Source organism: Tamandua tetradactyla, chromosome 15, assembly GCF_023851605.1.
Source record: "Tamandua tetradactyla isolate mTamTet1 chromosome 15, mTamTet1.pri, whole genome shotgun sequence".
Lineage (NCBI taxonomy): Eukaryota > Metazoa > Chordata > Mammalia > Pilosa > Myrmecophagidae > Tamandua > Tamandua tetradactyla.
This window is the reverse complement of record NC_135341.1, coordinates 55,489,564-55,554,659: the sequence shown is the minus strand read 5'-3', so window position 1 is coordinate 55,554,659 and position 65,096 is coordinate 55,489,564. Positions and strand designations below refer to the sequence as shown.

Genomic DNA, 65,096 nt, shown 5'->3' with positions numbered 1-65,096 from the left:
ATGCCATTCTGTATAGGAGTACAGGTAAAATAAAGCAAGAAAATATTAGAAAGGAAGAAACAAAACTCATTATTTGCAGATGATGTACTTGTATATAGAAATATACGAAATAAACTATAGATGAAGTATTTAATCAATGAGTCAAGGTTGCTAGATGAGATCAACATGAAGAAAATGTATTTAAATATACTAGCAACAAATAAAGTGAAATATTTAAAAAGATGCCATTTAAATAGCATTAAAAGCAAATACTTTGCAAAATCTACCAAAAGGAAGTGCAAGATGATATGCTGAAAACTACAAACATTGCTGAGACCTAACTAAATAGGATATTCTCGGGCAGTTTGGAAGATGTAAAGATGACAATGTTGTAAAATGCCAGTAACCCCAAAATAATCTATAGAGTCAATGCAACCCCCCCAAAAAATGCCAGGTTTTTTTGGTGGCAATTGACCAACTGATTCTAAAGTTTATATGGAAATGAACAGGGTAAAGAATAGCGAAAATGATAAGGAAAAACAATACTAGAGAATTTAGGCTACCAGACATATATTTTTTAACTACAGATATTGAGACTGTAGTATTAGCACCAGATTAGACAAACCAAGAGAATAGAAAGCTCAGAAACAGACTCACGCATAAATGGACAAATTATGCAGTATAGTGAAAGGATGATCTTTTTTTTCAATAAGAGGAACTGAATCAATTGAATATATACACTTGAAAAGGTGTATATTGTTCCCTATTTCACACCACAGATATCAAATCCAGGATTGTAGAAAAATAAAATAATAAGGCTTCTAGAGAAGAAAATCATAGAGTAACTTCAGGATTTTGGGACAGGCAAAGACCCTAAAAACAGGTCATAAAAGCGCTAACCATAAAGAAAAGTTTATAAACTGGACTACATTAAAATCAGCAATTTCCATCATCAAAAGATATCACTGAGAGTGAAAATGCAAACCATAGAACGGGAGAAGATATTTCCAACACATATCCAACAAAGACTAATATCCAGAATATGTAAAGAATGAGTCAACACAAATAGAGTCAGAGGCTACTTTGGAGGCTATTAATGCAAGCTTCAGCTGGAGATTGCTATTTATCATGGTTTGCCAAAGCCCAACCAAAACCATTCCTGCCACCCCTAAGAACACTGAGGACTCTATCTGAGATTCTAGAGGTTCCATACACTATGATTACTTTCCAGAAACCTATAATCTCCAGATGGGTTCCTAGGCAAGATAAGTCCTGAAACCCAGAGAGGCTAGCCTCTACAAAACATCTGCTACTTCCATTTCCCTATCCCATATTACTGTAGCGTTATAACAGAGAAGATAGGATTTAACAAATGAGTATGATTGCTCAATCATTATATTGATATTTTAGTCTCCAGTGTTTTGGAGCACTAGCAGGAAAAACCTAAAATTGTGGAGCTGTAACTCATACCAAACTCTGAAATCTGTCCCATAACTAATTGTTGTGGTGTGCTTTGAAATTTATTGCTTTTTTGCATATATATTATTTTACATAACAACAAAAGAATGAGTTAACAACAAAGTCAGGCATCCCAATAGGAAAAAAACAGCACTCAAAACAGGTAGTTTACAAAAGAGGATATCCAAATGGTCAATAAACATGAAAATACAGTAAACTTCATTAGACATTAAGAAAATACAATTAAAACCACAATGAGATCCTACTATATATCTGCCAGAACATCTAAAATTAAAAAGACAGACAAGGGCAAGTGTAGTCAAGGATACAGAGCTACTGGAACTCTCATATATAGTTGGTGGGAATATGAATTTTTCTTTTGACATATCCCCTCTCATCCTTTCCAATTTACTCTTTTAAAATGTACAACTCAGTGTTTTTATACACTCATGAGGTTGTATAACTGTCACTTTACAATTTCAGAACATTTTCAACACTCCAAAAGAAGCTGCATAGCCATTAGCAGTCACCCCCCATCTCCCCACAGGCAATCACTAATCTACTTTCTATCTCTATGGCTGTGCCAATAAGGACATTTCATATAAATGGAATCAAACAGATTGCCTTTTGTGACTGGCTTCTTTCACTTAGTAAAATGCTTTTCAAGGTTTATCTACATTGGGCTGAATAAAGGCCCCCCAAAGACAGCTACATCCTAATCTCCAGAACATTATGAATGTTACCTTACTTAGCAAAGGGAATTTGCACATGTGATTAAGTTAGGATTTTGAGGAATGAAAAAAAAAAAGTTAGGATCTTGAGTTGGGGAGATTATCCTAGATTATCTGGGTAGACCCAATGTAACCACATGGGTCCGTGAAAGAGGAAGGCAGGAATGTCAAAATGAGGTGATGTGATGGAAGCAGATGAAGTTAAAGGTGCCATGCTGCTAGCTTTGAAGATGGAGGAAGGGGCCACAGATCAAGGATTCCAGGTGACCACTAGAAGCTGGAAAAGGAAGGAAATAGATTCTCCCCTGGAATGTCCAGAAGAAACCAGTCCTGCTGATACCCTGACTTTAGCCCAGTTAAAATGATTTAAAGCATCTGACCTCCAGAATGGTAAGATGATAAATTTGTTTTGTTTTAAACCATAAATTTGTGGTAATTTGTTATAGCAGCAATAAACTAATAAATCATACACATCCATATATAACATAATGGATAAATTATGGTAGATTTGTACAATGGAATATTATGTTGCAATGAGGATGAGTAACGATCACTAGATGCAACAAAATGCATGAAAAAGAGATCTACTATGGAAAGAAGCCTGGCACAAAAAGAATATAAACTCTAAGATTCCATTTATATAAAGCTAAAAAATGGGCAAAACTTTGCAAATACAGATATGGAATTAAAAGTTAGGACAGTAGCTATTTGGTGGGGTGATAATATTAATAGATGGGGACACAGAAAGCTTCTGGAGTGCTCATATTGTTTTCTTTCTTGATCTGGTGCTGATTACTTACAGCTACTTTGTGACATTTCAACCCAAACACTTAACTGCACACTTTTCTGTACTTTATAGTTCAATAAAAAGTTTACTTATAAGCAAAATAAAAAAGTTTAAAAGCAAACTTCCTTCCTTGCAAAAACTGATACAAAAATCAGTTTCAAGTTTAAACATGGCAAATGCAGGGGTTTAGATTAGTTAAAACTGAATCCTATACAAAGTGAACAATCAGCACAATTTAGGTAGCAATATATTCCTAAGATTTTCCAGTACATCTCCAATGTTACACACAAAAATAATGAATTGATCTATGCATGCAAACAGTAGCATATATTTCAAAGTATACCAGGAAGCACAGCTTGCAATTTTATTTGTTGCATTAGTTCCACTTCTACATCAAGTACTACTTTAGAAAAACTGGCCTCTACAACACCATAATTGCAGAACCCTTTCTAGACTCAAGATCTTATCAATGACCCTTCTCATCGCAAATATTTTATCAAATAAAATGTTTTTACAAATTAATGTTTCCATGTCTGGGAACACCCGAAGTTTCTCCTACATGGAAACAAATTATTACCCACTTACATATTTTTTGCATTTATATCCAACTATAGGGAACCAAATATTGTTTTAAAGTTCCAATGAATCAATTGTGTTACAGTAGTACTGTCCTATCATTTTGTTGAAACAATCTTTGAAATATATAGTATATTTTTAAGTTAAACACCAAGGACCAATTTAAAGGTTAGCAACAATTTTTTTTTAATGACCCAATGGGTCAAATGTAGATGTGTTCTTTAGTCGAACTTCAATAAAAAAGATCAAATTTTTCTTAAAAAGCTTCTAAAACGTGCATTAAACAAGGTTCTAAACCCAAGTATTGAAAAGGTGGAACTGGTAACGTGTTCTCATCTGTAAGAGAGTAGCTATGTGTTGGTGTAATCATTAAGCTTTTAAAACAGTTTCTTCCCATTACATCATGATAAAAGGCTATATTTTTATTTACTAGGAATGCTGACATAAAACTCAACAGTTAGAGACATGTCTGTGGGGTTGACGTGTTGATAAAGAGAACTTCTAACTTAAGGAAACTTACAGGATCGTGAATCTCATGTACCCACTTGTCTGTTAAAGGAGAAAGATCAGAATGCTTAATAATCCTATTAAATCGAGCACTTCAAAACACTAACAAATTTTATCATTCATTAGCTAATAAATATAAATTTAAATATATGATAATGCAACAAATTATTTGAACCTCAATGCAGAGAATAAATACTTTATTAACTGATTACAGTTGAAAGTCACAAACAAAAAGTGGTATATTAAGGCAGAGCCATATATATATATATATATATATATATATAGACAAATCCGAAGACTGTTATTCTTTACATTTTAATAACCTCTGCATTTTTCTTTTACACATTTAGGCAATGTGCTTTCTTTTCTTCTCAGTTAAACAAACAAATCTTGGCCAATATTTCTAAGTCATATTTGATGATAAAAACTTACAGGATCATGGATTGAGACAATGACTAGTGTATCAAATGCTATCTGATAGTTTCTCTCAGCATATTCCATTTGTGGTGACATATACTATTCGCATTCATTTATGTTGGTGGGCACAATCTGACAGGTGATCATTTTCTCTTTTCTAGCAACACACAAACTTTTAAAATGATTTTAATAATCTTAATTAAAATAAGCTTGGATTTCCAAGTCAGTCAAATGTCCAAATTGCATATTATTTCCTGCCCTTCCCTAAAGCCTTATATATTTTAAACAGGCTTTAGAATATGATTGATTGCATGGCTGTATTTCAGTTCTATAAATTTTGAGTTTAAAATTCCAAAATTATTTCCTTATGCAAAGTGGCAATGCAGACAGCAATCCTACAGAGTGTAGAATCATTTTTCTTCTGTATAGCTCCTTTTTATAGAAATGGGCAACCACGCACACACACACACAAAACAAAACATGAATTTAGTCCATCTGAAAAAGCACTCCAGCTCCCTAATTCCACTTTTGAAGGAAAAGGCAGAGGCAAGTTTACATTATCCCAGAAAACTGAATGGATGGCTTTATTTGGTATCTTCAAGAAGCTTCTCCTTCCGTAGGGGATGTAGGTGTTGTTGGAGAAACTGTAACTGGTTTTCGTGTAATTCTGTCTAGTTCTGCATGAACATCTGATAGGACAGGCTTCTGGCCTACATTGAAGGAAAAGGAAAACAACAAGATTTAGATATAAGTCAAATTATCTTTTTCACCAATATATCTTCATTTATAAATTGTAAGCAGTTTCTTTAGCTTTATCTAGCACACTAAGTTATATCAACATCCTTAATTTAAAAATAAAATATTGGGGTCTGTTACTAAATGACGATAACACTGACACCTATCACTTAATCTAATATGAAGTCTAATCACAGCAATTTTCAACTTGAGCAGGCAAGAACCAGCTAAGAATTCTTCCCAGAGGTAAAGATTGTTTCTGATGAATGTGCTGTTAAGATTGCAGAGTCTAAATCTCAGCGTTTCTAATTTAATAGGTTTGGGGTGGAGCCCAATATCTGCATCTCTAACAAGTTCCTGAAAACTAACGGTCTCTGTTAGTCATACAGAAGTAGAAAAAATTAACATGAACCACCACGTGAAATGATAACAGAGCAAATCACTGACATGTCCATATGATTTATTAGTGGATTAGTGTCAGGGTAAACTGGGAACCTTCTCTGATTATCTAAGTAAGGTTCTGGTCACTTAGAGAGAGTGCTGTTAATGAAAAGTGACACATGGCCACAAAAGAACAAATATTATATAATCTTGCTGATATGAAGTAATCAGAATAAGCAAATTCACCGAGTCAGAATATAGAATATAAGTTACAAAGGGCCTGGGTGGGAATAGGGAATGGAGAGTTAATGCTTAAATAACTCAAATAGATTTTCTATTTGGGTTGATGAAAAGTTTTAGTAGTAGATGGTGGTGATGGCAGCATAACATTGTGAATGTAATTAACAGCAATGAATTAAGTACTTGAAAGTGGTTAAAAGGGAAAATTTGGGGTTGATTGTATGTTATTAGAATAAAAATACCCAAGAGAAATGAAAACCTATGTTTATACACAACTTGCACAGAAATGTCCAAAGCAGTATTATTCACAACAGGCAAAATGTAAAATCAACATAAATGCCTATCAACTGCTGGACAATAAAATGTATACATATAAATAAGTAAAATGCAAGTAAATTGTAGCATATTCATACAACGTAATATCATTCAGCAATAAAAACGAAGTACTGGGCGGGCCACGGTGGCTCAGCAGGTAAAGAGTGCTTGCCTGCCATGCCCGGTGCCTGCCCATGTAAAAAAAAAAAAAAAAAAAATGAAGTACTAATACATGATATAAAACTGATAAACTTCAAAAACATTATGTGAAAAAGCCATACACTGAATGATTCCATTTGTATGAAGTGTGTCCAGAACAGACAAATCCATAAAGACAGAAAATAGATTAGTGGTTGCCCTAGGAAAGGAGGAGGATGGCAGAGGAGTAATTGCTACTGGGCTCAAGGTTTCCTTCTGGGGAGATGAAAATATTCTAAAATTAGATAATGGTAATGGTTGCACAACTCTGTAAATACACTCAAAACCACTGAATTGTACATTTTAAATGAATGAACTTTATGAAATATAAATTATATTTTAATAAAGCTGTAAGAAAAAAAGCGACTTGCTCCAGGCAACTATACCTGACTTTTTGGCAGATGGTGGCAAACCACTGCTTCCACTTCCAGCCCCACCTCCAGGGCTACCACCTCCAACACCAGGGCCTCCCGGGGAGCCAGTCTTTTTACTCAGCAAACTATTGAAGAAATTTGCTAGGACACCTTCACTTGTAGCTCCAGCTATAAAAATAAGCACTTTTACTCAAAACATTAACTATTTCCACAAATTACTACAGTAATTGCACTATTAAACAAAATTGCACTATTTTAATAAACAAAATTTAATAGCTGTATATTCCAAACTCAATTTTAATTTGCTCTTTTGCGGCTGAGTAACTTCTAAGCAAATCATAAATAAAACAAAATATGAGTAACCTTTAAGGGTATAAGATCATTACTTTTTAAAGTCAGAATTTTAGTTTTAAGAGACCAAAGGCATTGCAAAGTAATAAATGTTAGATGCTAGCATATCCCCCTTTTGTAAGAGAGTTTTTGAAAATAGTACTTTTGAAAAACACTCTGCATTAAATATTACAAAAAGTTACTGGATCCTATATGAAACCAGTAGAAGTTCCAAGAGATAAATAGCAAAGGATAGCAATAAACAATTCATACTAAGGGAAAAGCTCATATTAGTTACCAATTAAAGAATGTTAATTAGGTTGCATTCTTTTTTTGCAACATTCAACATTAATGACATGCAAAGTTGAATAATTCATGTGAAAAACATTAACAAAAGGATTAAAAATGTACAACTTCTTTGACCTAATAATATCACTTATACTAACTATTCCTCCCACTGAAATAGCTATCATACAAATAGGTTTTACTTTATTAATATCAGATCACTTATAATAGTGTAAATATGAATTTTTGATTAAACAGAAAACCTTTCATAAAGCTTATATCATAGAAATGACATGTTAAGAATATATTGTAAAATGGTCACAGTCTGATTAATTACGAGATCATATCTACAGAGATACAGACTAGAAGGTATTGTGCAGAAATGAAAGTAACTATGGTAAAAGGTAGGATTCTAGGTAAATTTCCTTCCACTGCAAAATATATTGTGTTGCTTTCTCCAAAAAGAGAGAAAGATACCTTTCATGTTTGGATCAATTTTTTTTGACCCAGCAGGGATGGGTGACACACTGGCAACATTGGATGACACAGATCTGTTTGGTGTTCGAGGGGAGCCTCCTGGGACTCTTGGTGAGGCATCCTACATAAAAATAGAAAATACACAATTACAAAGTTCTGAAATTTTCAATTTCACAACAGTTGTTATAAATAGAAAATGCTTTACAACTGTCCCACATCTGTTCTACTAGTACTTCTATACTGCAAGTCATTAACAAAAACGTTAACAATTGTTTTAATTATTAGAGGATACCAGTAAGTTTTAAAATACTAAATTTTCCTTCACTGGAAAGAGAAGAATCTACTGATTAATGAGATGTGGGTAAGAGTATAAACCTGGGAGTCAGATGGGGGTTCCAATCCAGATTTGCATCCTACGGCTAACTAATCTTTGGCAAGTTACAATCTCCCCCAAAGCCTCCATATCCCCATCTGCCTCATGAGACAGTTTTGAAGATCTGTGAAATAACACATAAATGGCTCAGCATAGTAACTGACACATGACAAATGCTTGCAAAATAGAACTTTACATGATTTAAATATTCTAAAAGGGAGTGAAGCTTATCTTTTAAAACCTCACAAAACAAATCTAGAAGAATTCTGAATTCAAATTTATATCAAAGCACACTAATATGAGATACATGTATAGGATTAAGAAAAAATAACTGCAATAAAATGTTTTGCATTTTATTAACTTTGTCAAAATCTGTAGTACTCACCACAGGCCTTCCAGCTGCAGTTGGTGGTTGTTTTGCTAAAAGGGACTGAAAAAAAAACAAAAGATTTTAGTTTAGACATTCATAGCAAGTATTGGGTTTTTTTTTTTTTGAGCATCAATCTGTTTTTATTATATTGTACTTGATGAAAACGTTAGTAATATCAATGGTAGAAAAGGGGAGAAACAAGGGTGAAAGGACAAATTCTATATAGGGATGCTCATGGGAGACAGATGAAATCTTTAGAAATTGGTTACCAGTAGACAGAGCTACAAGAGGGCAGATAACACCTATGATGAAAAGAAAAAATGTCTTATTTCCTAGATTCTTTTGTGGCCAAGCTATCAGCTTCTTTATTGCCTTTGATGCCTTGATGACCACTGAAGTATTTGTTCTTTGGGAAGGTTGATCAATCATCTCAAAATCTTTTCTGTTGACAAAACCTTTTTCAGAGGTCATTTTCCATCTATTTTCTTTCCAGTTACCAATCTATTCTGTTATTCCTATGGTGACAAACTTACTATTTGTTTCAATGATAAGTTTATCTATGTTTTGACTCTTTGCTTGTCAACTGCTGTGTGGGCTGCCTACAGTTCTGCTCTTTGGTTTAACTGCCATCCAGTAATCATCTTGATTATAATTAGAAGATTGCCAGGTCCCCAATAAACTAAAAATCCTATTTGTATGTCATCTGTCTCATTATATTTGCAGCTGCAATCTATATCAACAGTTATAGTCTATTCTCAGCATCTGCCAGAACCCTGTTCTCGTCGGTCCCAGGAATTCACATCAGCCTTTTCCAATAGGTCATTCCCAGCGTCCAGACTGGGGAAAGGGGGTATCTATGGTCTCCATATTAACATACGTTCAAATAAAATAAATGCAAGAACTGCCCATTAACCACATTAGTCTGCATCTGTTACAATTTCATACCTGTAGCTTCATAAGAAAAACTTGGTCATCTTCTGCCACAATTTCTTTCTCATGCACAAACTGAAAGAGCAATGCACAAATAAGTATGTTTATATTTAATGCTAAAGCCATTAGTAACTTATTCCCTAGATTATATTAATTCAAAAACAGTTCAAGAATATGAATACTACCTATACTTTATACACATGGGTAAGTTGCCCAATCCAATGCCCTAATGGTAGACAGAGCTGTAAAATAACATTCTATGATTGTATAAATGTTCTACAACTGTACTATTCAATATAGTAGCCACGAGCCACAAGTGGCAACTGAGCATTTGAAATGTGGCTAGTATGATTAAGGAACTGAATTGTTCATTTAATGTGATTTTTACTTAATTTACATTTAAAAGCCATTTTTGGCTAAGGACTATTTTATTGGGCAGCATAATCCTATAGCCATAGGTACATTAATCATGCTTATAAAACATGGCAAACAATAGTCCAATGTTTTCAAAGGGCCAGTAATATTCTAGTGAGTGAAATTCAGCTTACCTATGGTTACCCTAAAATAAAAATACAATGGCTCTTTTCTCTGCTAATTACAAAAAAGGAATTGTAAAAGCTTCTTGCTTCTATTCTTGCTGTGTAATGCACTCCCAAATCTATTTTCCATAAAGTAACCAGAGAGATACTTTAAATGGCTGTCAAATCACATCACTTGTTTGCTCAAATCCTCTAATAAACTTTCATATCGAAATAAAATCCAAAGTCCTCATTAAAATCTAATGTTCCATAAGATTTTAATTTTGCCTCTCATCTCTACCACCTTGGCCCTCATAACAACTCTCTCCATTCTCTTTGGCCTCCTCACACACTCATGCCTCAGAGCATATATATTTTCTGTTTCCTCTCCCTTCAATAATCTCCCCTCTTATCAGACATGTTTCCTAACCACCCCATCCTTCCTTGTCCAGTTCCAGTCCATCCATTCACTATCTCCTCCTGTTTTATTTTCATAGCACTTATCAAGACTTGACAGATGATAGAGGTAATGGTTTATTCCTTGCATCATACTCTCACCCAGCACTTAAAACAGTGCCTATTTGAGTTGGTGCTAAAAAAATATTCATGGAATCAATAAAAGAAAAAAGAAAACTTAAGGTACAACTGAGTTGGGGGGGGGACATCAGGGAAGATGACCGACTAGAGCAACTTGAGATTAGCCTGGCTCCATGGAAAAGGTAGAGAAGGGACAGAGGGGCAACTGAGGTGGCAATTCAGGAGTGCAGTTGAGCTGGGAGGGCCTTCTGCACCACATGCGGCAGCCCCGGTTGCACAGGCCGAGGAACTGAGATGAAGACAGCTGGAGCCTGGCGTGGAGGTGTGGAGTGCTGGAGCGTGCAGGAGTGTACGAGTGGGTACCTGGGACTAGGAAGTAAGCCAGGCCATGTTCCTTGGGTGCGCTACCCTCACCAGCGCAGCCCCGTGACTGGTGACTCACCCCACACCCCACGCACCTGAACCCCCCTCACCCGCTCCCATTCCCCATGCTCCAGGCATCCCCACCTCACCAGCCCACAGTGCATGTAACCTGCCCCACACACCCATGCCAAGTACAGCCCAACCCACCTCTCTTCACCCATCCTAAGCACTACCTATCCCTCCCTGTTCCCTGCAGGCTGTTACCAGCGCATAAAGGTTGCAGGCAGTAACCTCCATACCTAGGCCACCCCTGCCCCTCACCCATAGTGTCAAACAGCCTCACCCCGCCCTCTCTTGAGCTCAGTGCATTCATTTAAGGCACTCCCAGGACCACGCATGTGCACGGGCCCTGAATCACATCATTCAGCTCTGGAAACTGCACATTATAGCAGTCCCAGAACCGCACATGTGCACAACCCTCAGCCTCACTTTCCAGCTCTGAGAAAGCGCTGACCTGTGCAGTTGGGTCACATCTGCCCCCAATCCATGAAGGCATAAGGCTGACCTGCTGCCATAGCTCTACACATGCACACAAAAAGCCCCGTGCCTTTGACCAGTGCACACCAGGGTTACATCCCCCAGACCAGTGCCCACGCACAGCTACATCCTCCCTGGCCACTGGGCACCCACATTCACAAGAACCAGGTTAACACCCGCAACCTGCACCCATACCTGCCCTGAAACAAATCACTGTACTCAGTGCTCCACCCCATGCCCTGTTTCCTGCTGTACAACCATCCCTCAAACACAAGGCCTTAGACTACTGAAAGAAATCAACTCTCAAAGTAAATCAATCAAGATATCTACATGTGACGAAGGCAGCAGAAGATCACTAAGCACATCACAATGCAGACAGATATAACCCTGCCTAATGACCAAATTAAAACACCTGAGGAGACACAGGCATTGAAACAACTAATCAAAGAGGTTCATACAACTCTACTTAATAAAATAAGTGGGACAGCAGATGACATAAAGGAGATCAAGAAGACAGTAGAAGAGCACAAAGAGGAATTTGAAAGAATAAACAGAAAAATAATGGAAATCACAGAGCTTAAAGACTCTGGTGACCAAATAAAAAACATACCAGAGGCACACAACACCAGATCTGAAGAGACAGAAGAAAGAGTAAGTGACACAGAGGATAAGATAATTGACTTCAAAGACTCAAAACAGCAAAAGGCAAAAAAGATGGAAAAAACTGAATGGGAACTCAGGGAAATGATAGACAAAACAAAGTACACATACATAAGAATCATTGGTGTCCCAGAAGGAGAAGACAGGAGTAAAGGGCTACAAAGAGTAGCTGAGGATAAATGGAGGGAAACTTTCCAACCCTCATAAAGGACATAAATATACAAGTCAAAGAAACCCAAAGAACTCCAAACAGAATAAATCCAAACAGGCCTTTCCCAAGGCACATACTAATCAGTCTGTCAAATGTTGAAGAGAAGCAGAAAATCCTGAAAGTAGCAAGAGAAAAACAATCTATTACATATAACGGAAATCAAATAAGACTGAGTTCAGACTACTCAACTAGCATCCTGGAGGTGAGAAGGCAGTGGTATGATATATTCAAGATCCTGAAAGAGAAAGACTTCCAGCCAAGAATTCTGTACCTAGCCAAAATGTCCTTTAAAACTGAGGGAGAGATTAAAGCTTTCACAGACAAAGTAGTCCTGAAAGAATTTGTCAACAAGAGACTGGCCCTATAAGAAATACTAAAAGGAGTTCTGCCAGCTGAAAAAAAAGATAGGAGAGGGAGGTCTGGAGGATGGCACAGAACTGAAGGTACCACTAAGGGTAATTCAAAGAATACAAAGAGAAAGAGTGAAAAGAATATATAGATCTGACAAATAAAATATAAAAGCTAAGATGGTAGAATCAAGAAACATCTTTTCAGTAATAACTTTGAAAGTTAACGGACTAAACTTACCAATTAAAAGATACAGATTGGCAGAATGGATTAAGAAAGACAATCCAGCTATATGCGGCTTACAAGAGACTCATCTTAGACACAAGGATAAAAATAGATTGAAAGTGAAAGGATGGAAAAAGATCTTCCAAGCAAATTGTAACGAAAAAAAAAAGCAGGAGTAGCTACACTAATATCGGACAAAATAGACTTTAAATGTAAAGACATCGTAAGAGACAAAGAAGGACAGTATATACTAATTAAAAGCTTAATTCACCAAGAAGATATAACAATCATAAATACCTATGCTCCCAATAAAGGCGCTCCAATGTACATGAGACAGACACTGGCAAAACTGAAGGAAGCAATAGATGTTTCAACATTAATAGTAGGAGACTTCAATACACTCCTCTCCTCTATAGATAGAACGAGACAGTAGATCAACAAGGAAAGAGAGAAGTTAAATAACTTGATAAATGAATTAGACCTAATAGACATATACAGGTCATTGCTCCCCAAAGCACAAGTTTATACACTCTTCTCTAGGGCTCATGGAACATTCTCCAGGATAGATCACATGCTGGGGCACAAAACAGGTCTTTATAAATTTAAAAATATTGAAATTATTCAAAGCACTTTCTCTGATCACAATGGGATGAAGCTGGATCTCAATAACCACCAAAGAATGAGAACATTCACAAATATATGGAGATTAAATAACACACTCTTTAACAACCAGCTGGTCAAGGAAGAAATTGCTAGAGAAATCAGCAGCTATTTGGAGATGAATGAAAATGAGAATGCAACTCATCAGAACTTATGGGATGTGGCAAAGGCTGTGCTGAGAGGGAAATTTATTGCCTTAAATGCCTAAGCAAAAATCGAGGACTTAAAAGCAAACTTGGAGGAACTTAAGAAAGAACAGCAAACTAATCCCAAAGCAAACAGAAGAGAAATAACACAGATTAAAGCAGAGATAAATGAATGGAAGAACAAAGAATAATAGAATCAATAAAACCAAAAGTTGGTTCTTTGAGAAATTCAATAAAATTGATGGGCCACTAGCAAGACTGACAAAGAAAAAAGGAGAGAGGATGCAAATAAAATCAGGTACAAGAGAAGGATGCCCACTGTCACCACTATTATTCAACATTGTGCTAGAAGTTCTAGCTATAGCAATCAGGCAGGACAAAGAAATAAAAGGCATCCAAACTGGAAAGGAAGAAGTAAAACTCTCATTATTTGCAGATGATATGATACTATACTTGGAAGATCCTGAGAAATCTACAGGAAAGTTACTTGAGCTAATAAATTCAGCAAAGTGGGGATATAAAATTAATGCGCAAAAATCAGTAACATTTCTATACACAAGCAATGAGCTAGTTGAGTCATTTAAGGAAAAAATTCCATTCAAAATAGCAACTAAAAGAATCAAATACTTAGGAATGAACTTAACAAGGGACGTAAAGGACTTATACACAGAAAACTACACAACATTGGTAAAAGAAATCGAAGGAGATCCAAATAGGTGGAAATACATTCTGTGCTCATGGATAGGTAGGCTGAATATTTAAGATGTCAATTTCCCCAAAGTGATCTAAAGATTCAACAGAGTACCAATAAAAATTCCAACAACCTACTCTGACGATTTGGAAAAGCTAACTACCAAATTCAACTGGAAGGGAAAGAGACCCCAAATACCTAAAAGCATCCTAAAAAAAGAAGAATGGAGTAGGAGGATTAACACTCTCTGACTTTAAAATCTATTTCAAAGCCACAGTGGTCAAAACAGCATGGTACTGGTATAAAGACAGATGCACTGACCAATGAAATCGAATCAAGAGTACAGAAATAAACCACCAAATCTATGGTCAACTGATTTTTGACATGGCCCCCAAATCCTGTGAACTGGGACAAAATAGTCTTATCAAAAACTGGGCATGGAAGAACTGGATATCAATAGCCAAGAGAATGAAAGAGGAACCCGATGTTTCACCTTATACAAAAATTAACTCAAAAGTGGATCAAACACATAAATATAAAAACTAGCACCATAAAGGTTCTAGAAGAAAACGTAGGGAAACATCTTCAAGACCTGGTAATAGGAAGTAGCTTCCTAAACTTTACAGCCAAAGCACAAGCAACAAAAGAAAAAACAGATAAATGGGAACTCCTCAAAATCAAATACTTCTGCAACTCAAAAGACTGTCAAGAGGCAGACAACTCGACGGGTGAAAATATTTGGAAATCACATATCAGACAAAGGTTTGATTTCCTGTATATACAAAGAAATCATTCAACTCAATAACGAAAGAACATACAATCCAATTACAAAATGGGCTAAAGATATGAATAGGCATTTTTCTGACGAGCAAATACAGATGGCTCAAAAGGACATGATGAGATGCTCATTTTCACTGGCTACACGGGAAATGCAGATCAAAACTACAATGAGATACCACTTCACATCTATAAAACTGGCTGCTATTAAACAAAAAGGAAACTATAAATATTGGAGAAGATGTGGAGAAACTGGGACACTTATACACTGCTGGTGGGAAGGGACAATGGTGCAGCCATTATGGAACACTCTGGCGGTTCCTTAGGAAACTAAATATCAAGCTGTCCTATACTATATACTAGCTGGTATATACCCAGAAGAGCTGAAAGCAATGACACAAACAGACATTTGCACACCGATGTTCATAGCAGCATTATTCACAATCGCCAAAAGATGGAAACAAACCAAATGCCCATCAACAGATGTGTGGATCAACAAAATGTGGTATATACATACAATGGAATATTATGCAGCACTATGACAAAATGATGTCCTGAAGCATATGACAAGATGGATGAGCCTTGAGGACATAATGCTGAGCTAATTAAATTAGCCAGATACAAAGGACAGATACTGTACGATCCCACTTATATGACCAGCAAAAAGGTATAATCAGAGACTTATAATACAGAATAAGGGGACTTAGAGATACACAGAAGCTACAGATGGGTGAACTGTTAGTTAATGACGCTGAACTCCAACGTAAGGGGATAGGAGCGAAGGTGATTCTCTAATGGGTCTAGAAGTAATATTACCATGTTGAAGATGAACAAAATTGAAAGGGGTTATACAGACCTATGGATCCCACTAACACACTAGGAATATGAATGAGTTCTTTTAAGAATTACTTCAAAGATATGATTCTTGTATAAGGGTAAACTGCTTTTGCATGCTATGAGCTATGTTCAAAAGGAAACCATCAGCACTACCAAAGCAACAGTAGAGGTAAATAATGGGGTGAGGGACAAGAGTTAAGAGGAGGTTTAGATTTCCTATTTGGTGAGGGTGTGTTTATTGGTTTTCTGTCTTTCGGTAACAATGAAATTATCTAAAATAAAGAATGTTGATGGACTGTGGACTTTGGGCCCTATACATAATGCCCAATGTATGCAGGTGGCTGAAGGATGCACTGACGGAGAAGTAGAATGGCGACGATGGTGTATACTTATGAATGAAGACTGTGCTGCTACAAAAAGGAACAATGTCGTGAGGCATGCAACAATGTGAATGAATGTATGGGACATTTGGTGAGACAAAATAAGCCAGAGACAAAAAAATAACAATGGTATGGTCACCTTTAGAAAATGCTTATAAGAAAACAGGGGACTAGATTACAAGCTTTTAGAGCAAACAAATTAAATTTGGAGTGGTGATTATTATTTCAGGATTTTGAGAGGCTGTTTTACATATATAACCTGATATTTAGAGATAAGAATGAAGTTGAACAGGTTGGGATTAAAGTAATTCAGAACACAGGGGTAAGGAAGACAGTATCTATATTTTAGAACCACACATACTCTTTGAGACCAATGGAAGAAAGGTTTATTTGATCTGGAACTGAAATTTTCTGTAGTGCATAATCTAATTCAACCTATCTGTTGAATAGCTCATTTGAACAACTGAAACACAGGGAGCACAGAATGATAAAGAGGTCCTTTAATCCTGTACAGATTATTGTAATGCCTGGAAACATCCTAGAATATATTAAGCAGATAATCAAATAGTATTGGCAAAGTCCCCTGAGGGAGGAGAGAAAGACTACGGAACTATTAAACCTTACTATAAGGGAATCCCCTGATACTGTGTCAAACTTTGGGGACAACCAAGTCAATAAGTCTCGATTATGAGGCTTACTCTTGTGAAGCTTATGTAGGTAGCACAGAAGCTTAAGACTACCTACAGGCATGCCTAAGAGTTACTTCTGGAGGACCTCTGTTGTTGCTCAGATGTGGCCTCAGTCTCTCTAAGCCCAACTCTACAAGTGAAATCATTGCTCTCCCCACTATGTGGGACAGGACATCCAGGGGTGAAAGTCTCCCTGGCGATGTGGGAGAGGACTCCCAGGGATGAATCCACACCTGGTACTGTGATCAACAATTACATCCTGACCAAAAGGAGGAAAAGAACTGTAATTAATAAAGTATCAGTGGCAGAGAGAGTTCAAACAGAGTTGAGAGGCTACTCTGGAGGGTGCTCTTACACAAGCTTCAGGTAGAACCTGCTACCTATCATAACCTGCCAACCTCCAACCAGAACCATTCCAGCCAATCCTAAAGAACACCTGGGGCAATTTATAAGATTCCACAAGGGTTCCAGGCACTGGAGTAACTTCCCAGAAACCTACAACCTCCAGATGGGTCCCTGCTGCAGTTAAGTTCTGAAACCTAGCCCAGCCTCTCCAGAACATCAGATAGTTTCATCTCCCTACCCCATATTAGTGACATTCTCTTTCAATATAAAAAATTTAGGATTGCCATAGCCCAAACAGTCCTAATGAGAGGTATGGAAAGATCAAAGGACATAGTGGAATTAGACATAGAAGATAGGACTTAACAAAATATGAATGCTGAATCATCAAATTGATATCTATTTTAGCCTTCAGTATTTTAGAGGAGTTAGAAGTAAAAACCTAAAATTGTGAAACTGTAATCCATGTCAAAGTCTGAAATATGCTCTACAACTAACTGTGGTGCTCACCTTGGAAATTTATAGCTTTTCTGATTATATGTTATTGTTCACAAAAAAAGAAGGGAAAAAAAAGTCAATTGTGATGATAAAAAAAGTATGTAAGCCCTCTAGCCTCCTATATTCTGGAGCAGCTAGAAGGAAAAATATGAGAGGATCGTATGGTAGCCCATGACAAACTCTGGAATCTATCCTGTAACCACTTTTTGAAGAGTGCTTTGAAAACTATTGCTTTTTTATTTCTTTGCTTTGTATATATGTTATACTATACAATAAAAAAAGTTTTTTAAAAAAGCACAACTGAATTGGTAAAAAAGACAACGTGAAAAAAATTTTTTGATATGCTCTTTTAATAGACATCCAAACCAAATACTATGCCAACCGATTTCATTTTTCATTTGACCTTAATTTTCCTAAAACTAATTTCACACAAACAGAAGATAGATGCTCTATGCTGTGACGTATGGATTTTTAAGAAAGAATCTTCTATACTAAATCAAAATTATTTCTCTCTGAAACATACAACCAAATTAAAAGTGAGTCAATGGTAAGTATTAATATGAAAACACTCATTGTATATGTCTTTCCAGAAGTATCTGTAATTTATCTAATTATAGAAGATCATACACCGTTTAACATGAAAAAATCAAGATAGATTAAAGAGTATCTTCCTGAATGTGGTGATGATACAACTGAAATCGTTTAGTCTGAGGAACAGAAAGAAGTAAACAGAATCTCAGCAGCCTGTAGGACACCATCAAGTGTAACAACCTATGTATTGTGGGAGTCCCAAAAGGAAAAGAGGGCAGAAAGAATATTCAAAGAAATAATGGCTGAAAACATCCCAAACTTAACAACAGACATGCTCTACAAACTCCAAATAGAATAAACCCAGATAGACACACAACACAACTTATTATAATCAAGCTCTTAAAGGCCAAAGATTAAGACAAAATACCGAAAGCCACAAGAGAGAAGCAACATCACATATAAGGGAGCCTCAATAGGATTGTCAATTTCTCAATGGAAATATGAAGACAAGGAGGCAGTAGGATGACATACTTAAAATGCTCAAGGCAAACAATTGCTAACTACGAATTCTATGTCTTCCAAAACTGATGAAAAGATGAAAACATTCCCAGATAAACAAAAAGCTGAGGGAATCTGTCACCACTAGATAAGCCTATAAGAGATGCTAAAGAGTTCTAAAGAGTTCTGAAGGTTGAAAGGTGTCCAATAGACAATAGATCAATAGATCAACATCGCATGAAGTAATAAGGATCCCCAGTAAGGGTAACTACATAGTTAAATATAAATTCCAATATTATTGTATTTTTAGTTTATAACTCTACTTTTTACTTCCTACAGAATCTAAAAGGTAAATGTATAAAACGAAAGGTGAAATCAGTGGTTTTGGACTTATGTATAATGTAATTTGTGGAAAGAGCTACATAAAGGTGGGGAGACAGAGGGGTACAGGATCACAGTTTTGTATATTACTATCAAAGCACACAAGATTGTTATATTTTTAGGATGCTAAATTTAAGCTAGATTTAAGCCCCTGGTAACTTCAAAGAAAAATATCAGAGAATATGCAAGCTCATAGAGATAGAAAATCGAGTACAGGTAGCCAGAGGCAGGGGTCAGGGGAAATGGGGAGTTAATGCATAAAGGGCGTAGGGCTTCAATTTGGGGAGATGGAAAAGTTTTAGTAATGGAAAGTGGTGAGGGTACTACAATATTGTGAATGTGATTAATCCCATTCAATGGCTTGTTTGCCTGGGAGTAGCTGAGATGTGAAAGTTCTATATATTTCACAATTAAAAAAAAAAAAAGAGTAACTAAAGAGACAATAAAGAGACAATGACAATTAAATGCAATACAAGATTTTGGATGGATCTAGCAAGGAAGAGAAAAGGTTCAAAAAGGAACATATGAAAAAAGTGGAATACAAACTATTCCACTAAGGAACACTAACCCCAACCTCTAACCCTATCTTAGGGTAGTTACATAGGCAAATGTCCTTGTTCCTAGAGGATGTATGGGGAAGTACTGAGTGTTCAAGGAGCATGATGTGTATACCCTACACTCACGTGTTTAGAAAATGGACTGATAGATAGATGGACAGATAAAGATAATTATATAGCAATTGTGGGAAAATGTTAAAATTCATGGATATAGGATCTGGGTATCTAGGGGTGGGTGGGCAGTATGTTGGGGTTCTCTGTATTATTATTATTCCTGTAATGGGGTTTGTATTATTTTTGTAACTATCCTGTTAGTTCAAAAGTATTTCAAAATGAAAAGTTAAAAAAAGTTTCAATTAAAGAAAAGTTCAATACAGGACACTGAATACTCTTTGACAGCTGAGTGACTAGCGTGGGTTACTAATAACTGTGGAGAAGATGGAAAGTCTGTCTCAATAGGTGAAATCCAAGAAATTCTTCTAGTAACATAAGTCTAGACTGGAAACTTCACAGCTTCTGGTTATTCAAACTGTTCTAGATTCACATAGTTACTCATACCAATCCATGAATTCCAAAAGACCACATTAGAAGAATATGGCACCTGTACTTACTTTGCTAATAATGACAAAGTTTAGCAAAATATAAATCAACTACTCAGTTGCTAAAACAAATCTTTATTGTGAGCCGTACATTAGGAACACTCAGATTATACTTAAAAAAAAAAGAAACCTCTTGATAAAAGAGGATCTCTTTGGCTTTCCACCTATAATCTTAAAGTTATGGGCTTCCCCTCAGTTTAAAAGCTTAATATTGAAGACTATATATTAACTATATTTGAAGACTATATACTAACACTGTTACCTTTCGGACAGGTGGTTTAGTTATGATGTCTTCGAAATTATCTTCTGCTTTTAATGTCTGAAAATTTTCATGTAATATTCCTATTTTCTTATCATTATCCCACCCTGCTGGTCTAGAAAGAAATGCATATGATAAATTCTCAAGCATTTATACAGTAATCTTTGCATTCAATCCATGATCATGTAAATGGAATGCTTTACAAAGTCAATTTGACCAGACATGGAAAACTAATCAGCTTTCTATTACAATGCCCAAGTAATGTTTTAAAATGATTATCAATATATTTTTTTTACATGGGCAGGCACCAGGAATCAAACCCGGGTCCTCTGGAATGGCAGGTGAGCATTCTTGCCAGCTGAGCCACCGTAGCCCGCCCATTATCAATATTTTTAACTAAAAAAAAAAGGCCACATACTTTTGGGGAGGAGAGCAGTTTTAATTATTACCTCTCCATTTTATTCAGCAAATTTTTAAAAAGCATATCTAGATTACACATTGGGTAATTTATGTATCATAACTATTTAAAGAATAAGTAGATACAATACACCAATATTTCGTACCCAATAGATAATTTAGCTATAATAGCAAGGCCTTTTGGAAAGGGCTTAGGAGGCCATTAAGTCTAAGGTAAACAGATCAAAGGTTATAAGCAAAACAATCTAGAAACAGATTTTCACCTATTCAACATGAAAAGGTTTACTGGTCTCACCTCAACAAAATTACCATCGAAGAGAACTAATACTTGATAAAACAATATATTTAAGAGCATACTTACATAAATACTGCATCTTTTTCCACAACAACAGCAGGAATCTTATAGGGAAATCCATACAGTTTTTGAACGATGTATTTATATACTAAATCTATATTTTTGTTTTCTTTTACTGAAGTGTAAATAAGTGCTGCACCATCTGAATAACACCATTAAAGAAAACTTGGGACAAATTCCATGAACATGTACTATAGAATTCTGTGTTCTCAGCTTAACATTTATCTACATGTATATTAGTTTCAAAGATAACTTCCCTTTTTTATATTGTAACTGAGAATTTTGAAGGTATAAAATACTTAAATATAAGTTAAAATGCAACTAAACAATCTTTACATAATCTATTTAACTTAGGAGGACAAAAGTCTCATTAAGCCAAGAGTAAAGGTAAATTTAATAAAACTGACACCATTACTAACTATACATTAAAAGCACACAAAGAGCAAGATGGTTTTTTTTAACCTTCCTAAACTTCATGAGGGAGGGGCATATTATTTGTCAATAATTGTCTTGCTTATCTTTTCAACAAAGATGGTTTGTTGAAAACTATCATCTCTTGTAGTTTTTACTAATTCCAGGAAATAGGACTTCAGGGACAAAGCTCAGGAGACCCATTGTTGAGAGAATGTGAATCAGCATGTACCATCAGAAGACTTCCAGGAATGACTCCAAGTAAAAGTAGATTTCATGACCAAAATCTGCATTAACACAATCTCACATGAAGTTATATTAATTAAATAAACATTAATCTTTTATGCAAAACATATGATGGATCAAAAGACCAAGAGGCCTGTGGACAAAGGGGCAAATCAGAGCTATATGTTTTGATACGTACCTTCTTTCTCTCAAAATACCCAGATATAAATAATTTGAGAACTAAAAGGAAAATTCAACCAGAGCAGGAGGAAAAACATTTACGGAATTTCAAAAGTCTATCAATTTAATTCTTTTACTTCAAAAATCAAATAAAAGTCAGTAAGGTACATTGCACCAATTAATGTATTGAAGGATACACTGTAAACAAAACTTCCGGATATGTGACTGAATAAAATCAAAATGTTCATCTCTGTAGTCATGTTCTTTCTCCAATACACTAATGGCATCACACTGTTCAGTTAGAATAATTAAAAAGAACAATACAATATTACTTTAAAATAATGAAAATTAAATCAAATGATTTAAATAGTTCAATTCCGAGTAGGAGAACATCACAAAACTACCACTCTGACATGGTGACTGAAGAGCAGGCTCTACCATATCAATCACCTATCTATCTAGAGACTTTTGGCTGGAATCTAAGACTAAAGAATACTTTCATTTGTTTTAAAAGCTTTCTGGGTTTTAGTGAATCTGGTAAGTATTCCAAAGAGAAAGTTTTCGTCTGTAAGGAGTAAAGGCAATCTTATACCGATAGTCACTTATTAACTCAACTACTTACATCCTAGAACAAAGTTTTCACGATTTAAAAATCTATTCCAGTTCTATAAAATTTTTTTATATTTACAGAGTGTCAGCCTCTCATATTTCCTCTTTGTTCCTCTGTTTATCCGATAATTTTTAACCATTTATTTTCTTGTGCTTTTGTTTATTCACTACAATCTCACCAACAGCAAAATAAGGGAATTATATGCTATTTTTGAAATACCACCTTTTCAATCAATGAATAAATTCTGAATTCTGCTTTCTACAAAAAAAAAATGCTAAGGACACAAAAAAAGAAGGTATGGTTCAAATATCATGAATTCAAATAATTTCACCCAAATCCTTCTGAAATGAGACCGTGTGAAATCTGAAAAGAAAAATTTAGCAATGTTCATTACATCTAATATTAGATGGGGATCAGATTCAATATGTCATTTTGGGGGTTATACATTTATACACCATAGAACAGAATCCTCTTAACCATTTTATAGAACTCTGAGAATGATTATTACATGATAACTTATGACTGTTTTGGAAAAAGATGGTAGTTTAATAGAGATCTTAATTTACATCAGAGGTTCTGGACCTAAGGTGAGAAACTTATTCTCTCTGAATCTCAATTTCCAGTCTTTTAACTGATGGAGTTAAACCACCATATCTCATCCATTGTGAAACATACATTCTCCCATCCCCCTACACATTTTTAAAGCTCTTAAAGTGCAGTACATCAGATGGTGACGTAAAATTTATGAAACACAGTAGATAATTTCTTTTGGCTTGAAAATATTAAGAATCTGTGACTCATTTGATACTGACTCAGATCCTTTAAGCGTAACATTTTTCCTTGGGAAAATAAAATTGCTTTTAAGAGGCAAGCTGTAATATAAAATAGGGGAAACAATTTTCCAAACAAAACAAAGACCAACCACATACAAAAGGATTCCAGGGTGCTTTTAAAGCAGAGTCTTACAGAAAAGGTATAAGTTACACCAGCATCTCCATTTGATACCAGAATTTCCATTTGAAAGGCAGTTAAGACTTTAACTTAATGGTGTTAAATGCTGATCCATCTCTTTGTTATTAAAATTGCTTATAGCATTTAGTAGGCGTTAAATGTTTTAGCATTATTATTCCAAAGATTAATAAAATCCATACTTTCTTTTAATTATAAGGCAAATTTTATGTTACAAAAACATTGAAACTTTTAGGTCTTTGAATGGTTTATGCTCTGTCACTGTCTTAACTATTCCATGACTTATGAATAGTAAAACGTACTACTTAGGACCAAAAGGGGAAAGAATGAACATGAACTACGAATTATTTTTGAAGGAAATTTGGTTTAATTATTAGTGTATAAGTGACAGAACTAAATTAACAGAATTTTGATAACAATGATCCTACCAGAATCTCTCAAATAAAGTGGTAAGCCCTTGAAAACTGCGTATCAACTTTATATAATAGGAGTTGCTAAGTATTTAAGCTTGTTTTAAGTACATAATTCTTATATTAAAATTTAATGTTGCAATAAAAATTTTTTAAATGAGCAATTTTTAAAAGAAAAATATAATGCTGAAAATATTTTGATATAAAAATTAAGCTATCTCTGATGCTCCTTTTATCTACCTTGTCAACAAAGGAGTAGAACATATGGAATAAAAATAAATAATAGGGGGAACAAATGTTAAAATAAATTTAGTTTGAAATGCAAGTGATCAATGAAAGCGAAGGGTAAGGGGTATGGTAAGTACAATCTTTTTTTTTTCTTTCCTGTGTTTGTTTTATTTCTTTTTCTGAATTAATGTAAATGTTATAAGAAATGATGACTATGCAACTAAGTGATGATATTGTGAATTACTGATTATATACGTTGATATTTAAAAAAAATTAAGCTATCAAAAAAAACTATCATCTAACCTGTAATTATTTCTACTAAACTGACTGTATAATGAAATTTAATTAGGAATTAGGAAAATGAAACTCAATCAGAAATAGAATATTTGAAATACCACTTTTTTTTAAAGAAACTATGATTGAGATCACAAAACTAACATGCAAATATCATTCAATATCTTGAACTATTATTTCTATTGTTTAGAAAACTGCCCAGGAAAATTAATGTATTAACTCCAAAGAAAGCATGGAAAACAAAACAGCTATTCATCCTTGGTTAGTATCAGTAGCAGAATCTCTTCTAAGTAAACTAACCTTTGTGCAAACTACTAGTACTGGAATGCCCAAGTTATGAGTAAGTGTATCCGCACCCAAAGGTAAAACCACACTGTCATCTCTGTCTTCCTGTGAGACGGTATTTCTTCTTTGTGGAGAAGCTGGGAAATCTTCTCCTGGCTCTACATATTCTTGGAAGTCTCTAATCACTGAAAATCAATCAAAGTAATTAATTTAATTCCTAGTTTAGAAATTGCTTTATTTCAGCAGGTAGCTTTTTCTGCCATAATCTAAATATAGATTTTACTGACTTTTGTACTTATTCCGGTGTAAGAAAGGAAACAGAAAGTTTTTGAGAAACCCATTTCAAAGAAAATATGCAAACACAGAACCCACACAAATCATGCAAACACAGAACCCACACGAATTATTAGAAGCCATACTGGATGGCTCCAAAGAATGGGGTTCTAAGTCTGGTTCTGTCTGAGCAAACTTTAGGCAAGACATAATATAGCTCTGTCTCTCTACCTTCTCTAATTCACGAGGGAAGCTTAAAAGATAAAAGAAAAAGTAAATGTGGGAAAATACCCCACAATTTAAAAGATAGTTCTGGATAACTTTCTAGTATTCACTTCCTTTGCCTAAATCCTTTATCCAGGTCTCCACCTCCTTTCTACTAATGCTTAATCTTGGGTCATATTCATTCCGTAACTTCTGTAAGAATCAATAAGATATTACCAATGCTAGTGATGCAAATGTTCTAAAAAATTATCATGATGAATACACAACTACATGATGATATTGTGAGCCACTGACTGTACACCATGCATGGACTGTATATGTGTGAAAGTTTGTCAACAAAAATATTTTTTTAAAAAGTTAATACCAATGTTGATTAAACTTTAGAACTCATTTCCAAGACTGTCAGAACCCTAGCTTAACAAAAAAAAAATAAATGTAAATGTAACAAAAGCCTTAACAATCAGTAATTACCCTTCTAGGAACTAATCTTAATCGTGATACATGCACACAGGGATTTTCACACAAGACTGTTCATCATGTTTAAAAGCAAAATCACAAATCTGGAAATGACTTAAATTACCCACAGTATAGGATTAAAAGTGTATATGAGCGGATATTATATAGTCATAAAAAGTTACATTTTAAAGAATATTTAATGCTGTAGGAAAATAATGTTAAGAGGAATAAAACACAAGAAAAGCAAAGTATGATTCTAGGTTAAAAACGAAAAGAAAAAAATTTTATTTCTAAAATATAAATATAAAATATATCAATTTTAAAACAAAGATGTAATTGATTATATGATTAAAATAATTTATTTATTAAAAAAGAAATAATTATAATTAAGAAGAGTCACTCATATGGAGAAAACTGTCCTAAACTTTCACAAGATCAAGGACGAGGGGAATCCTGAGCAGCTGAGCATGGCTCCTTCAGGAACACAGGGGTATACATAAACCCTTAGCTGCTCTTCTGGCCACTTTAAGATTAGAGGCTAAAACAGTGGTTCTCAAATTTTACCAGGCACCAGAATCACCCAAAGGGCTAGTTAAATGACAAATTACTGGCTCCGCCTTAAGAGTTTCTTATTCAACTGTATTGAGTGGGATGTGAGAATATGCACTTCTTACAAATTCCCAGCTGATACTATATAGATGCTACCAGTCCAGGAACCACATATTGAAAATTAATGCTCTAGTACACACTCAGATACAGGGAGAAGAAAAAGGAAAACAAAAAACAAAAAACACAGGCAATGGCCAAGAGGGTAACAGAGGCACAGATTAAAAGTATTTACACATACATTTCTTTAATGATTTGACATAAATTCTCTTAAATTTCTACTGTTTCCTAACATGTAAATCCCAGTAAGCTGTCAAATCCCCCCCAAAAGTTATTATCAACTAACAATAGGAAAGAAAAGTAACATTTCATCTCTTTATTTTCTTAAGCAAAGAAAAAATAGCAAATGAAGAACTCTTGGTAAAATTTAGAAATGTCCCTGGTTTACAACTTGGTAGAATGATTCAGATCATTTTCATAATTTCCTTGAAAATTTCCAAATCACACAGGCACATACAAAATATATTATGTACTTTGTAAATCATAAAACTAACAACATCTTTATATTTATGCTGTAAATGTCTTTTCAGACATCTTGACAAGGTTGATAAGATTGATACACTTATCAGGAAATTAAACTGATGAAAATGAGCAGGTGAGGAAAGATTCAGCCTTTGTTTACCCTGAAAAACTACTTTCAAAATGAATACAACAGCCCTGTGTCAAAGAGAGAAAGGCATCTCTACTAAGGAGATTGCCAATATGTATAGGTTTCCAATTTAAAATATATGAAAACCTAGGACATCACTCAAATTGAACTTTAAAAACAGTAGTTACATTGTTTCCTTCATTAAACATTATTCATAGTAAAAATTCCTAATGACTAGTGTAGTCACTAAGACACTTTGCATTTGAAATTTACATTAATATTTCTAGACTACTCACATTTTTGCTCCATTTCTTTCATCTCTTCAGGAGGAATTTTCAATTTGTCAACATGTTCTCTAATAACACTTGCCCATTTCTGTAAAGAATCCAAAGCAGTCCAAGGCTTTGACATATCAACAACCAGCATAGCTAGAGTGTCCTTCAGAGAAACAGCATCCAGTGAAAATTTAAGGAGACCTTTGTGATATAGGTCTCCATCTAAGATCCATATGTTACATCTTGTTTGATCTAAAAGAGACAAGAGAAAGTTACCAAACAATGGGATTGAGTTAGTTCATCATCCAACTAACAATACTTTGTACTTTAGAGCTGGTTTTGACAAGATTCAACTATTTAAGTCACATCTACCAATTTAGTAAAAGCCGAAAAAATATTCCTGAAAATTATTTAAGCGCCAACACAAAGAACAGCATTCTCTACTTCATATTTCTCAATCCGAAACCACAAACTGCGTAACATGTTTATATTCTTAGCACCAGCAGAGGCATGCATAATGAAGATACTATACTCAAAAATAAGGAAAGCGATCTAAAGGAGAAAAATGGCTAATCATGTGAGAAAAACTGGAGAGTAGATTACAATTTTATGTGAGAAAATGAAAAGGTGAAAAAGGAGGCAACAAAATGATCATAGGATCCTATTATTTCACCATCTGAGAGAGAATGAACTGAAAATTGAGATTCTTTAAGGATGGTAAGAAAGGTAAGGTCTGCACACTGCAATGTCTTAAGATGTTTGAAAGCATCACTATGATCTACAATTTCAAACCAACGCATGTATGTGTAAACATAAACATTTACTGACTGGCACGACATAGAGGACTCCTAATCAAAACAAACACACTAAGAAAAGTCAAAGACAAATGTGAGCAACAGTGCACTTCAGAAAAGTCTGTAGGAAACTTATGTTGTAGACAGATACTCACCGTCCCTGTCTTCATCATGCACATTTAAGTACAAATATTCTAATCCTCTTCCTTTCTTGTACTCCTCTATTCCCTGAATTTTTCTTATTAAGCTTGTTTTCCCAGCTCCATCTTCACCTAGATACAAAGTAAAAAAAGGGACAAATCTTTTAAAATATAATGTAGATTATTTAGAATGTTTCTGGTGCCAAATGAAAAATACAACTAAAACTGAGTTTAACCAAAAAAGGTTATTTGATGGAAGATAACTGGGTAGTTATAAAGTTAAAGATGCAGGCCCCATCAACACCAGGATCCTCTCCCCCAGTATCTCTTCTCCTCTTATTAAATCTTATTCTATTTGTACTGGTTTGAAAGGAAGCATGCCCCCTAAGAAAAGCCATGTTTTAATAAATCCTAGTTCATAAAGGTAAAATAATCTCTATTCAATACTGTATGTTTGAAACTGTAATGAGATCATCTCCCTGGTTGATGTGATTTAGTTAAGAATGGTTGTTAAACTGGATTAGGGGATGACATGTCTCTACCCATTTGAGTGGGTCTTGATTAGTTTCTGAAGTCCTATAAAAGAGGAAACATTTTGGAGAATGAGAGACTCAGAGAGAGCAGAGAATGCTGCAGCACCACGAAGCAGAGTCCATTGGAGATGAAGAAAGAAAACGTCTCCCCAGGAGCTTCATGAAACCAGAAGCCAGGAGAGTAAGCTAGCAGATGACGCCATGTGCCCTTCCAGATGAGAGAGAAACCCTGACCGTGTTCACCATGTGCCTTTCCAGATGAGAGAGAAACCCTGAACTTCATCGGCCTTCTTGAACCAAGGTATCTTTCCCTGGATGCCTTTGATTGGACATTTCTAATTGGGACATTTTCTCGGCCTTAGAACTATAAACCAGCAACTCATTAAATTCCCCTTTTTAAAAGCCATTCTGTTTCTGGTATATTGCATTCCAGCAGCTAGCAAACCAGAACACTATTTTATTACAGATGGCTTCTTCTGCGGGTATTTTCCAGGAGGTGGGGAGGCAAAGTGGGAACCACAGCTACAGGAAACTCTACCCTTATATATCATCTCCGTTTAAACGATGAGGAAAAAAACACTCTTCCTCATGGCACTGAGTATGAAAACTATCACGTAAAAACTCTTAAGTGGTCTAGTCTGGGTGATGTGCCAGCCACAGGCCATCACAGAGCATCAAACTTGACCACAGCAGGGAACTGTGACTGGAATCTCATCAAAAACTTTATGTAGCAGGGTAAAGGGGAAAAGGTAGGGGAGAGTAGTAAAATAAGGAAAAGAGTAGAAGGAATGTAGAACAAATATAAAAAATAGACTTAAAACATACAAATGGCAAAAAAAAAAAAGGTGATTTAAACTTAGCACAAGGCTAAAAAATTTATAAACAAGGCTATCTGTTCAATGTTTTGGTGAGGTCTTTTTATTTTGATATATGTCACGCTTGTAGGATAGTTACAAAAATAATATAAACTACATACCAAGAACGTGAGTATAAACATAACACCCAAATATCCAGACCTACCAATTTTAACTTTCTATTAGATTTGCCATATCATTCTTTCTGTCATCCAGCTATCTATCTATCCATTTTATGAACACTTGAGTATAGGTTATATACATCATGCCTACTGAACACTTAATACTGCCATGTATATTTCCTAAGAACAAGGATGTTCACGTAAGTAACCACCTTAAGGGCAGTTATCAAATTCAAGCAATTTAACATTGATATAAAGTTTAGTCTAGTCTTTCAGTAAGATGGTGGAGCGGGGTGGATTGAAGTCACCCCTGCTCCACAGGGCAAGATAGGGGACAGGGAAGGACTGCATTCCTGAAGGGTGAGCAATTGAAGAGGGCCTTTGGGGTGTTTTGGGGAGGAGAGATGCAAGGGGATTGGCAGTGTGTGGGGAAGTACAGATCAGAGGGAACAGATCTCCCTCTGCTCTAGGCAGATCCGCAGCAAGCAGTGTCCACGGGGATCCTGGAGGTGGGCCTGGCCATTTGCTGCTAAGACCCATGCCCCTGGGCACTGGGAGAGTTTGTCCAGCCCAGAGGCACAAATAGATGACCTATCAGGCCTGCTGCTGTGGGACAGATGCTCCCCTGGACACTGATCAGCTCCGCAGTTCCACAAGCCAGGACCAAACACTCCATAACCAAAGCAGGGAGTGACTCCCCTGCAGTGCATGCCAGCTGCTACACTCGCAGAGTGGGGACCTGAAGCGCTCCATCTGCTGGTGAGAAACAGTAAGTGCAGGCAGGCAGATTCCCTATCTCCTTAAGTTTTTTTTCTGTCTTTTTTTCCCCTTCTTTTTTTCTTTCTTAATAAGTTTTTTTCTCGATATATACTCTTTAATGGTTGTAATAAAATATTTTATTTAGATTTTATATATTTACCTTTTTATTGATTTTTTTTGCTTTTTATTTATTTACTTTTTCTTTAATTTTTATTTTCTCTCCCTCTGTGAGTACCAGTCTGAGTTCATAACCAATATATTCTGGGGTGTCTCCTTCTGACTTTGAGGCCTGCTGCTGGTGAAGTATGGTTTTTTTACCTCCATATTTTTGTATTATTTATTCATTTATTTGTTTATTTATTTATTTTTAAGGGAATGCACAAGCCAGGAATCAAACAAATCCACTGAATTGGGACAGAATATTCTTTTCAATAAATGGCATGAGAGAATTGAATATCAATAGCTAAAAGAATGAAAGAGGACCCCTACCTTACACCCTGTGTAAAATTAATTCAAAATAGATTAAAGACCTAAATATAAGAGCCAGTACCATAAAATTTCTAGAAGAGTATAGGGAATCATCTTCAAGACCTAGTAATAGGAGGTAAACTTTACATCTAAATGTAGTAAAAGCAGCAAAAAAAAAGCTTCTGTGCCTCAAAGGACTTTGTCAAAAAGATGCCTTTGTCAAAAAGGCAGCCAATTCAATGGGAGAAAACATTTGGAGACCACATATCGAACACAGCCTTGACATCCTGTGTACATAAAAAAATTATACAGTTCAACAACAAAAGAACAAACAACCCAATTATAAAATGTGCAGAGAATATGAACAGACACTTTTCTGAAGAGCAAATACAGATGGCTAAAAAGCACATGAAGAGATGTTCATTTTCATTAGCTATAAAAGAAATGCAAATCAAGACAATGAGATATCACTTCACACCTTTAAGAATGGTTGTTATTAAATATAAAACTACAAATGTTGGAGAGAATGTGGAAAAACTGGAGCACAGAGTCATTATTGGTGAGAAGGTATGATGGTGCAGCCGCTGTGGAAGACATTCTGGCGATTCCTCAGAAAACTAAATACTGAATTGCCCTATGATCCAGCAATACCAATACTCAATATATACCCAGAAGAGATGAAAGCAGTGATAGGAACAGACATTTGCACAACAATGTTCATAGAGGCAATATTAACAACTGCAAAAACAGAGAAACAATTACCCAGGCTAGCTTGATGGTGGCAGCAGTATGCAATTCCAGGAGCTGATTGTGTCACTGCCTACCAACATGCTGGGTGAGCAGCCTGGCCAACTGCACAGGACACAGAAATCCCATAGGGTGCCAAGCCAGCCTCAACCCAAAGTTTGGAGCCCCCTGGGCCATACCTGTTGCCAGGCCCAACCATCCCCATACCAGCCAAGGAGGCCACGGCCATGGCCTACATGGTAGAGTGAAGCCTGGTCAACTTCTTCACTAAAAGGGACAAGAAGAAGGAGAGAAGCAACTAGGCAGGGAGACCCCTACCAAGGCCATGACAAAGGATGAAGATGAACAGAAAGAATTTGAGCAAAAAGAAGTTGATTACAGCAGCCTCCAAGTTCAGACAATGCAAGTAAGTAACAAGGAAGATGATAACGAAAAGAGAAGATTCAGGGGATAACCGGGAAGGTAGAGGTGGTAGTGGTGGTGCTGTAGAAAAATCTCCAAGTCCCTGGAATAAAATAGCTCCAGTACAGGCATCTTCTGCTCCAGTAACTACTACAGAAACCCCAAAGCCAGTGATGACTAGCAGTGTGTACAAACCTCCTGGGCCAGGTTAATCACAAAGAAAATAGCACAAGGACCACCAAAACTATACAGTGATACACAGTTCCCAGCCCTATAGGTCACTGCCATGCATGTAGAAAGCTGGAAGGATAAAGAAATGGAGAAAAGCTTTGAAATAGTAAGAACCAAAAATAGAGGTAAGGATGGGGTTTCAAAAAACTAGGCCCTTAAACTTCAGCTAGACAACCAATACGTTGTGTTTGAAAGTCAGAAAAGCAGCTACCCACAGTACAATTAAGGAATGGTCTTTGCTAACCCTTCTAGGGTAACTAGACTACAGCTAACCACCATGAACAGCCATTCATCTGATCTCTCCTGGATCTACAGCAGCCAATGCAGATTTCGTGATATAAGTGATCAGCCCTATTCCACTATGGAGGTTGAAACTGTCACAATTGCTCTTTATGTCTAATGGAGTTAGGGGAATTTTCAATGTTATAATAAAAATGTGTGAACCAGATTCAACAGTGTCTTTCATAAGTACCATGCAAATACAAAAACAGAAACAACTGCAGCCAGTGGTCATTTCAAATTCTTTTTATATTCAGATACTGAGCCTTTGTAAGGGTTGATTACTTCAGACTCACATGTGGTCTTCACATTTTCTGGATAAGAAGGTTACAGTTATTAAGTGTCGATGCGAAACCTGACAACGGCTCAACTGAATTCCTATCAGAAATTGTGCAGAAAATCAGCCATCTGGGTTGTGATCTGATGTAAAAGATGAAGATTCAAATGACCTTAATTAACCTGTCCTCCGCTCCACCCTTAAAAAGAACACTCAGTTGTAGTCTGTGCCTATATTAGACTTCCTGAAATACACCTCTCCAAAGAACTGATATGTTCAGATAATCTCTACAGGGCTGTGATTTATGATTTAAGCCTTCGATTATATTCTGAGGTAATCACAAATTAAATTAAACCAAGCGTGGGTCCACCAAAAAGTGAGAAAAGGAGGGTAGGGAGGGTATAATCTTATTTCTTTTAGCAATTTTTTATTTGGATAGTGCTTTTTCTATGTTCCACAATAAGGTCTTTTTTGTTTTGGCTTGGAATTATTAATTCCTTGACAGAGCCTATTACTTAGTTTAGGAATCCAAAGTATGCATTAGGATTGTGAAATGTCTCATGAATTTTGTCAGCCCCTAGAGTGGAACCAAACAGCCTTCAGTATAAAGGACAGCAGCTGCCATGCGATGCTACATGTGCTGCTACAGTCTGTAATCAGGTCTAAATTATATAGTAAGTGGTAGTAGAAACAGTATATAAAAGGTTTCTATTCCAACTAAAGGATTCATTGACCTGTCATAAAATCAAAGCAGCATACACAGAACCTTGCCTAAAAACCCTTTTTAAGTTTCCTTGATCTTTGTGTGATCCTTGGATATCTGGATTCTTTGACAAGAATTCCAGATACCGTACTTGTAACCACATTTTAAATAATTACAGCTTAAACTATCCAGTAGTTTTTAGTCCTTAAAAGGGACTTGAAAAAGCTATCCAGAGTTACTGAAAAGTTTCTTTCCATCTATTGAGATATTCTGGTAATTTTCTAGTTTTGTCTCTTTGGTTCAATAGAAAAATTTCAAAGTGGTATGTGACCACTTGATGCAGAGTTTGGGTTTCTCTATAACAAATCACTTTGCCAAATGCAGGACTTTTATTGGTAAGAGTGAAGCAAATGGGTGAATAAAACAATCCCATTACTAGGTATATATTCAGAGGTACTGAAATAAGGATACAAAAGGACATTTGCACACAGATGTTTATAGCAGCATTATTTACAATTGTCAAGAGATGGAAACAGTGCAAACATCCATCAACAGATGAGTGTCTAAACAAGCCATGGTATATACATACAACAGAATACATACAGCTGTAAGACAGAAGAAAATAATGAAGCATGTAACAACTTGGGTGAACCTTGAAGACATTATGTTAAGAGAAATTAGCAGAGACAAAAGGACAAATACTGTCTGGTCTCATTAATATGAACTAACAGTAATGAGTAAACTTTTGAGAGTTGAAGTTAAGAATACTGGTTTATCAGGAGATAGAAATAACGTAGAGATTGGACATTTGGTTCTGAAGAAATATAGACTGTGCAATTGGACTGACTGTAAAAATTCAGAAATGGACAGCACAATATGACCTGATTGTAGCACAATAACATAAGTACACTGAATGAAGCTGAGTGTGAATATGATTGAAGGAGAAGGGCAGGGGACACATAAGAAACCAAAAGGAAAGATAGAGAATAAAGATTGAGATGGTATAACTTAGGAATGCTTAGAGTGGACAATGTTGGCTAGCACTTTAAAAGGACTGAAAATATTTTCAAATGTTAAGAAAATGGAATTTTATAAATTGATTTTCATTTATTGCATTTTATAAAATTAGCAATAAATATGATATTCCAGTAAAATATAAGGAATCTAGAACAAAAAATGAAATGCTTATATGACTATAAAGATTCACATTCAAGTAGTCCCATTCATACAGACTATTTTCCATCCACTATAGATCAAGACAGAGCTCTAACTGATGAGAGATTTGAATAAATGAGCAAAATACTGATTTCTTTGGTTTTCTTTAAAATATTTCAGCATTGAAAAAATTTGAAAGAAATACTACATGGATTTTCAGTAGTATTCAGTAACACACTAACTACTGCTGTCTTCATTGAGAAAGTCTTGCAATGAAAAACTAAACAGTGTGCTTACAGACACACTCCATCACAAGCTCCCCATCTCATCACAGACCAGCAACAAGTATACTATGGACTGGTATGCTGAGTAGCACAGAGCTAGATACTGCCTTAAGAGATGGTGAAAACTATTAAGTGATGGCACTTTATATCGAAAAATTAGAATATTGGACAATGCCTTTTAGATAATATCATATATGAGCCCATTACATTTCTGAACATGATATATAAAATTTTTGAATCTAAGTATTTCTGTAAGGAATAGACTAGTAGTTTCAGTTGCTATTGCCTCAAACTGAAGTCTCTTCATATGGAATTTAATGAAAGACTGTCTAGAGATAACTCAAGAAAAATGGTCAATTTGGCATTTACTTCAACAGAATACAATTTTTGTAAAAATCTTTTTGGCAATAATTTAATTAGAATCTTTCTGAAATAAAGGTAGACAAATTTTATGAAATAAATGAAAGAAAAAAGAAATCACTACTACCCAGAGCTATTTACAGATCCAATGCAATTCCAATCAAAATTTCAATAATCATCTTTGCAGAAATGAAAAAACCCATCATCAAATTTATATGGAAGGGTAAGGGGGCCCAAACAGATAAACCATATGGAAAAAGAAGCAGTTCCCAATCTTAAGGCTTATTACAAAGTCACAGTAAGCAAAATAACACAGTACTGGCACATAGGACAAGCACATAGACTAATGGAATAGAACTGAGAGCTCAGAAATGAATCCTCACATTAATGGACAACTAATTTTTGAAACAGTGTCAAAAGCCACTCAAGAGTGAAAGAATAGCCTCTTCAACAAATGGTGCTGGAAAACTGAATCTCCACTTGCAAAAAAAAAAAAAAAACCAACAACAAAAGGAGGCTCCCTACCTCACACTATATCCAAAAAAAAAAAAAAAAAATCAACATAAAATGGATCAAAGACCTTAATATAAGAGCTAGACCTGTAAAACTCCTTGAAGAAAATTTAGGGAAGCATCTTAGACTTTGGTTTCTTAGACTTCACACCCAAAGCACAAGCAACAGAAGAACAACTATATGAATGGGACCTCATCAAAATTTAAAACTTTTGTTCTTTAAAGGACTTGATCATGAAAGTAAAAGGACAACATAAATGATGGAAGAAAATATTCGGAAACCATAGATTCAATAATGAATCAATATCCAGAATATTCTTTCTATAATCTTGTATAATATAAAATTCTTATATAATCTTTCAACTAAACAACCTAATTAAAAATAGATAAAAGACCTGAACAGACATCTCTTCAAAGAAGATATACAAATGGCCGGAAAGCACATGAAAAGATGTTCAACATCATTAGTCATCAGGGAAATGCAAATCAAAACCACAACAAGGGAGATGGGGCAAGATGGCAGCATAGGGAGGTGTCGAATTTAGTCAGTCTTCTAGAGCAGCTAATAAATAGCAGGGACTGTCTGGAACAACTGTTTGGGAGACATCTGTGACTGGACACCCATTGTACACCAGTCTGAAATGGGTAGAAGGGCTGTGATCACAACACAGAACTGTAAGTAAAGCCTCCAAACTCCAGAGGCTGGCACCCTCACCCACTGGCATGGTAAGTTTGGTCAGAGACACTTCCCTGTGGGAAAAAAAGAAGCAGTCTCTGCTAGGAGCAAGGGAGGACAGCTCAGTCAAGCTCCACTGCTCTTTAATTAACAAATTTGAACTGCTGAATAAAAGCTCCAAGCATAGATAAACTGAGAGCAAGCAGGAAAGGATAGCTGAGGTCTCTCCTTGCTGAGAAGAGGAGCTAACAACAAAAACAAAAACAAAAGAACAGATTTTTGAGTCGGCCAAACTCAGAATACTGAAAAAGGGGTGTACCCTAAGAAAGGGGCACACAGGGCCAACTACCAACTCCAGCTCTTAACAGGTAAAACTTGGGAGCTGGGGACTGGCTCTGAAAAGGGATTTCTTTTTTAAAACTATTCTAAGAAGCTCATTAGAGAAAGCTTAAGGCATTTTCAAACGTCAGCATTGACCCAGGCAAGGGCAGAGTTAAAACAGGCCCGAGATAGGCCAAGCCCTTGATCTTGAGCTTGCTCATGTGATACATGTAGCAGAGAAGCTTAGCCTACCTATAGGTATGCTTAAGAGTCACCTCCAGGGGGGCCTCTTTTGTTGCTCAGATGTGGCCTTTCTCTCTCTAAGCCCAACTCTGCAAATGAAACCACTGCCCTCCCTCCTATGTGGCACATGACATCCAGGGATGAAAGTCTCCCTGGTGGTGTGGGAGATAACCCCCAGGGACGAACCTGGCCCTGGCACCAAGGGATCGACACTGCCATCCTAACCAAAAGGGGAAAAAAAGCTGTAACAAACAAGGTATCAGTGGCTGAGAGAGTTCAAATAGAGACGACAGGCTACATTGGAGATCACTCTTAAGCATACTTCAGTTAGACACTGCTGCCTATCATAACTTGCCAGCCCCCAACCAAAACCATTCCCGCCAATCCTAAAGAATACCTAGGGCTTTATATGAGATTCTACAAATGTTTCATGCACTAGGATTACTTTCCAGAAACCTACAACCTCCAGATGGGTCCCTAGACCTGATAAGTCTTCAAATGCAGAGGGGCCAGCCTTTTCAGAACATCAACTAGTTTCATCCCCCTATCCATATTATCAACAGCCCCTTCCAATATGAAAAAGTTAGAATTGACATAGCTCAAATACCCCTAAAGAATGGGAGAAAGATCAAAGGTGATAGTGGAGTTACACAGAGAAGGCTGGGTTTAACAAATGAGTATAAGTGATGAATCATTATACTGATATTTCATTTAGCCTCTAGTACCTTAAAGAAGCTGGGAAAAAAAGTAATTAATCACATGAAGGATCTCCTTCCCTAACAGGCTTATCTTTCCCAAGAAAACTGGGTGATGGGGCCCAGCTCAAATGGCAGTCTGAAATTAAAGAATTCAGAACCCAGGGGCTAAGCCCTAAGCCCACCTTCTACCCTAACCTCTGTCTAAACCATGCCCCTGACAGTTACAGGGTCTGCTTAGAATTAAAGGCACCACACCATTTTATGCTGGTGGGGAGCTGCAGGCTGACAAGCATCACCTGTTGGAAACGACAGGAAAAGCAGTCTAATTTCACAGGAATCTCTGACAAACTGCTGGGTCTTCTTCTCAGGGAAGCAATATTGATTACACCCCTCCTCCTGAAACCTGGGCCTATCTTATCTGGGAAAACCTGATTGGAGTCTATCATATCTGGGAATACTCTCCTCAAAAATATATAAAATAAAATAAAATAAAAAGGGTTCCATTCAGGCAAGGCAAGAACAAGAAAAACAAGAGCTGAAAAATTCTAATCAGTTAAATAAAAGCTACGCTAGAGGCTGAGAATAAGTTGAACTGTATGCCAAAGAACAGAGAACAAAGCCAACTGTGTTGGTTTGAAATTGCCATGTACCCCAGAAAAGCCTTGTTCTTCTAATCTTGATTCAATATTATAGGGTGGGGCCCTTTTGACTGAAGTGTTTCTGTGGAGATGTAACACACCCAACTGTGGGTGTGGCCTTTTGATTAGACAGAGATGTAAATCTGCCCATTCAAAGTGGGCCTCAATTAGTTTACTGGAGTCCTTTAAAAGCAGAAGCATTTTGGAGAAAGCACAAAGCCAACATGAGAGGCAGACACTTGGAAAACAGAAGTGACAACCAACACAAGACCCAGATGTTTGGTGATGCAGAAGCTCAGGGATTGAACTTAGGGAAGCTATTTGAAACTAGAAGCCAAAGATTCCAGCAGATGTCAGCCATGTGCTTTTCCACCTGATGGAGGTGTTCCCCTTGGCCTTTCTTGAGTCAAGGTTCTCTGGATGCCTTAGTTTGGACATTTTTATGGCCTGAGGACTATAAACTTGTAACTTGGTAAATTCCCTTTTTAAGAGATGTTCCATTTCTGGTATATTGCATTCCAGCAGATTCAGCAAACCAAAACACCAACCAACAAGAAAATCTCTTAGTTGGTTGTGAAAACAACCTCCAGAATAAACTAATCAAGAAAATCAGATGCTGACACACCAACAACAAATTACAAATCACACTAGGAAAAACAAACATATGGCCCAGTCAAAGGAACAAACTAACACTTCATTCGAAATCTAATTTGTTGGATATTAGTATAGCTACTCCTACTCTTTTCTGATTGTTATTTGCATGAAATATCTTTTCCCAACCGTTCACTTTCAACTTATATTTATCCTTGGGTCTAAGATGTGTTTCCTGTAGACAGCATATAGATGGGTCCTGTTTATTAATCCATTCTGCTAGTCTATGTCTTTTGATTGGGGAGTTTAATCCATTAACATTTAGTGTTATTACTGTATGGGTACTACTTTCTTCTACCATTTTGCTTTTTGGATTTTATATGCCATATCCAATTTTCCTTCTTTTTACCTTTACTCATAGTCTTCCTTTCTACACTCTTCTCCACACCTCTCTCTTCTGTCTTTTTGCATCTGTCTCTAGTGCTCCCTTTAGTATTTCTTGCAGAGCTGGTCTCTTGGTCACAAATTCTCTCAATGATTTTTCATCTGAGAATGTTTTAATTTCTCATTTTTGAAGGACAATTTTGCTGAATATAGAATTCTTGGTTGGCAGTTTTTCTCTTTTAGTAATTTAAATATATCATCCCACTGTCTTCTTGCCTCCATGGTTTCTGCTGAGAAATCTACACATAGTCTTATTGGGTTTCCCTTGTATGTGATGGTTTGTTTTTCTCTTGCTGCTTTGAAGATTCTCTCTTTCTCTTTGACCTCTGACATTCTAATCAGTAAGTGTCTTGGAGTACGTCTATTTGAATCTATTCTCTTTGGGGTATGCTGTATTTCTTGGATCTGTAATTTTAAGTCTTTCATAAGAGTTGGGAAATTTTCACTGATAATTTCCTCCATTCATCTCTCTCCTTCTTTTCCCTTCTCTTCTCCTTCTGGGACACCCACAACACATATATTTGTGCACTTTATATTGTCATTCAATTCCCTGAGTCCCTGCTCATATTTTTCCACGTTTTTCCCTATATTTTCTTTTGCTTGTCGGATTTCAGATGTTCCATCCTCCAGTTCACTAATCCTATCTTCTGCCTCTTGAAATCTACCACTGTATGTTTCCACTGTTTTTTTCATCTCTTCTACTGTGCCTTTCATGTCCATAAGCTCTGTGATTTGTTTTTTCAGACTTTCCACTTCTTCTTTTTGTTCACTCCTTGCCTTCTTTATATCCTCCCTCAATTCATTGATTTGGTTTTTGATGAGGTGCTCCATGTCTGTTCATATATTCTGAATTAATTTTTTCAGCTCCTGTATCTCATTTGAACTGTTCGTTTGTTCCTTTGATTAGGCCATATCTTCAAATTTCCTGGTGTGATTTGTGATTTTTTTGCTGGCGTCTAGACATTTAATTACCTTAACTAGTTTATTCTGGAGATTGCTTTCACTTCCTTTACCTAGGGTTTTCTCGCTGGATGAATTTGTTGTCTATCTGTTCTTTGACATTCAGTTCAGCTTATTCTGGATCTCTAACTCATGTTTTGGTTAACAGAGGAGAATTTTTCAGTTCTTGTTTTCTTGTTTCTTGCCCTGCCTGTATGATGCCTTTTCCCCCCCACCCTTAGGAGGGTCTACTTAGGTATTATAGACCCCAGCCAGATTTTCCCAGGCCAAACTGGCCTCCTATCAGGAGGAAAGAGTCACCTGCATCAGTTTTCCCTGAGGGTGAGACCCAGCAGTTTGAAAGACTTTCCTGTGAAGTCTCTGGACTCTGTTTTTCTTATCCTGCCCGGTATGTGATGCTTGTCTGCCTGAGGGTCCCATCAGCATAAGATGATGTGGCACCTTTAACTTTGGCAGACTCTCCCTGCTGGGAGCATGGTGGAGACAGAGGAGAGGTTGTAGACTGGTTTTAATGGCTTCAAATTACCAAGCCCTGGTGTCTGAGTTCCTTAAGGGAGGGATTCCACCTGAGTTGGGCTTCACCCCTCCCCTGGGGAAGGCACAGGTTCCAGACAAGCCCTCAAATGAGCTTCTTTATGCCTATGCCTGGGGCAGTTGCAGCCTGAGAAGTCCTGCCTCTGAATCTAAAGGCAGTCAAACCTTTGTAGAAACACAGCCACAAAAACCTGTTTCCTTTTTTTTTTTTCTTTTTCCATCAGCCCTGCCCCCTTGGCACTGGGGCAAAATGAGCGACCTCTGTTTTGACCAGGTTCACCTGAGCTGGGGGCCTATTTTTAGTAGTCAGAATTTGTTAATTGATGCCACAATTGGTGTTTGGTTGGGCTCAGCCCCTGCTGCTATTAAAGTCTCTTTCCTTTCCCTCTGGGAAGCAGCCTGTGGGGGAGGGGTGCCGGCCACCACAGCTTGGGGATCTCACGGTTCTGGGGAGGCTCGCAGCCGGTCCAACTGGTCCAGACCGGTATACGCTGTGTGTCCAGTCACTGACGTGGCCCCAGGAGCCGTTCTGTACAGTTTTTGGTTATTTAATAGTTGTTCTGGAGGATGAACTAAAACACGTGCTTTGCTAAGCTGCCATCTTGGCCTGGAACCCATGTGGATGTTTCACAAACTAATACTTCAAATGAGATACAGGAGTTTAAACAACAAATTAAAATTCAAAAAACATGTTAAAGGGCGGGCCGCGGTGGCTCAGCGGGCAAGGTGCTTGCCTGCTATGCCGGAGGACCTCGGTTCGATTCCCGGCCCCAGCCCATGTAACAAAAACGGAGAAACAAAATACAATAAAACAAGAAAATGTTTAAAAAAGGATGTTTCCCTTTCTTCCTTCCTTCCTTCCTTCTATCCTTCCTTCCTTCTCTCTGTCTTTTCTTTAAAAAAAAAAAAAAAAAAACATGTTAAATAAAAAAATAAATAAACAAAAAAGAAAAAACATGCTAAATCAATTAAAAAATCAAATCAATGAGTTAAGGAATGATATGGCAAGACAAATGAAGGATATAAAGAAGACATTGGACAACCATTAAGAAGAACTCAAAAGCTCGAAAAAAGAAATGGCAGAACTTATAGGAATGAAAGACACACTAGAAGAGGTGAAAAACACAATGGAGACTTACAAGAAAAGATACAAAGAGGCAGAAGAAAGAACCAGTGAACTAGAAGACAAGAAATATGAAATCCTACATGCAAAGAAGATAGAGAAAAGAATGGAAATATATGAGCAGGGTCTCAGGGAACTGAATGACAACATGAAGCACATAAATAAATGTGCTAAGGGTGCCGCAGGAGAAGAGAGGGGAAAAGGGGCAGAAAGAGTAACTGAGGAAATAATCACTGAAAGTTTTCCATCTCCTATGAAAGACACAAAATTATAGATCAAAGAAGCGCAGCATACCTCAAAAAAGAATAGATCTGTATAGTAAGTATCTACTCTAAGACACTTACTAATCAAATTATCAAATGTCAAAGACAGAGAGAATTATGAAAGCAGTAAGAGAAAAGTGACCCATCACATACACGGGAAGCTCAAAAGAATATGTGCACATTTCTCAGCAAAGCCATGGAGGTGAGAAGGCAGTGGTACGACATATGTAAAATATTGAAAGAGAACTGACAACCAAGAATTCTATACCTAGCAAAACTGTCCTTCAAAAATGAGGGAGAAGGAAACTCCTTCCTTTCTTACTCCTTGGCCATCTTGAAGGCAGCTCTTGGTTAGGGGCCGTCCCACCGAAGGCAGGGAGATGATGACCACAAAGAAGATTAAAAAGTTGTTGGTGTCAATCAATTCTAGACTCCAACTCATTAATGAAAAGTGGAAAGTATGTGCTGGGATACAAGAAAACTCTGAAGATGATCAGACAAGGCAAAGCAAAACTAGTCATCCTCGCCAACAACTGCCCAGTTCTGAGGGAATCCAAGATAGAGTACTATGCCGTGTTGGTGAAAACTGGTGCCCATCACTACAGTGGCAATAACACTGAATTGGGCACAACATGCGGAAAATACTACACAGTATACACACTGGCTATCATTGATCCAGGTGATTCTGATATCATTAGAAGCATGCCAGACTGGTGAAAAATCATGTAAAGTTTTTCTTTAATGAAAACCAGTCAGAACTTGTTTTAAAAGCAAAAAAAAAAAAAAAAAGAGGAAAAGTCAAAAATATTTTCAGACAGTCCCTGAGAAAGTTTGTGAATAAGAAACCTGCTCTACCAGAAATACTAAAGGAAGCATTACAGGTAGATAGGAAAAGACAGGACAGTAAGCTCTGGAGAACAGTGTAGAAATGAAGTCTATCAAGAGTAAGAAGAGAAAAGATAGGACATATAAAATCCAAAAAAACAAAATGGTAGAAGAAAGTACTGCCTTTACAGTAATAACATGAATGAAATGTTAATGGGTTAAACTTCCCAATCAAAAAACACAGACTGGCAAAGTGGATTAAAAATAGGACCTATTTTTAATAGGATCTATATGCTGTCTACAAGAGACTCACTTTAGACCCAAGGACAAAAGCAGGTTGAAAGTGACAGGTTGGAAAAATATATTTCACGCAAACAACAACCAGAAAAGAGTGGGGGAAAGCTATACTAATATCTGACAAATTAGACTTCAAATGTAGAACAATTAAAAGAGATAAAGAAGGACAGTATGTACTAATAAAAGGAAGAATTCATCAAGAAGACATAACAATCATAAATATTCATGCACAAAGCCAGAATGCCCCCAAATACATGAAACATACACTGACAACCCTGAAGGTAGAAGCAGACACCTTTACATTAATAGTTGGAGACTTCAATACATCATTCTCATCAATGGACATCTAGACAGAGGGTCAATAAGGAAATAGATTTTGAATAGTACAATAAATGAGCTAGACCTAACTGACAGATATAGAACATTATACCCCACAACAGCAGGATACACACTTTTCTCAAATACTCATGGATCATTCTCCAGGACAGACTACGTGTTGGGTCACAAAGCAAGTCTCAATAAATTTAAAAAGACTAAAACTATACAAAACTCTTTCTCGGCTCATAATGGAATGAAGTTGGAAATCAATAACACGCAGAAGGTCTGAAAATTCACAAATATATGAAGGCTAAACAACACTCTTAAACAACCAATTGGTCAAGGAAGAAATTAAAGAGAAATCAGTAAATATCTTGAGGCAAATGAAAATACAAACATCAAAATTTATGGTATGCAGCAAAGGTGGTGTTGAGAGGGAAATTTATTATTCCAAATGCCCGTATTAAAAAAATTAGAAAGAGCATAAATTGAGAATTAACTGCTCACCTGGAGGAACTAGAGAAAGAACAGCAAACTAATCCCAAAGCAATCAGAAGGAAAGAAATAAGATTAGAACAGAAATATATGAAATTGAGAACATGAAAACAATACTGAGAATCAACACACCAAGATGGTTCTTCAAGAAAATCAATAAAACCAATGGTCCCTTACCTAGGCTGAAAAAAAAAAAAGAGAGAGGACGCAAATGAATAAAATCAGAAATGTGGGGGGGGGGGGGAACATAACTACTGACCCCACAGAAATAAATGAGATAATGAGAGGATACTATGAGCAACTATACACTAATTAACCAGACAATGTAGACAAAATGGACAACTTCCTAGAAAGGTATGAACAATGAGCACTGACTCAAGAAAAGAAAACCTAAAAAGACCAATCACAAGTAAGGAGACTGACTCAGTTATCAAGAAGCTCCCCAAAAAGAAAAGTCCAAGACCAGATGGCTTTACATGTGAATTCTACCAAGCATTCAATAAATTAGTACCAACCCTGTTCAAGCTCTTCAATAAAACTGAAGAGTGAATGCTACCTAACTCTTTCTATAAAGTCAACATCATCCTAATACCAAAGCGAGACAAAGATACAAGAAAAGAAAATTATAGACCAATCTCTTTAATTACCACAGATGCAAAAATCCTCAACAAAAAACTTACAAATTGAATCCAGCAGCACATTAAAAGAATTATACACCATAATCAAGTGGGATTAATTCTAGGCATGCAAGGCTGGTCCAACAAAAGAAAATCAATTAATACACCACATCAATAAATCAAAATGGAAAAATTGCATGATCGTTTTGATTGATGCTGAAAAGACATTTGACAAAATTCAACATCGATTCTTGATGAAAACACTTCAAAGGATAGGAGTAGAAGGAAATTTCCTCCATATGTTAGAGGGAATATATGCAAAACCCAAAGTTAACATCAAACTCGAGAAGACTGCAAGCATTCCCTCTAAGATCAGGAACAAGGCAAGGATGCCTACTGTAACCACTGTTATTCAACATTGTGCTTGAAGTTCTAGCTACAGCAATGAGGCAAGACAAAGAAATAAAAAGCATCCAAACTGCAAAAGAAAAAGTAAAACTTTCAACTTGCAGATGACATGAAACTATATGTCAAAAATCCTGAAAAAATCTACAGCAAAGCTACTAGAACAAATGAGTACAGCAAAGTGGCAGGGTACAAGATCAACACCCCAAAATCAGTAGTGTTTCTATACAATAGTAATGAGCAATGTGAGGAGGAAATCAAGGAAAAAAAATTCCATTTACAATAGCAACAAAAAGAGTCAAATATTTAGTAATAAATATGACCAAGGCCACAAAAGACCTATATATAGAAAACTACAAGAAACTGCTAAAAGGGGAAATCAAAGAAGACCTAAATAAATGGAAGGACTGGAAGACTAAATATAGTTAGGATGTCAATTCTGCCGAAATTGATTTATAGATTCAATGCAATACCTGACACGTGGTTTCCAAATATTGTCTCCCATTTTGTAGGCTGCCTTTTTACTTTACCGACAAAGTCCTTTGATGCACGTAAGTGCTTAATTTTGAGGAGATCCCATTTATCGATTTCTTTTTTCATTCCTTGTAACTTTAGGTGTAAGGTCTAGGAAGCCATCTCCTATCACAAGATCTATAAGATATTTCCCTTTTTCTTCTAAATGTTTTATGGTCTTAGCACTAATATTTAGGCTTTTGATCCATTTTGAGTTAATTTTTATATAAGGTATGAGATATGGGTCCTCTTTCATTCTTTTGGCTATAGATATCCAATTCTCCAGCTAACATCTATTGAAGAGACTCCACTGTCCAGTTGAGGTGACTTCACTGCTTTGTCAAAGATCAGTTGTCGGGCCACAGTGGCTCAGCAGGCAAGAACGCTTGCCTGCCATGCCAGAGGACCCGGGTTCGATTCCTGGTGTCTGCCCATGTTAAAAAAAAGACCTTTAAAGATCAGTTGTCCATGGATGAGCGGTTCTATTTCTGAACACATTTAATTTTTTATTTAAAAATTAAAATCCTAACAACTTACTTTGCAGAAAAAGAAAAACCAATAACTAAATTTATTTGGGAGGGCCAGGTGCCCCATAGCTAAAAATATCTTGAGAAAGAGGAATGAAGTGGGAAATCTCACACTACCTGACTTTAAAGCATATTACAAAGCTACAGAGGACAAAACAGCATGATACTGGCATAAAGACAAATATACTGACCAATGGAATCAAACTGAGTGTTGGGTCCAGGAACCAAACGGGTGGAAATGGAGGTGTCACCACTCACTATTACCCCTAGTGATTCACTAGGAAAATTTCTGCTTCCTGTCCCTGTGACCCTGAGCTCAGCTTCTCTACAGGTTTTAGTTTGAAAAGGGGGAGTGCTTCCACCAGGAGGAACAACAATGATTCCATTGAACTGGAATCCAAGATTGCCACCTGGTCACTTTGCTACTCATGCCCCTGGATCAACAAGCCAAGAAGGGAATTATATTACTGGTTGGGATGACTGACCCTGACTATCAGGGGGAAATACAACTGCAACTACAGAATGGAGGTAAAGAAGAGTTTTCTGGGAATATAGGAGATCCCCTCTGGCATCTTTTAGTATTACTATGTACTGTGATTAAAATCAATGGAAAACTGCAACAATCCAATCCAGGCAGGGCTACCAATGGCTCTGAAACTTCAGGAATGAAGGTTTGGGTCACCCCACCAGGCAAAGAACCACAGTCAGCTGAAGTGCTTGCTGAGGGTAAAGGGAACATGGACCAGGTAGTGGAAGAAGGTAGTGATAAATATGAACTACGACCACATAATCAGTTATAGAAACAAGAAGTGTAACGCAGTTTTGTTCATATTATACTATTTAAGTTGTAAGATATCAAATTTAAGAATGAATATTACCCATGGTCTTGCACCCTATTCTGGAGAGATTTAATGTGTTTCTGATTATATGCACAACAGCTGAGTATTGCTGGGTGAGAATAAAAAATGTGCCTTTTATTTTTTCTATTTAGAAATTAGGTATGGTTTAAGGTGATGAATATAGCTGCCAAGTGGACAAGGGGTGTACTGTCATGGTCAGGTTCATGTGTCAACTTGGCCAGGTGGTGGTACCTGTTTGTCTGGTTGGCAAGTGCTGGCCTGTCCTCTGCTATGAGGACATTTCATAGAATTAAATCATGATCATGTCAGCTACATCCACAGCTGACTCCATTTGTAATGGAAGTGTCTTCTTTAATAAGTGATGCTTAATCTAATCACTGGAACCTTTTAAGGAGGATTCAAAAGGGGCAGGCTCTCTTCCTGCTTCGGCTGGCAAGCCTCTCCTGTGGAGTTCGTCGAGACCCTCCATCGGAATCGTCAGCTTCACAGCCTGCCCTACAATTTTGGACTCTACGTTCCCATGGTTACATGAGACACTTCTATAAATTTTATACTTATGAATATTTCCTGTTGATTCTGTTTCTCTAGAGAACGCTAACTAATGCGGGGTGTGACTGTGTGGTTGTGAAGGCCTTGTGGATAGAACTCCCTTTGTCCAGTGTATGGAAAGATGGGTAGGAAATAAAGACAAATGATAAATAAATAATGCGGGAGATGAAAGGTGTTGGATATCTTGAGTGTTTTTTTACTTTTGTTTTTAATTCTTGTTTTTTTTTTTTTTGAGTAATGAAATGTTCAAAAATTGATTACGATGGTGAATGAACAGCTTTACAATGAAACTGTGAACCAATGATTGTACCCTTTGGATAATTATATGCTATGTGAATATATAATATATATATCAATACAATTGCTTTAAAAAATATGAGAAACTCTTTCAACCCATTAGAATAGCTACTATTAAAAAAACAGAAACATGCTGGGGAGGATGTGGAAAATAAGAATACTCATTAATTGCTGGTGGCAATGTAAGATGGTGCAGCCATTCTGGTGGCATTTCCTCAGAAAGTTAAGAACAGAACTACTATATAACCTGGCAATCCCATTAGTAGGTATATACCCCCAAAATTTGAAAGCAGGGTCTCAAATATTTTCATGTTGATGTTCACAGAGGCATTATTTTCAATTGCCAAAAGATGGAAGTACCTAAGTGCCCATCAACTGATGAATGGATAAATAAAACATGGTATATATATAACGATGGAATATTTTTTAGCTGTGAAAAGGAATAAAGCCCTGATACATAAGACGACATGATGAACCTTGAAGACATCATATTAAGTGATACAAGCCAGAAACAAAAGGACAAATATTGTATGATCTCACCGATTTGAAACAATTAGAATAATCAAACACACAGTGTAAATATCTAGAATATAGGTTACCAGGGGATGGGGTGGGGATGGGGAATGAGAAATTGATGCTTAAAATGTATAGGGTTCCTATTTTGAATAATGGAAATATTTTGGTAATGGATAGTAGTGATGGTAGCATGACATTGTAAACACAATTAACAGCACTGAAACATGTATCTGAATATAATTAAAAGGAGAAATGTAAGATTGTATATATGGTAAAAGAATAATTTTTTTAAAAATCCATGAACTATACTACACAGTGAGACATAAATTAAACCATGAACTTTTTTTTTTTTTGCATGGGCAGGCACCAGGAATCAAACCCGGGTCTCCGGCATTGCAGGTGAGAACTCTGCCACTGTGTCACCGTTGCCCACCCTTAAACCATGGACGTCAATATTTAATAGTACAATTTTAAAGATGTGTCATCATCTACTATAACAAATGATCTATACCAATGCAAGTTGGTGGTGGTGGCATGTGGTATGAGAAGCATGTCTTTTACACATGATTGTTCTGTGAACCCACAACTTCTCTAATAAAGAGAGGTTGGAGAAGATGAGTACTAACTATAAAATTCCTTCAACTTTTCTATATGTTTGAAATTTTCATAAAATGCCAGAAAAAAACTTTAGAGGGCCCCATATTCTTACAGTAACGGGCAAACTATAAAGGCTAAAGCTGCTTACAAAGGCCCCCTTCCCTTTCCTGTCCATCTCTCACCATGCCTGCCTGCCTGCCCTCCTCCCTCCCGTCCCATGCTAGGTTTCAGCCATCCCCGTCCCATGCTAGGTTTCAGCCATCCCCGTAACTCTATCCAATGCTGCAGAGGGCTCTGCTCTGTTTCAACTCTAAATCTTCACACATGCTGTCACTTCTACTTCTCTCTTGAATAGCCTTCTCTTCCTTTCACCTCACCAAGGGAAATCCCAGCTTATCATTTCAGTCTCAATTTAATTTTCTATGGGAAGATTTCTACGACTCCACAAGTCTGTAAGTGCCCTCCTTTGTAGTCCTAACAGCACAATGCAAACTTAAAACACTGTATCACAGAGCCGCGTATCAGCTTTTGCAGACTGTAAGCATGTCAAGTCTGTCCACCTCATTCAACAAATATTCTTTAAGCATATTCCCTTAGCAGTTAAGTACTTTTAAGGCACTTACAGACAAGAAACTGTCCTCTTCTTATCTAACAGGTAGTCACTGCTTGCACATTAAAAACAGAAACCATGTCCTATGCATATAAGATTCTTTACCAATGTTTATATTTCTTAATCACAACCACAGTCTATTTTCATAACTGTACCGTATTTGTATCTGTCTGTCTCGGACTTTAGCCACAACTATGCAAAAGACTTATTATTCATATCTATAAAATTCAAGTGACCACCTCTCAGCAATAACAGATCAATTATTAGCGTAAGCTCATAAGGCATACCTCCTTCACTAATCTTAAGAAAACTTTTTCCAGTCACTGGACTGTGTTGTGTTGGCCCTTAGTTGCTTTGCCACAGGCAAGCTGGACTATTTGAAGATATTTAGAAGTCCATCATGAAACTTCTCTCCTTATCCTATTGTGCAATTAGAAGGATAAAAAATACTTAAATTTGGAGTGCCTATCCTTTGGTATTAATAGACATTTAAAAATCATCTTTAATGGCCAAATCTTTCAAGAAACAAAAGTCACCAAATTTCAAGTTATTTTTGAAGAACAAAACCAGAGCCTAATAGTTTGAGAAAAAAATAGATAAAAATAATAACAACACATACTTCACTCTATGCAATTAATATAACTTTAAAGTGGCAAACAAAGCCACGGGGCTTGTGTGGTTTCAAATAATGATGAAAGGAATTCATCTATCTTCTATAAACTGTAAGAAAGCTTTGTCTTCACATTCTTGGCCTTTAGCTGGCAGTGAAACAGACACATTAGCTTTAAGTCTGCCAGCCAAATAGTTAGTGATCTGTAAACTTACACGTATACAAATAGAGCTCTTGTTTAAACAAAGTAAGATGAGAGTCTTCCTATAAGAACCTTTTAAGTGATGTCAAAATTATCCTCTACATATTTTACCTAAATTTGCATTTTTACATGCTAGATTTTCTAAAAGAGAATTTATTATAAAGTTGTTTTTTAAATCAGAACATTTCATTATATCAAATACCATTATTTTAAAAAGCTAATTTTATGTCCTAACGCAGGTGTTGTGAAACTTTTCCTGTACAGGATTAGACGGTATATTTCAGGCTTTGCAAACCACATTAGGTCTCTATTACATATTCGTCATCATTCATATAATCACCCCAGTGATAAGTAAACATTTATGCATGCTTGTTCAAGACTACATCCCTCCAATATTTCAAGGAGTGTATGTGTAGTGGAAAGTCAGACAAACCTGATTTTGAGTCTGAGCTCAACTATGTGCCTAGGCTCAAAATACTCATCTATAAAACAGCATGCTACCTAATAAAGTACCTAACAGAGCACCCAACACAAGTAATATGTACAACAAATGACAGTTCCCAACCCTTCAGTTGGCCACAGCCCTTCTTTTGGATATAATCATTCAGCTACGCACGTTTCATTTAAAAAATGGAACGCATCCTTTATAACCCCTTACTCGCACAGACCGATTACCTGTGAACTGAAAACCACTCAATTTAATTCAATAAACGTTTACTGAGGCCAATAAATGCTAGTTTCGATGATTTTTAACAGTTCCTATGCTCCAGATCACTCATAAAGGAATGGTCCTTAATCAACAAATACGGTATAATTCTACAATTAAACTGTCTTTATACTAAGATGCCAGTTTTTAAAATTTACTTATTTTTATTGTGAAAAAAACCACATATACAAAAAAGCAAATTTCAAAGCATACTGCAACAATCAGTTACAGAGCAGGTTCCAGAGTTCAGCGTGGGTTACAATTCCACAATTTTAGGTTGTCACTTTTAGCTGCTCTAAGATAAGACACTGGAGACTAACAGAAATTTCAATACAATGATTCAGCAATCATATTCATCTGTTAAATCCTATTTTCCCTGTTATATTCTCCTTTGATCTTTCTCCCAATCTTTAAGGGTAATAGGACTATGTTTATTCCAACTTTTTCATTGGAAAGGGCTGTTGATAATATGGGGTAAGGGGGGATGGAACTAGTTGATATTATGGAGAGGCTGGCCCCTCTGGGTTTCAGGATTTATCTAGTCTAAGAACCCATCTGGAGGTTGTAGGTTTCTGGAAAGTAATCCTAGTGCTGGAACATTTGTAGAATCTCAGATAAAGCCCTAGGTGTTCTTTAGGGTTGGCAGGAATGGTTTTGGTTGGGATTTGGTAAACCATGGTAAGTAGCAATGTCTAGCTGAAGCTTGTATAAGAGTAGTCTCCAAGGTAGCCTAAGCTTCTCTGCTACATACATAAGCTTCCATAAAGTTAATAGTTAACTCCCATAAAGTTAACAGTTTCATAATTTTTCTCCCATCCCTCACGGGATTTCACCAATACTTTTTGATTATCTGCTTAATATACTCTGGGATGTATCCAGGCATTACATTAAGCTATACAGAATTGCAAGCCATCATTCCCATCCTGGGATCCCTATGTTTGGGTTGTTTAAATGATCTATCCAGACAGGTTGACTTAGAATATATGCTACAGAAAATTTAGGTTCTGGACAAAATAAACCTCTCTTACTTTGGTCTCACAGAGTAGCTGAAGCTCTAAAATACAGAAAATTTCTTCTTTACCCCTGTATTCTGATTTAACTTAGTCCCGATCTGATCAGCTTTGCTCTTACTTTTAATTGAAGCCTGATCTCTTTTTCAATTTCTTTAACAGTTGTTGCGTGAAGATGCCAGTTTTTAAACCTGATAAACTGAGCTTTACTTTAGCACTATAGTACTCCACAAACCCATACTATCACATATTGATAATGAAAATGTAAAATGATACAACATTTCTAGAAGATTGTTTGGAAATATATAGAGAGATTTAAAAGATTCTTTTGACCCAGCAAGTCTACTTTTAGGAATTTATCCTGAGGACATTACGGGACAAGTGGACAAGTGAGGTATGTGTTTCAGAGTATTACTGATAATATTTTAAAACTCAATAATAATCCGTCTACCAAGAAATTATAATTATGGGATAACCATATATATTGTTCAGCCAATAAAAGGGATATATCTGTCATGGAAAACATGCACATAGAAAAAAGCCTGAAAAATGAACACTAGTTATCTCTAGGTGGTGAGATCATAGGTTACTTTCTTCTGCTTATCATTCTACTTTTTTTTCCTCACACAATCCATAGGCATTATTTTTATAATTACAAACAGTGATTTCCAATTTAATGGGGAAAATGTTTTAGATATAATTTCCTTTAATTCATATAATGCCATGAAATATGAAGTAACCTTAATTTATAGGTCAGGAGGCTACAATATGACAACCCCACAACTTCAAATGATGCCAGCCAGAGCTGATCCCAGGACTTGCACCTCTAGGTCAGGACAACTCCCACCACACCTGAGCTACCTCGGCCCTTTTCGCCAGACGTTATCTTCTATAGCATGTTCCCTCAGCCTGCAGTGTTCTCGTCCCCACTGTGTTAAGCAAAATTCGACTCAGAGGTGGTATACCTTTCCTACAAAATTTTGTGATATTTTTAGCAATTATTTCATACTATCACATTTGATTTTTACTACTTTGAGCCTTCCCCACAGGATCCCATATACTCCTGGAGGGCAGGAACCCTGCTCTTAGTCAATCCTGTTTTCCTCAGATGACTCAACACAGCATTTTATGCCCAGCATGCTTCTAATAAATGTTTCATGAACAAACAAATAAAGAGGCACTCTTTTTTACCTCTGAATAAAGTCTGTGAAGTCTCTTTAACAGCCACACTAATTTTCTAAGTTACCTTAATTTTAAAATAACGTGCCCCTCCCTGATTAAAAGGGGTACAGGAACATAGTTTTGTGTATATCATTTAAGTTAAATTGGTATCAAAGCAAGCAAGATTGCTATAGATTTAGGATGTTAAATCTAAGCTCCATGGTAACTAAAAAGAAAATACAGGGGAATATGCAAGCTCATAGAGGCAAAAATTAGTGTATAGGCTTCCAGGGGTGGGGGAGCAGGAGGATGGGGTTAGTTAATGCAAAATGGGTATAGGGTTTCTGTCTGAGGGAGTGGGAAAGCTTTAGTAATGGAAGGTGGTGAAGGTACCAGAACACTATAAATGTGATGAATTCCATTCAATGATTGTGCACGGGAATGGCTGAGATGGGAAAGTTTATGTTGTATATATGTTGCCATAATAAAAAACAAAAAGAAAGAAAGAGCAACTAAAGAAACAACAATAATTAAAAGGCAATGCATAATCCTGGATGGGATCTAGCAAAGGAGGAGAAAAGGCTCAAAGGACATTACGGAGACATATGAAAAAACTGGATTATAGATTAAGTTTTCTATCAACGTAAAATTGCTTGAACTTGGCAACTGCCCTTAAGATGATTACATAAATGAACATCCTTATTCTTAGGAAATTACATAGCAGTACTAAGTGCTCTAGGAGCAACCTCATGTAAGTGTTCAGAAAATGGATTGATAAATAGAATGATACAGCAAAGTTGGCTAGATGTTATAATGGTGGATCTAGATATCTTGAGGGTAGGGGTATGCTGGAGTTCTTTATATGTGGTTTATATTACTTTTGTAACTGTCCTGTAAGTTGGAAAATCGTACAAATTTAAGAATTAACAAGCAAAAAAAGGTAAAATAAGGCACAAACTAAAAGGTCAGTCCAATGACAATTCACTTATTAGTAATAGCCCCATGTTCAACTTGGGTCCTTTCTCTTTCCTAAATCAAAGATCCTTTGTGTTTTACATTTTCAAAGTATTTTTGCTGATCTTCTCTCTCATGTGGACTCCACATTAGTTGAGTTACCACTTTACTGATCTGTATCTATGATTCTTCCAGTTCTGTTTTATTTTTGATACTGTCACTGGGGAAAATATTATGAACTCTGAACACAACTTAAACTTAGGTTCAAACTATGTACCTCCACCTGAAATAACAATGACATTTTAAGTAAGCAATTCATCATTTATCCATCATTTAATTATTGAGCACCTATTATGTACCAAATACCATGTTCCCTTATCCAGAAACCGCCATTAACTGGCATCTATGCTTATTGATAAAGGTGATGTCCATAATAATATAAAGTAGGGGTCCACAGACTTCAGACCACAAGTCAAACCTGGCCTGCCGCCTGCTTTGATAAAAAAAAGTTTTATTGAAACACCACCACACCTGTTCATTTATGTACTGTCTATAGCCATTTTGGGGTTACAAGGGCAGAATTGAGTAGCTGAAAGAACGCATAGTCTACAAAGTCTAAACTGTTTACTCTCTGGCCCTTCTCTGACAAGTCTACAAACCCTAATCACTACAAGATACAAATATGCCACCTGACTCCCAAAACATTTTGCATTTGCTATAATTTTAGTAATAATACACAACAGAATGCAATAAATAATTCTATGAAAATCACCAATTCAATATTATATATGGTAACATTCTAATCCCTGAATAATATTCTCACAACCAACAATGCCAGAAAACATTATTAACAAATACTTTAATTCATCAGACCAAATCTGTTTTCTACAAGTCATAGATCCTAGATGATCTTTAATTCCAACTCCTCACAAGATGAATAGTTTCAGACTGAACAATCTCATTATTCTAAAATTCAGCCCTCAAATAGAAAACCATCCTCTCCCTTAACAGTTTATATTAGTTACTTCTCTGAACAGATCTCTAGTTCCACTGTGTATATTTTGAGGTTTGCTACTGTTCTAGTTTGCTAGCTGCTGGAATGCAACACACCAGAGATGGATTGGCTTTTAATAAAAGGGGATTTATTTTGTTAGCTCTTCAGAGGAAAGGCAGCTAACTTTCCACTGAGGTTCTTTCTCATGTGGGAAGGCACAGGATGGTCTCTGCTGGCCTTCTCTCCAGGCCTCTGGGTTCCAACATCAGTCCCTGGGGTGATTTCTTTCTGCATCTCCAAAGGCCTGGGCTGAGATGCGAGTGCTGAGATGAGGTATGCTGAGCTGCTTGGCTATGCTACGTTGCACTCTTTCATTTAAGCACCAGCCAATTAAGTCAAACGTCATTCACTGCAGCAGGCACACCTTCTAGCCAACTGCAGACGTAATCAGCAACAGATGAGGTTCACGTACCATTGGCTCATGTCCGCAGCAACAGAACTAGGCACGTTCACCTGGCCAAGTTGACAACTGAATCTAACTACCACACCTACGTACAATAATTCAAGCATAATAGAAGCTAGTTTTGTTCCTGAGTAAAAAAAGATTGTTTCAAATATAATTCCTGATGATCTCACATTTTGTGTGACATTTTTGGCTGCACATTTCCTTGGACTAGTACCTTCAGGGAACAATCACTATAGATACTCTTCTTGGGTGTAATCAAACATCTTACATCTACAAGGAAATATTTTGTTAATTTAACTCTAATTGCAATATGCCTTCAAAACATTTCTTTAAAAACTGTTTAATAATTCAAAAGTTTTAGAATCTCATTTAAAAATTACAGAATGTCAGATGAGGAAAGATTCTGGAGATCACTATATCCAAATAGCTTAATTAATAGATGAGAAAGATGAGATTCACTCATTTTCATTAATTCAAAATGACCTCAATTCAGAAAGTTATAACAATGTCCTATCCATGAGCCAACAATTGTGATAGGGTCCAGAATTATAAATATATCTTCTGAGACAATGAACTCAATCTAAATCAATTAAGATTTTTGAACTGAAACAAATACACCTGGAAGAATCAGATAATTACTTAATAACTGTAAAACATACTCTTTTCCTACTAGAAAGCTCTTCCATTCTTTAGGGAGATAATCCAGCATGTAGGTTAAGAGTACTGGGTCTGAAGCCAGGCTACACAACTTTGAATCTTGTCTTTTCCTCTTTCTGGCTGTGTAAGCCTTAAGTAATTTACTTAACGGCACTGGCCGTTTCCAGATCTTTATGGGGATAACCACAGAATAAACAATCCTTACGGGCCTGGTTGAAATGTTAGCTGTTATTAGTGTTATCTTCCTTAAGAAGTTTTCTTATTAACACATAGGAAAAAAATCAAGATATGGAGAATATGCTCTTAGAGACACTATTAAAATATAATTAAAATCAATTGCAGTAAAAGTTGATTAAATATAAATGAGAAAGAGAAAAAGCAAATGGTTCTTAAAAGGACAATTTATAAGTTAAACCCTACCTAAAATACATGAAGTAGTACTGCCCTCAAAATTAAAAACAAGCCTAACATAATTTTTTTTTCTGTTTTAGTTTTATTTCTTTTTCTGTTGTCTTTTTATTTCTTTTTATGAATTGATGCAAATGTTCTAAGAAATGATCATGATGATGAATATGCAACTATGTGATGATATTGTGAATTACTGATTATATACATAGAATGGAATGATCATATGTTAAGAATGCTTGTGTTTCTTTCTTGTTATATATTTTTTTAATTTTAAAAATTAATAAAAAATTAAAAAAAAAACCTAACTGAAGCCAAGTTTAAAACTCTTTTAAGAAAGATAATGAACAGAACACAAGTGCTGGAGAGGATGTGGAGAAAAAGGCACATTTATCCACTGTTGGTGGGAATGTCAAACGGTACAACCACTGTGGAAGGCAGTTTGGCGGGTACTCAGGAAGCTAAATATAGAATTGCCTTATGACCCGGCAATACCATTGCTAGGTATCTACTCAAAGGACATGAGGGCAAGGACACAAATGGACATTTGCACACCAATGTTTATAGCAGCATTATTTACAATTGTGAAGAGATGGAAACAGCCAAAATGTCCATCAATAGACGAGTGGCTAAACAAGCTGTGGTATATACATACGATGGAATATTAGGCAGCTGTAAGACAGGATAAAGTTATGAAGTATATAACAACGTGGGCGCACCTTAAGGACATCATGCTGAGTGAGATCAGCCAGAAACAAAAGGACAATACTGTATGGTCTCACCGATATGAACTGACATCAGTGAATAAACTTGGAGAATTTCATCAGTAACAGAGACCATCAGGAGATAGAAATAGGGTAAGATATTACATAATTGGAGCTGAAGGGATTCAGACTGTGCAACAGGACTGATTGTAAAAACTGAGAAATGGATAGCACAATAGTACCTAACTGTAATACAATTATGTTAAAACACTGAATGAAGCTGAATGTGAGAATGACAGAAGGAGGAGGGCTGGGGTCACAAACGAAATCAGAAAGAAAGATAGACGATAAAGACAGAGATGGTATAATCTAGAAATATCTGGAGTGTATAATGATAGTGACTAAATGTATAAATTTAAAAACGCTTTTGCATGAGGAAGAACAAAGGAATGTCATTACTGCAGGGTGTTGAAAATAGATGGTAATTAATATTTTAAAATTTTAACTTAGGTGTGAGACTAAAGTAAAAAATGTTTACTTGGTACAAAATTTGTATTTTCACTAGTACAGTTCCTAACGTAACTTATGTAGACAGCTAACTGAACACCATAAGTACATGGAACCTTGAGTAGGGCATAAGATTTTGTAGGTTTGTCCAGAGTCATTTGAACAGTTGAGTAAAAAAGTATTTGCAAAGTCCCCTTAGGGGAATGGTGAGAAAGGGGGAAAATTCAACTTCCCCAAGTGGAGAATTCTTGATAGTTTCACAAGCAGTGGGGACAACCAAAGCAACAAGGCTGAGTCCCCAATCTTGGGGTTTGTTCATGTGAAGCTTGACCCCACAAAGGATAGGTCAAGTCGACTTAAAATTAGGCCTAAGAGTCACCCCCAAGAGAACCTCTTTTTTTGCTCAGATGTGGCCTCTCTCTTCAGCCAACACAACAAGCAAACTCACTGCCCTCCCCCTGGCTACATGGGACATGACTCCCAGGGGTGTGGACCTTCCTGGCAACGTGGGACAGAAATCCTAGAATAAGCTGGGACTCAACATCAAGGGATTGGGAAACCTTCTCGAACAAAAGAGGGAAGAGCAAAATGAGACAAAATCAAGTGTCAATAGCTGAGAAATTCCAAACAGAGTCGAGAGGTTATCCTGGAGGTTATTCTTACACATTAAATAGATATCACCTTGTTAGTCAAGATGTAATGGAGAGGCTGGAGGGAACTGCCTGAAAATGGAGAGCTGTGTTCCAGTAGTCATGTTTCTTGAAGATGATTGTACAATGATATAGCTCTCACAATATGTCTGTGTGATTGTGAAAACCTTGCGTCTGATGCTCCTTTTATCTACCTCATCAATAGATGAGTAAAACATACAGCATAAAAATAAATAATGGGGGGAACAAATGTTAAAATAAATTTAGTAGATGAAAATGTTAGTGATCAATGAAAGGGAGGGGTAAGGGGTCTGGTATGTACGAATTTTTTTCGGTTGTCTTTTTATTTCATTTTCTGAATTGATGCAAATGTTCTAAAAATTATCATGATGAATATGCAACTATGTGATGATATCGTGAGTTACTGATGATAGATGTAGAATGGAATGATCATTTGTTAAGAATGCTTCAGTTTGTTTTTTTTTTTAAATTAAAAATTAAGAAAAAAAAGAAAGACTGATTATACACTAATGTCACAGTCTTCTTGGGTTTCACTAAGGGGATAAGGACTAGGCAGATGAAATGACTGTTTAAACACAAGTGGCATGACCACAGTACTGTCCCTCAATAAGCTACATTCCAATAATTATTTGGATTTTCCTTTAAAATAATCACTATTATTTCCATGCAAAGAGAACCATAACTAAAAGTTATACAATGGGAGGAGTTTCATATCTCACACTCTCTTTCCTACAAGGACTTTATCAAGTTGGAAAGTCATGCCAGAGTCACAGAACACTGGCTTACTTATAGCTATGTGTCCTTATCAAACTCACTTAACAGGTCTCTAAAATTCATTACCTCATCTATAAATTGGTTCTAACATCTACCACTAAAACTGGAAAAATGGAATAGGTAAACTGAAATTTATATGAAAATGCTTTGGGAATGGCTCACACATAAACACAGATTCCTAGTCCTGACCCCTTCCTTCCATTAGATAGTGGGTGGGAAGTCATGTAGTATAGAAGGTTAAGGTTGAAGTGCAATCTGTGTATAGAATATACAGGCCTGTATCACTGTTTCTGTTCTAAGTTGGAAACATAAAGCCTTGTTACAGTCTCACATGGGGTTTTCAAATATGAATCTCTCAAACATGACCTCCTTTATTTGCAAAAAAGTTATTTTCAAATAGATGCATTTCAGAGACCATCAAAATTCATGAAAGATGTATTACTCTAATATCTTCAAACTCTTAATAAAAACAAGCAGAGTCCCTATTGGTATATTTCGTCCATCATCAGCACAGACAGAATGCTGTCATAAAATATGATGGTAAAATATCTCTAAAAAATCCTTAAAGGGAATTCAGAAAATTAAATATTTATATAAGCTGTATAAAATTCTGTTACTAGCTTCTTCCAAAGCTGAAAATAACTTTCATTAAAATCCCAATTGTACTGAAAGAAAAAATTTAAATTCCAGGCTTATATAACTTGATACTAGATGGAGCTTTCCCAACTATTAAGCTTGTAAAGAAGGAAAGGTAATCTAAGTGGAGGAGTGGGGTAGGGTGGAGTAGTGTGGGGCCTCTAAGTACCCTCAGTCTCCTGACATGAACCAGTGTCAAGGGAAGTTAAAAACAGGTTAAAAAGAAGGGTTAAAAAAAAAATGGAAGGGGGGGGTGGTGCAACGGTGGCTTAGTGGCAAGAATTCTTGCCTGCTGTGTGGGAGACCAGGGTTCAATCCCCAGTGCCTGCCCATGCAAAAAAAAAAAGAAGGCACAGTTAAACCTCAGTGCTTGTGCTGGTTTGAAATGATGTATGTACCCTAGAAAAGCCATGTTTTAATCCTAATCTCATTTTGTAAAGGCAGCCGTTTCTTCTAATCCCTAATCAGTATTGTATGTTTGAAACTGCAATTAGATCATTACCCTGGAGACGTGATTTGATCAAGAGTGGTTGTTAAACTGGATTAAGTGGAAGCATATCTCCACTCATTTGGGTGGGTCTTGATTAGTTTACTGGATTCCTATAAAAGAGGAAACATTTTGGAGAATAAGAGAGATTTAGAGAGAGCAGAGCAGAACGAAATAGCCACGAGAAGAAGAGTCCACTAGCCAGTGACCTTTGGAGATGAAAAAGGAAAATGCCTCCCAGGGAGCTTCATGAAACCAGAAGCCAGGAGAGAAAGCTAGCAGATGACGCAGTGTTCGCCACGTGCCCTTCCAGGTGAGAGAGAAGCCCTGACTGTGTTCGCCATGTGCCTTCTCACTTGAGAGAGAAACCCTAAACTTCACTGGCCTTCTTGAACCAAGGTATCTTTCCCCGGATGCCTCTGATTGGACATTTTTATAGACTTGTTTTAACTGGGACATTTTCTCGGCCTTAGAACTGTAAACTAGTAACTCATTCAATTCCCCTTTTTAAAAGCCATTCTGTTTCTGGTATATTGCATTCTGGCAGCTAGCAAACTAGAACAGTGCCACTCAGTGCCATTGATTTTTTCACCACAAACAGAAGCATCTAAGTAATATCTAAAGCACAAGAACAGTTGGGGGAATTTATAAAATGAAAACAAAATTCAGGATTACCTTTACAATAGCAGTATTTGAAGAGAAGTCTTATTTAACTTAGAGTAAAATTAAACACACTTCAATAATGCATTAGTCTTAAATCAATGTCAATTTGGTAATTAATGGTAATTTGTTTACATTAGTAAATTAAAAACATTTTCTGGAATTTTTTGCTTTTGGAACTTAATTATCTACCCTAAAAAAAAAAAAATCACATCTGAAAAGCACAAATTTATTTTTAACCGTTCTGTTATTTTTTGATCCAGTTAAGACAAATTCATCATAAAAAAATTATTGTGCTATTACCATTTTACAAACATACTACCTCATTCAATCTCTCCCGTGATCCTAGGAGGCAGGCATTATTATTTCTATAATATTCACTTTTAAGATGAAGAAACTGAGGATTATAGATGTCAAGCACTTGCTTAAGATCATAGTGCTAGTATGTGCTACGGCCCTGAATCAACCCAGGCTTATCTGCACTAGGTGCTTTCAATCGCATTAAAAACAAAGGTTGAAAATAATTTTTCAACCAGCTCCATGCAACGTCAAGACTCATACATTATAGACTGGCAGGGGTTCAAGAAAAATAGGTAATACGTTTCCTAAATACACATCCATTATTAAGCCTGGACCTTGTTAAGGACCATTTGACTTCTTCATATTCTTTCCTGTTTTTTCATTTATATAACTAAGAACCTTGAAACACCAACACCAAAGTTCTAAAATTTTATTGTCATCTTATAAGCCAAGTTCCGATACCTCACTTTTAAGGAATATGGGAGAAATCTCTCTCCTGTAAATGCTCAGGAGCTAAGCCTGCAAAACTGAACTTGAGAGTTCACTCGCACTGTGGTCTACCTTCACGCCCAGCGGACCAGTAAAGAAACAAACACACACAACTTCCAGTGAGTAGAGGGGATACCGAAAAATCTGGGAAATTGAGACCTCTGACCGTATTTCCTTATTACATCCATTTAGCCGAAAAGACTGAGCTAGAAAGACGTTTCACTGCTCTTGACAAATTTCAGAATTATACCTGACGGTTAAAGTAGCACCTGCAACGAAGCACGCCGTCTTCGAAAATGCTGAATCAAATAAGAACATTTATCACGACTACCAGGTCTCAATTCTAGAGTCTCTATCAGTTATACAAAGGGTCAACTATTAAACATTAATGGATTTCCATTTGCAGTGGAGCGCTTGCGAAGAGCCTCCTGCTACCAGTTTTTATGATTGAAAGAAAAACCTTATTTTTTAGGTAAATTCCAGGCCACGAGAATCCCTCAAATAGCCAGGGACATTCTGTCCTGCCCAGGAGAGCCTGACAGAACCATCCCCACATTCCGGGCAGGAGGGCAAGCGCCGGGAGATTGAGGGTTCCCCCAGGTCTCGGGGCAGGGGTCCCCCGTTTCCCTCCTCCCCCAGCTGTCACTACAGGCCAGGCGGCGGGGCACAGCACCACAGTCCGCACAAAGCGAGCGGGAGGGCTGAGAGACAGGCAGAAGGGGGGACCGGCCCGGGGAGCCGGGCGCGGCGCCGGGCGGGGCAAGGTGGGGGCCACTTACCCAGCAGCAGCACGTTCTTCCCTGCCGGGAGCTTGGAGCGCGAGCGAGTGGAGACCTCGCTGAGGATGCAGGACCTAACGGGGAACAAGGCGTACGCTGAGGCCGGGGACCGAGGGCTGGAAGCCGGCGCCACAGCACCGAACAACGGCCCCGGCTCCGGCGCGCCCGGGTGGGGACTGCCGAAAACCCTCTGGCCCGGGCCCGGCACAGAGCTAAGGCCGGGAGGATCCCGAGGCATCTGCAGCTGGGGGCCCAGGGAGGGGTGGGGTCGTTACCAGAGGTTCTGCCCGTCCTCGTCGTCGCCCGCGGCTGCACCGCCGTTACCCGAGGCTAGCTCGTTGGCCATGGGGCCGCCCGTGTAAGTCGAGGCTAATCCGGGCGGTGAGGTACTGAAGGAACCGACTCGCCCTACGGCAGCCATCTTGGTCGGGAATCACACCACTCCCGGCAAAGCTGAATGAGCTAGGCGGCGGAGGCGGCAGCGGCGGGAACCCGGATATGGGGTGTTCGGCTCACGGGGTGGGGCGGGGCCTGTGGAGGCGGGGCCCCGAGTTTGGACTGGACAGAGTACGCGAGAACGAACCGCGCGTGCGCTACGGCCTGACCGGCGCGAAGGGGTCGCCTGTGCGCGTGCGCGGGCGGTCGGGCGGCAGCTCTGCTACATCTCCAGTTAGACTGATTTCAAGGTGAGAAATCTGTTCCGCTGCCCCACCCGCAACGCTGGGTTACAACAGGGTAGGTCAGGCGACCATCCTTCAGGCTAGTTCACGAAACTCGCAGTCGGCGCCGAATTTCTACACCTCTTTGCTTGCCCACCGTGATTCAGACTGACGGCGGGGTGACCCAACTACACTGGCGCTGAAGCCTCAAGATGGAAATGGGCCGCCCGGCTAGTAGAGAGACAATTCTGAAGCCCCGGTCTGGAGTGTTATTGTAGTCCGGGAGTTCTCCTTTGCATTCTCAGGTGCGACGAGTTCCTCAAACCTGGGACCCACCGCCCTGAGCAGTTGCATGATCCCTGACAAGAAAGTGTTGACAGGCTTTGTTTGATTGTCTCCGTGGTTTATATGAGATGCTCCGCTTGAGGTTTAAAAAGATCCCACCGCTTAAGTCATCCATCTGTCAGTCAACAAACGTTTATTCAACACTTATGGGCTGGCATAGTTGCCACTGGGAATACGCAGATGGAAGAGAGTCTCTAAAATAATTCCCTTTCTTTTAGAACTTTATCTGTTAGATATATATGAACGTCTGAGCCCCACTCCCAGAGTCGGTCGTGTTAAGGTTTTCCCCTAGTATGCTTTGTAAGAGCAATTGCTTAAAATAGTCTGGCCTTTGAATTGAAAAAAGGACTCAAACCAATACTTATACACCAATGTTCATAGCACAATATGTAGTTCAATATTCAGAATAGTCAAAAGTTGGGAACAATCCAGCCTTCGATCTGCAGATGAATGTTAAAATAAAATGTATATACAATACATATTCACCCATAAAAAGGAATGACATTCTGATACATGCTACAACATTGGTAATCCTTGAAAACAGGCTGAGTAAAATAAACCAGAAACGAAAGGACACATGCTTTCTCATTTCACATATGAAAATCTAGAATAAGAAAATTCATAGAGACAGAAAATAGATAAGAGGTTAAGAGATAGGGAGTTAATGCTTAATGGGCACAAAGTTTGGGGTGACGGTAGTGATGGTAGCACAACATTGTTAGTGTAATTAATGCCACTGAATTGTGCACTTAAAAATGGTTAAAGTGGGAAATTTATGTTATGTGTAGGTTACTACAATAAATTTTAA

The 65,096-nt window shown here is 37.0% G+C and overlaps 1 protein-coding gene and 2 pseudogenes across 1 annotated transcript; 2 read left to right on the top strand and 1 right to left on the bottom strand.

The window, feature by feature from the left end:
- Window positions 1-5,006: 5,006 nt before the first annotated feature.
- DYNC1LI1 (dynein cytoplasmic 1 light intermediate chain 1) lies at window positions 5,007-63,829 on the bottom strand. Its single transcript, XM_077129910.1, has 13 exons — window positions 63,560-63,829; window positions 63,285-63,358; window positions 28,525-28,641; window positions 27,597-27,827; window positions 25,107-25,276; window positions 22,493-22,586; window positions 21,486-21,621; window positions 20,711-20,822; window positions 9,479-9,538; window positions 8,549-8,593; window positions 7,791-7,911; window positions 6,711-6,866; window positions 5,007-5,165 (listed from the first exon to the last, which is right to left on the bottom strand). Exons 1-13 carry the CDS (start codon window positions 63,703-63,705, stop codon window positions 5,053-5,055), a joined length of 1,575 nt encoding a protein of 524 aa, XP_076986025.1. The 5' UTR covers window positions 63,706-63,829; the 3' UTR covers window positions 5,007-5,052.
- LOC143657472 (protein CDV3 pseudogene) lies at window positions 32,315-32,851 on the top strand (annotated as a pseudogene).
- On the top strand, window positions 43,067-43,403 carry LOC143657766 (large ribosomal subunit protein eL30 pseudogene; annotated as a pseudogene).
- Window positions 63,830-65,096: the final 1,267 nt, after the last annotated feature.

Coding starts and splice junctions, on each gene's coding strand:
- DYNC1LI1 (XM_077129910.1), bottom strand. CDS start 63,705: ATGGCTGCCGTAGGGCGAGTCGGTTCCTTCAGTACCTCACCGCCCGGA. Junction 63,359..63,559: donor GAGGACGGGCAGAACCTCTG/GTAACGACCCCA, acceptor GTTCCCCGTTAG/GTCCTGCATCCTCAGCGAGG. Junction 7,912..8,548: donor CTGCAGCTGGAAGGCCTGTG/GTGAGTACTACA, acceptor ATTTTTATGTAG/GATGCCTCACCAAGAGTCCC.